This window comes from Gallinula chloropus (assembly GCF_964237585.1).
Source record: "Gallinula chloropus genome assembly, chromosome: 3".
NCBI classification, from domain to species: Eukaryota; Metazoa; Chordata; class Aves; order Gruiformes; family Rallidae; genus Gallinula; species Gallinula chloropus.
The window spans coordinates 122,622,161-122,685,935 of NC_140087.1; the positions used below are offsets into that span (position 1 = coordinate 122,622,161).

At 71.5% G+C, this 63,775-nt stretch overlaps 8 protein-coding genes across 11 annotated transcripts in view; 5 read left to right on the forward strand and 3 right to left on the reverse strand.

Annotated features, from left to right (window-relative positions):
- Positions 1 to 4,548, forward strand: part of MAPRE3 (microtubule associated protein RP/EB family member 3) — an 8,142-nt gene extending 3,594 nt beyond the window's left edge. For 2 of the 3 annotated variants that reach the window (XM_084261334.1, XM_084261333.1), the window contains 6 exons: positions 777 to 904; positions 981 to 1,126; positions 1,900 to 2,101; positions 2,646 to 2,797; positions 3,388 to 3,540; positions 3,778 to 4,548. In XM_084261334.1, the coding sequence (XP_084117460.1) occupies positions 784 to 904; positions 981 to 1,126; positions 1,900 to 2,101; positions 2,646 to 2,797; positions 3,388 to 3,540; positions 3,778 to 3,846 (843 nt within the window). In that variant the 5' untranslated portion in view covers positions 777 to 783 and the 3' untranslated portion in view covers positions 3,847 to 4,548. The remainder of the gene's footprint in view (positions 1 to 776; positions 905 to 980; positions 1,127 to 1,899; positions 2,102 to 2,645; positions 2,798 to 3,387; positions 3,541 to 3,777) is intronic. The other variant, XM_084261335.1, reaches the window with a different exon arrangement.
- Positions 4,549 to 10,000: 5,452 nt separating this feature from the next.
- Positions 10,001 to 27,613, forward strand: CAD (carbamoyl-phosphate synthetase 2, aspartate transcarbamylase, and dihydroorotase; the record flags this gene model as incomplete). The annotated part of the gene is made up of 44 exons (XM_084261200.1): positions 10,001 to 10,126; positions 10,882 to 11,011; positions 11,197 to 11,339; positions 11,490 to 11,631; positions 12,559 to 12,730; positions 12,807 to 12,992; positions 13,072 to 13,184; positions 13,719 to 13,864; positions 13,959 to 14,090; positions 14,289 to 14,522; positions 14,603 to 14,824; positions 15,164 to 15,352; positions 16,142 to 16,266; positions 16,367 to 16,500; positions 16,893 to 17,005; positions 17,127 to 17,377; positions 17,912 to 18,158; positions 18,263 to 18,361; positions 18,681 to 18,905; positions 18,986 to 19,168; positions 19,261 to 19,479; positions 19,572 to 19,739; positions 19,814 to 19,996; positions 20,098 to 20,202; positions 20,287 to 20,535; positions 20,882 to 20,963; positions 21,098 to 21,264; positions 21,380 to 21,544; positions 21,666 to 21,797; positions 22,187 to 22,388; positions 22,537 to 22,727; positions 22,793 to 22,933; positions 23,034 to 23,129; positions 23,520 to 23,661; positions 23,766 to 23,813; positions 24,242 to 24,286; positions 24,386 to 24,540; positions 24,947 to 25,021; positions 25,280 to 25,492; positions 25,611 to 25,736; positions 25,815 to 25,970; positions 26,043 to 26,144; positions 26,260 to 26,354; positions 27,465 to 27,613. The coding sequence occupies 44 exons, from the start codon at positions 10,001 to 10,003 to the stop codon at positions 27,565 to 27,567; spliced, it is 6,672 nt and encodes a 2,223-aa protein (XP_084117326.1). The 3' UTR covers positions 27,568 to 27,613.
- A 40-nt stretch (positions 27,614 to 27,653) lies between these two features.
- On the forward strand, positions 27,654 to 35,156 carry MPV17 (mitochondrial inner membrane protein MPV17). Its single transcript, XM_084261791.1, has 7 exons — positions 27,654 to 27,734; positions 30,605 to 30,720; positions 31,327 to 31,419; positions 31,867 to 31,962; positions 34,080 to 34,112; positions 34,267 to 34,319; positions 34,595 to 35,156. Exons 1-7 carry the CDS (start codon positions 27,662 to 27,664, stop codon positions 34,662 to 34,664), a joined length of 534 nt encoding a protein of 177 aa, XP_084117917.1. The 5' UTR covers positions 27,654 to 27,661; the 3' UTR covers positions 34,665 to 35,156.
- A 2,996-nt stretch (positions 35,157 to 38,152) lies between these two features.
- On the forward strand, positions 38,153 to 38,455 carry UCN (urocortin; the record flags this gene model as incomplete). The annotated part of the gene is made up of 1 exon (XM_084261396.1): positions 38,153 to 38,455. The coding sequence occupies one exon, from the start codon at positions 38,153 to 38,155 to the stop codon at positions 38,453 to 38,455; it is 303 nt and encodes a 100-aa protein (XP_084117522.1).
- A 4,244-nt stretch (positions 38,456 to 42,699) lies between these two features.
- Positions 42,700 to 46,752, reverse strand: TRIM54 (tripartite motif containing 54). Of its 2 annotated transcripts, none has more exons than XM_084261751.1 (10): positions 46,481 to 46,752; positions 45,835 to 46,007; positions 45,535 to 45,706; positions 44,827 to 44,922; positions 44,494 to 44,727; positions 43,840 to 43,862; positions 43,596 to 43,720; positions 43,265 to 43,366; positions 42,927 to 42,991; positions 42,700 to 42,811 (listed from the first exon to the last, which is right to left on the reverse strand). In XM_084261751.1, exons 1-10 carry the CDS (start codon positions 46,646 to 46,648, stop codon positions 42,713 to 42,715), a joined length of 1,257 nt encoding a protein of 418 aa, XP_084117877.1. In that variant the 5' UTR covers positions 46,649 to 46,752; the 3' UTR covers positions 42,700 to 42,712. The 2 variants fall into 2 exon arrangements, with proteins under 2 accessions (XP_084117877.1, XP_084117878.1); XM_084261752.1 differs by having other exon boundaries at positions 42,700 to 42,846; positions 42,950 to 42,991; positions 46,481 to 46,751.
- A 747-nt stretch (positions 46,753 to 47,499) lies between these two features.
- On the reverse strand, positions 47,500 to 49,842 carry DNAJC5G (DnaJ heat shock protein family (Hsp40) member C5 gamma). Its single transcript, XM_084262449.1, has 4 exons — positions 49,651 to 49,842; positions 49,315 to 49,528; positions 48,881 to 49,031; positions 47,500 to 48,355 (listed from the first exon to the last, which is right to left on the reverse strand). The coding sequence occupies exons 1-4, from the start codon at positions 49,761 to 49,763 to the stop codon at positions 48,273 to 48,275; spliced, it is 561 nt and encodes a 186-aa protein (XP_084118575.1). The 5' UTR covers positions 49,764 to 49,842; the 3' UTR covers positions 47,500 to 48,272.
- A 1,109-nt stretch (positions 49,843 to 50,951) lies between these two features.
- On the reverse strand, positions 50,952 to 62,063 carry LOC311189782 (uridine-cytidine kinase-like 1; the record flags this gene model as incomplete). The annotated part of the gene is made up of 14 exons (XM_084261508.1): positions 50,952 to 51,918; positions 52,072 to 52,228; positions 52,307 to 52,414; positions 52,497 to 52,619; positions 52,810 to 52,872; positions 53,004 to 53,097; positions 58,323 to 58,421; positions 58,891 to 58,907; positions 59,381 to 59,442; positions 59,549 to 59,738; positions 59,987 to 60,058; positions 60,432 to 60,602; positions 60,686 to 60,792; positions 61,814 to 62,063. 14 exons carry the CDS (start codon positions 62,061 to 62,063, stop codon positions 51,845 to 51,847), a joined length of 1,587 nt encoding a protein of 528 aa, XP_084117634.1. The 3' UTR covers positions 50,952 to 51,844.
- A 1,462-nt stretch (positions 62,064 to 63,525) lies between these two features.
- Positions 63,526 to 63,775, forward strand: part of SLC30A3 (solute carrier family 30 member 3) — a gene marked incomplete at both ends in the record, with an annotated part of 4,572 nt that continues 4,322 nt past the window's right edge. The window contains one exon of the mRNA XM_084261940.1: positions 63,526 to 63,608. Coding sequence (XP_084118066.1) covers positions 63,526 to 63,608 — 83 coding nt within the window. The remainder of the gene's footprint in view (positions 63,609 to 63,775) is intronic.

Below are 63,775 nucleotides of genomic sequence, written 5' to 3' on the forward strand. Positions count from 1 at the left end.
GCTTAGGGACAGCCGCAGCCCCCAGCCCCCCGTGGCTGCACGGGGTGGGGGGAGAGCAGCACCTCTGTAGGGGGGGTGCCCCCAGCACCCCCTGCCCGTGAGCCACATCCCTGTCCAGCAGCAGGTCCCATCCCAGCGGCACCCTGGGGCTGTGCCCCCCATACCCCCCCCCGACAGTTTGGGGCAGGGGTCCATGAGGGGCAGCATGGGGGTGCCCTGTGCCCCCTGTTCCAGGGGTGCAGCTGGGGTTGGGGTCTGTGAGAGCAGCATGGGGGTGCCCTGTGCCCCCCGTTCCAGGGGTGCAGCTGGGGTTGGGGTCTGGGAGGGGCAGCATGGGGGTGCCCTGTGCCCCCTGTACCAGCTGGGGTTGGGGTCCAGGAGGGGCAGCATGGGGGTGCCCTGTGCCCCCTGTACCAGCTGGGGTTGGGGTCCAGGAGGGGCAGCATGGGGGTGCCCTGTGCCCCCTGTACCAGTTGGGGTTGGGGTCCAGGAGGGGCAGCATGGGGGTGCCCTGTGCCCCCCGTTCCAGGGGTGCAGCTGGCGTTGGGGTCTGTGAGGGAGAGCATGGGGCTGCCCTGTGCCCCCTGTACCAGTTGGGGTTGGGGTCCGGGAGGGGCAGCATTGGGATGCCCTGTGCCCCCCTGTACCAGGTGTGCAGCTGGGGTCGGTGTCCGGCGCTGGGGCAGCCCGGTGTGCCCCGGTGCTGCGTCCCAGAGCCCCCCCAAGCCCCCCCAGTGCCGGGGGTCCGTGCCAGCGTGACGCCCCTCTCCCTGCAGCTGGGGCATGGCCGTCAACGTGTACTCGACGTCGGTGACCAGCGAGAACCTGAGCCGCCACGACATGCTCGCCTGGGTCAACGACTCCCTCCAGCTCAACTACACCAAGATCGAGCAGCTCTGCTCAGGTGGGGCGCGGGGCTGGGCTGGGGGGGGCCCGGCGGGGCTGCTGGCGGCCCCCCCTGACGGTTGGGCCCGGCGCAGGGGCTGCCTACTGCCAGTTCATGGACATGCTGTTCCCCGGCTGCGTGCACCTGCGCAAGGTGAAGTTCCAGGCCAAGCTGGAGCACGAGTACATCCACAACTTCAAGGTGCTGCAGGCCGCCTTCAAGAAGATGGGGGTGGACAAGGTAGGAGGTGGGAGCGGGGACGGGATGGGGGCTGGCACGGGGTGGGGGCTGTGCCAGGCAGGATGGGGGCTGGCGTGGGGTGGCGGGTACGGCGGGATGGGGGCTGTGTCAGGCAGGATGGGGGCTGGCGTGGGGTGGGGGCTGTGGTGGGATGGGGGCTGTGCCAGGCAGGATGGGGGCTGGCATGGGGTGGGGGCTGTGGCGGGATGGAGGTGCTAGCAGGATGAGGGTGAGAGCGGGATGGGGTCTGTACCAGGATGGGGTCACAGCAAATGGGGGTGACAGTGGGAGGATGGGGGCTGTGCCAGGATGGGGGTCACAGCAGGATGGGGCAGTGCTATGCTGGTATGGGGGTCACAGCGAGATGGGATCTGTGCCAGGATGGGGGTCACAGCGGGATGGGGCTGTGCCACGATGGTCACAGCGGGATGGGGGTGACGGTGGGATGGGGGTGACAGCGAAATGAGGGCTGTGCCAGGATGAGGGTCACATGGGATGGGAGCTGTGCCTGGATGGGGGCAACAGCAGGATGGGGGCTGTGCTGGGGTGGGGGTGACAGTAGTATGGGGGTGACAGTGGGGTGGGGTCTGTGCTGGGATGGGGGGCTCACAACAGGCTGGGGGCTGTGCTGGGATGGGCGTGACAGTGGGATGGGGCGGGATGGGGCCGTGCTGTGCTGGGCAGGGACAGGACGGTGCCCGTGCCATGCCAGGGGCTGTGCCAGGCGGGCTCACCAGCCCCTCCCTGTGCGTGTGTCCCCCCATCCCCCCCAGATCATCGCGGTGGAGCGGCTGGTGAAGGGCAAGTTCCAGGACAACTTCGAGTTCATCCAGTGGTTTAAGAAGTTCTTCGACGCCAACTACGACGGGAAGGAGTACAACCCGCTGCTGGCGCGGCAGGGCCAGGACGTGGCACCCCCCCCAAACCCAGGTGATCACATCTTCAACAAACCCAAGAAACCCATTGGCACTGCAGGTAATGTCCGGGGACCCCCGGCGAGCGCTGCCCCCCGCCCTCCCGCCCGGCCTCCTGCACCCCACGTTGCTCCGGCCGCAGCCCCAGTGTCGTGCCCCCCACCACCCCCTGCCCCCCTGCCTGCGCCCCGCTGCCTGTCTGCCTGCCGGGGGGGGGGCTGAGCGGGTCCGCAGGGTATGTGGGGAGCTGGGTGGGGGGCTCGTTCATCTCTGAGCCCACCCTGGGTCCGGACTGTTCCCCCCCATTGCCTTTCCCCACTGCTGCCGGCCCCCCCATCCTGCTGCACAGCCAGGCTGCTCCTTGCTGCGGGTGTCAGGGGGTCCCGGTGCCATCCCGTGGGAGCACCTCGAGAGACGGACACCCCCATCCCACCCCATCCCACCCCACGGCGCAGCCCCCCTCGCGGGGCTGGGGGTCGGCGCAGGACATCCTGGAGCCTGCGGCTCGGCCCCTGGTGCCCCCACTGCCGCCCCCGCGGGCTGCGGGGGCCCTGCCAGCAGCCCCCCAGGCCGGCATTAACCCTGAGCCCCGCTCTGCTGTCAAGTCCCCCAGAGGACCTCTCCCACCGGCCCCAAGAACACGCCGAACCCGGCGCGGCTCAGCAGCGTCCCCAGCAGCATCCTCCGGAAAAACTCCCCCGCCGCCCGGAACGGCGGCACCGAGGCGGACGCGCAGATCCTGGAGCTCAACCAGCAGGTAGGCAGGACCCCCACCCGAGCCCCTGCATCCCCTGCCCCCTTTTGCCCCCCAGCCTCTGCTCCCTGCCCGCACACTGCCCCCCTTTCCCCCCCGCCTGTCCCTGCTCATCCCTGCCTGCCCCCTGCCCCCCTCACCCCCTGCCTGCCCCCTACTCACCTTGCTCTCCCAGCACCCTGCCCCCCGTTGTCCCTCCTGCATGTCCTAGCCCCCCCTGCTCACCCACTGCCCGTCCCTGCCTGCACCCTGCGCTTTCTGCCCCCTTGCCTGTCCCTGTGCCCCCTTGACCCCCCTTTCCATCCGCTGCCTGCCATCCCCTGTTGGCCCCCCGCCCACCCCTGCCTGCACCCTGTGTCCCCTGCCCCCCTTTGCCTCCCTGCCTGCACCTTGCACCTGTGTCCCCCCCCGTCACTCCCCCTGCCTGTCCTTGCCCCCCAACTCCCTGCTTGCCCACTGCCCATCCCTGCCAGCCTCCCACCCCCCCCAGCTGCCGGCAGGGCCGGGCTATGCCACCACTCGGGAAGGAGGTGGGGGGGAGGAGCAGCCCCCTCCCCGCTGCGGGCTGCAGGCTGTGCCCCCTGCCCCCCCAGCTCATGGACCTGAAGCTGACGGTGGACGGGCTGGAGAAGGAGCGGGATTTCTACTTCAGCAAACTGCGGGACATCGAGCTCATCTGCCAGGAGCACGAGAACGAGAACAGCCCCATCATCAGCGGCATCGTCAGCGTCCTCTACGCCACGGAGGTGAGGGGGGCTCCCCTGCCACCCCCCCGGGACCCCGCTGCTTGGGGAGGAGTCCCCCTTCCCCACAGCCGCTCCTGGGGCCTCATCTGGTCCCGGGATGGTCTGGGGGGTGGTTGCTTTGCCGAGGCCCTTGCAGTGAGCTGAGGGGCCGCAGGGACGAGGTGGGAGCTGGATGGGAACAGGAGCACCCACCCCCTGCCGTGCCCGGGCTGATGGCCGCCTGTGCCCCCGTTTCAGGAGGGCTTCGCCCCGCCGGAGGATGACGAGCTGGAGGAGCAGCAGCCAGAGGACCAGGACGAGTACTAGCCCCGTCACGCTCCCGCGCCCCCCCAAGCTGCCCCCACCATAGACATTCGAGGTCTGAGCTCTGCGCCTCGCCCCGCACTGTCACGCGCCATCACGGTCTCCGGCAGCCCAACGCGGCCTCGGCGTCCAGCAGCTCCGGTGGGAAGCCACCGTCTCCATAATAAACTAGATTTCCATCCCCCGAGGAGCAGGGCCGTGCCTGCGCCGGGGCTGGGGGGTGGGCGCCGGCCCTTGCCCCCCTCGCCCCCTATTTATTTCCCTTGGCCTCGGCGGTGCGAGGGCCGCAGCCGCCCCGAGCCCCCGCGGCCTGAGAGCGAAGGGCGCGGCCGCGTCCTCAGCGCGGGGGCTGCGGGTCTGTGTCCCGCCGGCCCCGGGACGGGCTGGTGCCTGCGGCTCCGGGGGGTGCCCGGGCAGGGGGAGGAGGCGGCTGGGGGGGTTACTCCGGGTCCCGGGGGAGGGGAAGGAGGAGAGGGAGGAGCCCCAGTAAGCGGGTGGGGGGACACCGCAGGACCCGGGGATCCCGCGTGGGCCGGCGGTGTCCCCCTCCCCCCCGCACCGCGGAGCGGGCCCGGGTGTCCCGCAGCAGCACGGCCCGGCCACCGCCCGTCTCCCTGTCGCATCGCTTGTCTGGTCCATCACCCCGGTCGCGAAGCCTGCATCAGCGCTGGGTTTTATTTAATAAACTCGTCAGGTTACACCGTGTCCCGCCTCCGTGTCCGTGTCCCGCCTCCGTGTCCGGCCTCAGCGCGGGGGGGGGGTCGGTGGGGCCGGGGCTCAGCTTCACTCCCGGGGCCGAGACCCTGGAGTTGCTGCGACCATCACAGGTAACAGCGGCGCGGTGCCACCTTCGCTTCTCCCGGGATGAACCGACCGGCACCAGCGACACCGGGGTGGGGATGGTGAGTGGGGGCGTCCCGCAAACGGAGAGAGCGGAGGAACCTTTAGCGAGACAAGAGAGGGGGTTTGGTGATCCGATCTGTCTTTGCACGGCCGAGCCAGGGGAGAGCGCGAACGCAGTCCCCCACTACCACAAATTATGCAGTCGAGTTTCCCGCATTTGGGGAAATCGCAGGGGTCAGCACACCCGGAGTGCAGGGGATGAGCCTCGCCCTGGGAAAACCACCTGCCTGATCATGGTGTCTCCCCTGCCAGGTAAGTATGACCCACCCTCCGCGCACCCCCGCCGCCCCGCCCCGCACACACAAACAGAACGCGGTGACCGCGGGCTCCCGGCATGCCGCGCGGCAACGATCTGCATAGACACGCCCCCGGAGCAGCAGGCCCCGCCCTCCGGAGCCGCAGGCCCCGCCCCGCCGCTTCTCCCCAGCGCAGCCGCAGCCACAGGGAGAAGCTCAAACCCCAGGTCGGGCCCCTCGTCCGGCTCCGGCCGCGCCCCTCCCGGGATAACGGGACCGGGGATCAGCCCTCCGCACTCACGCCGCAGCTGGGCCGGGCTCCACCGCTCACCCCGCACGTGGCTCCGGTCACTCACACCAGCAGCTCGGCAGCTCGAAACCCACTTTCCATCCCCAGCCCCACAGCCCTGTCCACTGTGTAGTAGATTCACCCTGTAATATATACACTGTGTAGTATATGCACCGTATAGTGTATACACCATGTAGTATATACACCTTGTAGTATATAAATCCTATATTGTATACACTGTGTAGTAGATACACCCTATAATATATACACTGTGTAGTATATGCACTGTATAGTATATACACCATGTAGTATATACACCCTGTAGTATATAAATCCTATATTGTATACACTGTGTAGTAGATACACCCTATAGTGTAGACACCATGTAGTAGATACACCCTATAGTGTAGACACCGTGTAGTTTATACACCCTATAGTGTACACACCATGTAGTATATGCACTCTATACACCCTGTAGCACATACACAGCCTGTAGTACATACACACCCTGTAGCACATACACACCCTGTAGTACATACACAGCCTGTAGTACATACACACCCTGTAGCACATACACACCCTGTAGCACATACACAGCCTGTAGTACATACACACCCTGTAGTATATACACACCCTGTAGCACATACACACCCTGTAGTACATACACAGCCTGTAGCACATACACCCTGTAGTACACCCCCCCCCCCCGCAGCGTGCGGGTCTTTGGCCGTGCCTGGGCAGCCCCCTCGGCCTGTCAGACTCTGCCCCGTGTGTTCCCGCAGCCAAACTCAGCCCCGTTCCCTCCTCTTCCTCCCTGGCAGCCGCCGCCAGCCCGGAGCGGCCGGGCCGGAGCATCCCCGGGCGCGCCCAGCGCAGCCGGCGGAGGAGCCCCCGCGTGCCGGGGCTGCAGGTTGTTGGCGCCGCTGTCAGATCCCCGGGGTCAGGCAGGTGCTTCTCCCGCTGCTGCTGCTCGTGTCCTGGGCCGGGGCACCCAGAGCCTGGAGGAGCTGCCGACCCCCCCCCGATGCTCTGAGCGGGAGAGACACGGTGCCGCGTGAGAGCTGGGGGAGGGAAGGGGGAGAGGAGAGACTGGGGGGAGCTCTGTGCAGAGAGAGTGGGGAGGGGCTGGAAGGGGCTGCCCAGAGAGGGGGTGGGTGCCCCGTCCCTGGGGCTGCGCCCGGCGCGGCGGGATCCTGGGAGCTGTCACCGTGTCCCTGTCGCTGCTGCTCTGGGGCACCCAGCGCCGGAAGGTGAAGAGCCCCTGGGCGGGGAGGGGGGCTCCGTGTCCGGGAGGGCTCCGTGTCCCGGGGTCCGACTCCCTGCGGGGCCGGCAGCGGGCGGGACGGGGCGGGCAGGAGCCCGCGGGCACTGCGGGACCCCGCCGGCCACGCTGGAGAGCCGCCCGCTGGGCTGGGGGTGCCGCCCGACCCCTTCCCCCGGCGGCCGGGGCAGAGTCCCGCCCACTCCCCGCACCCCGCGCTGCGGCGGGGCCAATGAGAAGGGGCGGGGCCTGTGGCTCCGGGGGCGTGTCCAGCGCATCCAGGGGGCGTGTCCATGCAGATCGGCGTCGTGATGGGGCGTGTCTATGCAGATCAGCGCCCCGAGGGGGGCGTGTCCATGCAGATCGTCGCCGCGCGGCATGCCGGGAGCCCGCGGCCCTTGGTCGCCGCGTGCTGTGTGTGTGTGCGGGGCGGGGCGGCGGGGGTGCGCGGAGAGTGGGTCATACTTACCTGGCAGGGGAGACACCATGATCAGGCAGGTGGTTTTCCCAGGGCGAGGCTCATCCCCTGCACTCCGGGTGTGCTGACCCCTGCGATTTCCCCAAATGCGGGAAACTCGACTGCATAATTTGTGGTAGTGGGGGACTGCGTTCGCGCTCTCCCCTGGCTCGGCCGTGCAAAGGCAGATCCGATACTTCTCGTGCAGAGCCCGAAACCCCCCCGGGGGAGTCTCGCACCCAGCGGCCCAGATTCTGGCCCAGACTCGCTGTGCGGAGGTGTGCGGGTCCCAGCCCCGCACCCGGCAGCCGTGGCGTTACGACGCGGGGCCCGGCACCCCGGAAGCTTTGTCTGCGGGAAGAGGAAAACTCCCCCCGAGCAGGGCCCAGCCCAGCCTGCGGCTCCGGTGGGCAAGAAGAGGAAGGGGAGGGCTGGAGTTCACAGCACAGACAGTGAGGAAGATGAGGGGATGAAGGAAAGGAGCGACAATGTCCTTGGAGACCACGGAAAGGCTGAAGTACGGATGCGGGAAACGGGGGAAGCCTCTGGCAATGGGTTCTCAGAACAGTAGTGGGTCTGTCAGTCATTTTCGGGAAGGTCCTGACTGTGCCTGGACGGGCTGTGTGTGAGCGGTGCCACCAGCTCGCTCAGGGCGCACTGGGAGGAGCGATCGATCCCCTGAACGCCTGGCAGGTCCTGGCTGCAGCCAGGCCAGAGCTCAGCTCCCCGCGCAGCCAGCCCGGGGCAGCTGAGTCTGCCCAGGGAAACCGAGTCAGCCCGGGCTGGTTCCTCCCCACCTGACATCCCTCCCCATACACGGGGCTGGCTGGGGAGGGGCAGGGGCTTGGTGCCTCCAGGACAGTCCGAGTGGTGCTGGGGCCTTGGGTCGGTCGGTCGCTCAGTCCCTGCATTGTGGAGCCCTCTGGAGCCGTCGGGTGGGTCAGGCGCTCTGTGCTATCACCGGGTGTGAGCGTAACTGCCCGTTGCCATTCCCCTCTCACGGTGCTTCTGTCACTACACTGTCCTTGTCCCAGCCCACGGAGGCTCCGTCTGTTTGTCCTCTGGGAGTGACAAGCAGCGTGTGGGGCTCAGCTGCTGCTCGGGCTGCCCCCCCCCCACTGCTTCAGGGTCACCGGGGCTGATGAGTTGTGAGTTCAGCTTTTCATGGCATCAGCTCTGGAGACCCGGGGGGACCCTCTCTCTGCTTGGTGTGGGTCCCGCTGAGAACTGGACGCCCCAGGGTGTCCCCGGGATTTCCCAAGGGACTCCTCACCTCAGTCAGGCCAGCGCAGGGGCTGGCAAGGGCCATCTAAAGGAATAAGGTCACCTGTATGTTCTCTGAAGCGCTCTGGTTGTGCAGGTCTTGCTTGGGGCACACTCGCTGTGTGCTGGGTGCGTTGGGATTCGGTCTGTTCTCCAGGTTGGGACGGGTCATTCGGGGGGTTCCCACGAGCCGCAGGAGACGCCCTGCACAGGGTGTGTGTACCAGGTCACCGGTGCCCGAGGGGATCCGGTTTGGGACCGGGCACGTTGGAACAGGCCCAGGGTGAGCTGTGCTCTTCCGCAGCAGCGTCCTGCTCTGTGGGTGTAGGGGGAGAAGTGCCTGTCCCGGGAGAGGCCCGGGCGGGATTCCCGGGGGAGCCGCATCTCCGGTGCCGGGGACCGGTACCGACCTTGGACACGCTGTGGGGCTGGGGATGGAAAGTGGGATTCGAGCTGCCGAGCTGCTGGTGTGAGTGACCGGAGCCACGTGCGGGGTGAGCGGTGGAGCCCGGCCCAGCTGCGGCGTGAGTGCGGAGGGCTGATCCCCGGTCCCGTTATCCCGGGAGGGGCGCGGCCGGAGCCGGACGAGGGGCCCGACCTGGGGTTTGAGCTTCTCCCTGTGGCTGCGGCTGCGCTGGGGAGAAGCGGCGGGGCGGGGCCTGCGGCTCCGGGGGCGTGTCCATGCGGGGCGAGGGGGCGTGTCCATGCAGATCACCGCCGCGCGGCATGCCGGGAGCCCGCGGTCGCCGCGTTCTGTGTGTGAGTGCGGGGCGGGGCGGCGGGGGTGCGCGGAGAGTGGGTCATACTTACCTGGCAGGGGAGACACCATGATCAGGCAGGTGGTTTTCCCAGGGCGAGGCTCATCCCCTGCACTCCGGGTGTGCTGACCCCTGCGATTTCCCCAAATGCGGGAAACTCGACTGCATAATTTGTGGTAGTGGGGGACTGCGTTCGCGCTCTCCCCTGGCTCGACGGTGCAAAGACAGACAAGGTCAACGTGTGGGTGATGGGTCCTCAAACGTCCCGCGTGTGTTCCCTGTATCCCTGTGCCCGGGGTGCTTCCTCCGCTACCTCCATCCCGGTACCGGCCGCCGTCCCATCGCTCCCCCTTGGACGTTTCCTCCCCACGGCCGACCCGTTTCCCCTGTCCCGGGGCGCTCCGCAGCCCGTCGCCGCTTCCTCGCACGCACCCTGCGGCGCCCCCGCCCGCCGCCTGTCCGGTGACTCGGCTGCGGCCGCCCCGCCCCTGCCGCGGGGGCCGCCCCGTCCCGGCCCCGCCCCGGATCCTCCGTCCCGCCCTCCCGCCGCCGCGCTGCGCTCCCCGCTCGATCGCCGCCGCTGCCGCCGAGCTGCCGGAGCGCACGTGGAGCCGCCATGGGCCGCCTGGTGCTGCAGGACGGGTCGGAGCTGCGCGGACGCCCCTTCGGGGCCGTCGGGGCCGCCGCCGCCGGGGAAGTGGGTGAGTGCGGCGGGCGGGGCCGGGCCGGGGCTGCGGCGGCTGTGGGGGGGCGGCCGAGCCCGGGGAACGGGGCGGCCCGAGCCCCGCGAGCGGCACCGGGCGGGGGGTGTCCGTCTGTCCGTCCCGGAGCGGGGTCGGCGGCCGGTCCCGGTCTCGGGGGTCGGGGGTCGGTCCCGGTCGCGGGGGGTCGGGCCCGGCTGGGGCGCGGAGCGGCAGCCGAGGGGCGAAGGGGGCGGCCGGGCTGCCCCGTCCCATCCCTCTCCCTGCGCTCTCAGTCTTCCAGACCGGCATGGTGGGCTACCCCGAGGCGCTCACCGACCCCTCCTACAAGGCGCAGATCCTGGTGCTCACCTACCCCCTCGTCGGTAACTACGGGGTCCCGCGGGATGAGACCGACCCCTTCGGGCTCAGCAGGGTGAGCGAGGGGAGGGGACGGGCGCAGGGGGTGTGGGGTGGCCCCGCAGCCGTGCGCGGGGCCGTCTCCCCGCCGCGGTGCCGGGCGTCGTGTGGTGCTGCCAAACCTTGTGCCCGCGGGGCAGCCGGCACGCGCGGGGGTGCGGGGGCTGTGGGGTGCCCGGGGAGGCAGGCGGGGGTCTGACCCCCACGCCACGGGGTGTGGGATGCTCCAGCTCACTCTGCTCCCTGGAGGGGACGGGGGCTGGGCGGGGGGAGCCCCCTGAGTGCTGGGGTTGGGGCACCCCCACGGTTCATGGGGAGCGGGGGGTGTGTCCGTCCCCACAGGGGCTCCTTTGCAGGTGGGGGTCCCAGCCCCCCAGGACGAGGCAGGGCTGGGGGAGGGCAGAGCAGCCTGGAGGCCCTGAACCCCTCCCAGCCCCTCGGCCCCCCGGGGCAGAGTCCAGGCCCTGCTGCCACAGCGCTGCACAGGGCCTCCCCACGCTGACCCTGGGCCCCGTCCCGTCCTGCCGGGAGTCCCCAGCCCGTGGGGACAGCCCTTCCTGTGCCAGCGGCATGAGGGTCCCTCCTTGCCCGGCCCTGCTGCGGCACCACAGGCCCTATTCCTGGGCACTGGAGCCCCCATCCCATGGCACAGGGCACACTGGTGTCTTTGGGGCTCCCCAGTGAGGTGGCGGCTGGAGATCCTGCGGGATCCTGTGGTGTGGGCTGTGCCCCCCTGGGCAGGGGCTTCATGTGACTTCAACCCCCCCACAGTGGTTTGAGTCCAGCAAGATCCACGTGGCCGCACTGGTGGTGGGCGAGTGCTCGAAGACCCCCAGCCACTGGAGCGCATCCCGCTCCCTCGACCAGTGGCTCAAGGAGCAGAACATCCCTGGGCTGGAAGGTGGGACTGGGAAGACTGGGGGGAGGGAGGAGCTGGGGGACTGGGGCCGGGGGGGCAGTGACTCCCAGACCAGACCTGTCACTGCGCTGGGATTTGCCTCCCTGGGTGCTGGGGTGATGATGCTGCCGGGGTGCAGGGTCCTGGGTGGGCTGGGGCTGCGGGGTCGTACTCATGTCTGTCTGCAGGGGTGGATACTCGGGCCCTGACGAAGAAGATCCGTGAGAAGGGGACGCTGCTGGGGAGGCTGGTGCCGGATGGGACCCCCGAGACGACCCTCTCCTTTGAGGACCCCAACAAGCAGCACCTGGTGCAGGAGGTGTCGCTGAAGGTGGGGCTGGGGGGCCGGTGTTGGGAGGGGCATGGGGATGCGTCTGGGGGTCAGGGGGCTGGTGCTGGGTCTGGGGGCACGGAGGGAAGGCGGGGGGCTGCAGGCTCCTTGCGCCGGGGGTTGGGCTGATCCCTGTCCCCCCTCCCACAGGCACCCCGCGTGTTCAACCCCGGCGGGTCGCTGCGCATCACGGCGGTTGACTGTGGCCTCAAGTACAACCAGGTGCGGTGCCTGTGCCAGCGGGGAGCTGCCGTCACCCTGGTGCCCTGGGACCATCCGCTGGACACGGCAGGTGGGCTGGCAGCGGCTGGGGGCGTCCTGGGACCTTGTGAGGGGTGCGGGATGGGGTCTGGAGCAGGGCTGACACCTTGGTGCTGGGGGCAGAGGGGAGCCGTACCCTGCTCTGTGCCATGGGGCTGGGGAGCTGTGATGCCATCCTTCCTGGAGGCTTGGGGGGCTCGGGACTGCCGGGGTGCCATGGACCCCCCTCAGCTGCAGAAGGACACAGAACTCCTTGAGAGAGCCCAGCACAGGGACACTGAGGTGGTGGAGGGAGAGGAACCCCGTCCTCATGAGGAGAGGCTGAGGGAGCTGGGGCTCTTCAGCCTGGAGAAGAGGAGACTGAGGGGTGACCCCATCAGTGTCTGTCAGTATGTAAAGGGTGAGAGTCAGGAGGCTGGAGCCAGGCTCTGCTCAGGGCTGGCAGCGACAGGACAAGGGGCAGCGGGTGCAGCTGGAGCAGAGGAAGCTCCATGGGAATGTCAGGAGGAACTTTGTCTCTGTGAGGGTGGCAGAGCCCTGGCCAGGCTGCCCAGAGGGGCTGGGGAGTCTCCTTCTCTGGAGACATCCAAACCCGCCTGGACATGTTCCTGTGTGACCTAATCTAGGGGATGCTGCTCTGTCAGGGGATTGGACTAGATGGTCTTCCGAGCTCCCGTACCACTCCTGACGTGATGCTGTGACTCAGGGTGCCCTGCAGTGACTGGGGTTGGGGCTCTGGGCCATGTGATCCATAGCTGCCCTGAAGTGACTGCAGGGGCCGTGGGGCTCTGTGGACTGGGGAGGGTGCTCACTGCCACTGGGATGGGGTTTGTGGGGTCAGGGCACCTTGGCGTGACCCTGCCTGGGGTGTGTGTGTGGGAGCTGGACTTGGGGTACCCTACTGCTGTTCCCTGGGGGCCGGGGGCCCTGCTGTGACCCTGCTGCTGTCTCTGCACAGACTTTGATGGGCTGTTCATCAGCAACGGCCCCGGAGACCCGCAGCTCTGCCAGGAGACGGTGTCCAACCTGCGCCGCGTGCTGGACGCCCCCCAGCCCAAGCCCGTCTTCGGGATCTGCCTGGGGCACCAGCTGCTCGCCCTGGCCCTGGGCGCCCACACCTACAAGATGAAGTGAGTGGGGGGCTGGGGTCACCGCGGGGTCCCGGCTGCCGCCCGGGGGCTGAGCGACCCCCGTGCCGCTGCCCAGGTACGGGAACCGTGGGCACAACCAGCCCTGCCTGCACGAGGACACGCGGCGCTGCTTCATCACGGCGCAGAACCACGGCTTCGCGGTGGAGCCGGGCAGCCTGCCGCCCGGCTGGGCCCCGCTCTTCTCCAACGCCAACGACGGCTCCAACGAGGGCATCGTGCACGAGCACAAGCCCTTCTTCAGGTGGGTGTCGGGGTGGGGCTGGAGGGGCCCTTTAGGGGGGGTGCAGGGCTGTGCCTTGGCTGACTGAGCCCCTCTGCAGCGTCCAGTTCCACCCCGAGCACCGCGCTGGCCCCACAGACCTGGAGGGGCTGTTTGACATCTTCATGGAGGCTGCACGGGACCTGCAGAGCGGAGGCGGCAGCGCCCGCACAGGTGGGTGTGGGGTGGGGAGGGGGTGGCTGCCCCCCAGGCTGGGATGCGGGGTGGGGAGGGGGTGGCTGCCCCCGAGGCTGGGAGGGAAGGGTGGGGAGGGGGTGGCTGCCCCCCAGGCTGGGGTGGGGAGGGGGTGGATGCCTCAGGCTGGGAGTGCGGGGTGGGGAGGGGGCGGCTGCCCCAGGCTGGGGGGGGAAGGGTGGGGAGGGGGTGGCTGCCCCCCAGGCTGGGATGTGGGGTGGGGAGGGGGTGGCTGCCCCAGGCAGGGGTGTGGGTGGGAAGGGGGTGGCTGCCCCAGGCTGGGGGTGCAGGGTGGGGAGGGGGTGGCTGCCCCAGGCTGGGGTGGGGAGGGGGCAGCTGCTCCAGGCTGGGGTGTGGGTGGGGAGGGGGCGGCTGCCCCAGGCTGGGGTGTGGGTGGGGAGGGGGCGGCTGCCCCCCAGGCTGGGTTGGGGAGGGGGCAGCTGCCCCAGGCTGGGGTGCGGGGCTGTCCCCCCCATGCGCTGCCCCAGTCCCAGCGTCACCCGTGGTCCCCAGTGCGGGAGCGGCTGCGGGACTGGCTGACCTACACGGAGGCGCCAGCGGGGGACCAGGACGCAGCGCGGCCACGCAAGGTGCTGATCCTGGGCTCTGGCGGCCTCTCCATCGGCCAGGCAGGAGAGTTCGACTACTCGGGGTCGCAGGTGAGCCCCCAGCCCCGGGGCACGGGGGCGGCGGAGGGCACGGGGAGGGGGGTGGCCCAGGGCCTCTGGCCGTGACCCCTCTGCTCCCCGCGAGGCCATCAAAGCGCTGAAGGAGGAGAACATCCAGACGGTGCTGATCAACCCCAACATCGCCACGGTGCAGACCTCCAAGGGGCTGGCAGACAAGGTCTACTTCCTCCCCATCACCCCTGAGTACGTCACCCAGGTGAGACCCTGGGCTGGGGTGTGGGGCTGGGGGCTGCCTGGGGGGCAAGAGGGGGGCTGGGGGGGTGGATTCGCTGTAAGGGGGGGCAGTGCTTGGGGTCAGCACCGGTGTGCTGGCAGGCGGAGGGTGCAGGGTGTGCTTGGGGGGGGGGGGGAGGTCTGCAGCGGGTCCCTGCCCCACACCCCTGTGCCCCCCCAGGTGATCCGGAACGAGCGCCCCGACGGGGTGCTGCTGACTTTCGGGGGACAGACGGCCCTGAACTGCGGCGTGGAGCTGACCAAGGCGGGGGTGCTGGAGCGCTACCGCGTGCGCGTGCTGGGCACCCCCGTGGCCTCGGTGGAGATGACGGAGGATCGCAAGGTCTTCGTGGAGAAGATGGAGGAGATCGGGGAGCACGTGGCGCCCAGCGAGGCCGCTGCTTCCCTGGAGCAGGTTTGGGGGCAGCTGGGGGGGCAGCTCCTGGGCAGGGTGCTGTCCTCCCCCTCCCCACCCTGACCCGGTGCTCTCCGCAGGCGCAGGCAGCGGCCGAGCGGTTGGGGTACCCGGTCCTGGTGCGCTCTGCCTACGCCCTGGGGGGGCTGGGCTCCGGCTTCGCCAACAACCGGGAGGAACTGGTGGCACTGGTGAGCCAGGCTTTCACCCACACCTCCCAGGTGCTGGTGGACAAGTCCCTGAAGGGCTGGAAGGAGATCGAGTACGAGGTGGTGCGGGATGCCTACAACAACTGCGTCACGGTACGGGATGGGTGGGGAGACCCCCGGGGTGGGGGGACCTCCCTAAAGCATCTGCTGGGTGGAGGAGGGGGGCTGGGGGCTGCCCCTGAACCCCATCCCCAGATAGAGTCCACAACCCCTTCCATGGTGCTGGGAGCCCCCCTCTTTGAGCCAGACCTCCACACCCCCATGTGCCTGGGGGGCTGCAATAAGTGGGGTGTCCTGGGGGCTCAGTGCCCACCCCGGCTGTATCGCGAGGGGGGAGCCCTCGCTGGTCCCAGGGCAGGGGCTGGTGGGAGCTGGCAGGGCGTGGGGCAGTCGGGACCTTGGCAGCCTGTGGTGACCCCTCCCCACTGCCAGGTGTGCAACATGGAGAACCTGGACCCGCTGGGGATCCACACGGGTGAGTCCATCGTGGTGGCGCCCAGCCAGACCCTCAACGACACCGAGTACTTCCTGCTGCGGCGCACGGCCGTCAAGGTGGTGCAGCACCTGGGCATCGTGGGCGAGTGCAACATCCAGTTCGCCCTGAACCCCGAGTCGGAGCAGGTGGGTGCTGCCCTGGGGAGCCCCCGTGAGCGCGGCGGGGGGTGGGGCCTCACCCCTGGGGCTGTGCTGGGTCCCTGGGTGGTCTCTGGCTCCGTCCCTCCGTGATGGCTGCCCTGCGTTGGGTCCTTGTTACTCTCAGTGCACCGGCGGCTCCAGGGCCGGCACCGTGGGGTGCAGTGGGGTGGGGAGCTGTGGGGTGGGGAGCTGTGGGGCCAGCGCCTCGTGCCGGCACCGTGGGGTGGGGAGCTGTGGGGTGGGGAGCTGTGGGGCCAGCGCCTTGTGCCGGCACCGTGGGGTGGGGAGCTGTGGGGTGGGGAGCTGTGGGGCCAGCGCCTTGTGCTGGCACCGTGGGCACAGTGGGGTGGGGAGCTGTGGGGCCAGCACCTCGTGCCGGCACCATGGGCACAGCGGGGTGGGGAGCTGTGGGGCCAGCGCCTCGTGCCAGCACTGTGGGGTGCAGTGGGGTGGGAGGTGGGGCCAGCGCCTCGTGCCGGCACCGTTGGCACCATGGGGTGGGGAGCTGTGGGGCCAGCGCCTCGTGCCGGCACCATGGGCACAGTGGGGTGGGGAGCTGTGGGGCCAGTGCCTTGTGCCGGCACCATGGGGCACAGTGGGGTGGGGAGCTGTGGGGTGGGGAGCTGTGGGGCCAGCGCCTTGTGCCGGCACCATGGGGTGGGGAGCTGTGGGGCCAGTGCCTCGTGCTGGCACCATGGGGTGGGGAGCCGTGGGGCCAGCGCCTCGTGCCGCGGGGCCGCGTCCCGCGCTGACTGTGCCCGTTGCTGCCGGCAGTACTACATCATCGAGGTGAACGCCCGGCTCTCCCGCAGCTCGGCCCTGGCCAGCAAGGCCACCGGGTACCCCCTGGCCTACGTCGCCGCCAAGCTGGCCCTGGGCATCCCCCTGCCCCTGCTCAGGTAACGGCGCCGCCGCGGCGCGGGTGCGGCGCTGCCCCGGCCGGCCTCGTGCCCGGCCCCTTTGGGTGGCCCCGGCCGCTGACCCCCGTCCCCTCGCCAGGAACTCTGTCACCAACTCCACCACGGCCAACTTCGAGCCCAGCCTGGACTACTGCGTGGTGAAGATCCCGCGCTGGGACCTCAGCAAGTTCCTGCGCGTCAGCACCAAGATCGGCAGCTCCATGAAGAGCGTGGGTGAGCTCAGGGTGATGGGGGGCCAGGGGCAGCGCGGGTGAGTGGGGGGCGGCAGGTGGGCAGCACGGGTGAGCTGGGGGTGGTGGGCAGCACGGGCAGTGGGTGGCCCAGGGGCAGCGTGGGCGGTGGGCAGCGTGGGTGAGCTAGGGGGTGGGCAGCACAGGCAGTGGGTGGTGTGGGTGGGCCAGGGCCAGCGTGGGTGAGCTGGGGGGTGGGCAGCACGGGCAGTGGGTGGTGTGGGTGGGCCAGGGCCAGCGTGGGTGAGCTGGGGGGTGGGCAGCACGGGCAGTGGGTGGTGTGGGTGGGCCAGGGGCAGCGTGGGTGAGCTGGGGGGTGGGCAGCATGGGCGGTGGGCAGGCGCCCGGTGCGGGTGCTCACGGCGCTGTGCCCAGGGGAGGTGATGGCCATCGGGAGGAACTTCGAGGAGGCTTTCCAGAAGGCCCTGAGGATGGTGGACGAGAACTGCGTGGGTTTCGACCACACCCTGAAGCCGGCCTCGGACGTGGTGAGCGCCGGGGAGGGGATGGGGGGTCTGGGACGGGGGGGGGCTGAGCTGCCCGCGCGGTCCTGGGGAGCCGATGGCTCCCAGCCCCCCGTCCCAGCCCCGCTCACCCCCGGCCTGGCAGGAGCTGGAGACGCCGACGGACAAGCGGATCTTCGTGCTGGCGGCCGCGCTGCGCGCCGGGTACGGCATCGAGCGGCTCTACGAGCTGACCAAGATCGACCGCTGGTTCCTGCACAAGATGAAGAACATCACGGACCAGGCGGTGCTGCTGGAGTCCTTCCGGGGGCAGCAGAACGCCATCCCCCCCGCCGTGCTGCAGCGCGCCAAGCAGCTCGGCTTCTCCGACAAGCAGGTGGCTCTGGCCGTGCTCAGGTGAGGCGGGGAGGGGGTGGTCCCCCTCTGCACCCCCCTGGCTCTGCACCCCGGCACACGCCCTGGCTCTGCACCCCGGCACGTGCCCTGCCCCTCACCCCGGCTCTGCACCCTGCCCCTCACCCCTGCCCCTCATCCTGGCTCTGCACCCCTGCCCCTTGCCCTGGCCCCTCGCCCTGCCCCTCACCCTGCCCTGCACCCCTGCCCCTCGCCCTGGCACCTCGCCCTGCCCCTCACCCTGTCCTGCACCCCTGCCCCTCTCCCTGCCCCTTGCCCTGGCCCCTCGCCCTGCCCCTCACCCTGTCCTGCACCCCTGCCCCTCTCCCTGCCCCTCTCCCTGCCCCTCTCCCTGCCCCTCGCCCTGGCCCCTCGCCCTGGCCCCTCTCCCTGCTCCTTACCCTGTCCTGCACCCCTGCCCCTCTCCCTGCCCCTCGCCCTGCCCCTCGCCCTGGCCCTCGCCCCTGCCCCTCACCCCTGCTCCTCGCCCTGGCCCCTCACCCTGCCCCTCACCCCGCCCTCGCCCTGCCCCGGCAGCACCGAGCTGGCCGTGAGGAAGATGCGGCGCGACCTGCGGATCCTGCCGGTGGTGAAGCAGATCGACACGGTGGCGGCGGAGTGGCCGGCTCAGACCAACTACCTGTACCTGACCTACAACGGCTCCGAGCACGACCTGGCCTTCCGCGAGCCGCACGTCATGGTCATCGGCTCCGGCGTCTACCGCATCGGCAGCAGCGTGGAGTTCGACTGGTGCGCCGTGGGCTGCATCCAGGAGCTGCGCAAGGTCAGCGGGCCCCGGCGTGCCCGTGGGCTCGGCGGGTCGGGCACGGGGCTGGTGAGGAGCGGGGTGGCCCTTCGGCCTCACCACACCCCCCACCGTCTCCACAGATGGGCTTCAAGACCATCATGGTGAACTACAACCCCGAGACGGTGAGCACCGACTACGACATGTGCGACCGCCTCTACTTCGACGAGATCTCCTTTGAGGTGAGTGGGACCAGGGACCCTGCCTGCCATGGGGACAAGGGCTGCCCGGGTGCCCGTGCCCCCCCCTCCCAGATGTGGTGCCCGTGCCCCCCCGTCCCAGATGTGGTGCCCGTGCCCCCCCGTCCCAGATGTGGTGCCTGTGCCCCCTGTCCCAGCCTGGTGCCCGTGCCCCCCTGTCCCAGATGTGGTGCCCGTGCCCCCTGTCCCAGATGTGGTGCCCATACTCCCCGTCCCAGCCCTGGTGCCCGTGTCCCTCATCCCAGCCCTGGTGCCCATGCCCCCCGTCCCAGCCCTGCCCCTGCCCTTCGCGGTGCCGCAGGTGGTGATGGACATCTATGAGCTGGAGAACCCCGAGGGTGTGATCCTGTCCATGGGCGGGCAGCTGCCCAACAACATCGCCATGGCGCTGCACCGGCAGCAGTGCCGCATCCTGGGCACCTCCCCGGAGGCCATCGACTCGGCCGAGAACCGCTTCAAGTTCTCCCGCCTGCTCGACTCCATCGGCATCAGCCAGCCCCTCTGGAAGGAGCTCTCGGACATGGAGGTGAGGGGAGGGGGCTGCAGCAGGGCCGCCCCCGCGGGGACTGGCCCCGGGGGCAGCCCCTGAGCCCGTCTCTCCCGCAGTCGGCCAAGCACTTCTGCTGCAAGGTGGGGTACCCCTGCGTCGTGCGCCCCTCCTACGTGCTGAGCGGCGCCGCCATGAACGTCGCCTACTCGGACAGCGACCTGGAAAAGTTCCTGAGCAACGCTGTGGCCGTGTCCAAGGAGCAGCCTGTCGTCATCTCCAAGTTCATCCAGGAGGCCAAGGTGGGGCCGGGAGGCTGCCCCAGCTCCCCGCGGGCGCCCTGGCCCCCTGCCCCGGCCCCGGCAGCGGGCTCAGCCCCTGTCCCCACCTCCAGGAGATCGACGTGGACGCGGTGGCCTGTGACGGCGTGGTGGTGGCCATCGCCATCTCGGAGCACGTGGAGAACGCCGGGGTGCACTCGGGTGACGCCACGCTGGTGACACCCCCCCAGGACATCACCTCCAAGACGCTGGAGCGCATCAAGGCCATTGTCCACGCTGTGGGGCAGGAGCTGCAGGTCACCGGGCCCTTCAACCTGCAGCTCATCGCCAAGGTGCCTCAGCCCGGGGCGGGGTGGCCACGCTGTGCTGGTGGGAGGGGGTCCCGTGGCCAGGGACGAGCCTCATGCCACCCCCTCTGCCCCAGGACGACCAGCTGAAGGTGATCGAGTGCAACGTCCGCGTCTCCCGCTCCTTCCCCTTTGTCTCCAAGACCCTGGGGGTGGATCTGGTGGCTCTGGCCACCCAAGTGATCATGGGCGAGGACGTGGAGCCGGTGGGGCTGATGACGGGCACGGGCATCGTGGGTGTCAAGGTGAGCGGGGGCCGTGGGGGGCTGGGCTGGGGCGCGTGGCCGGGCAGCCCCCCGACACTCCCCGTCCCCCCCAGGTTCCCCAGTTCTCCTTCTCGCGCCTGGCGGGTGCGGACGTGGTGCTGGGCGTGGAGATGACCAGCACGGGCGAGGTGGCCTGTTTCGGGGAGAACCGCTGCGAGGCCTACCTGAAGGCCATGCTCAGCACCGGCTTCAAGATCCCCAAGAAGAACATCCTGCTCACCATCGGCAGCTACAAGGTAGCTGGGTGGGCACAGGCAGGCCCAGGGCACGGGCCAGGGGACACCCCCCCCCCGCCCTGCCCCCCGCCCTTGTCTGACTGTCGCCAGGGTCATTGCAGAACAAGAGCGAGCTGCTGCCCACGGTGCGCACCCTGGAGAGCCTGGGCTACAACCTGTACGCCAGCCTGGGCACCGCGGACTTCTACACCGAGCACGGCATCAAGGTGAGGGCTGGGGGGCTGCGGGGGGCTGGGGGTGCCTGGGGGCGGGGGGAGCTGGGCCGCGCTGACCAGCGGCGCTGCCGGCAGGTGATGGCTGTGGACTGGCACTTCGAGGAGGCGGACGGCAGCGACGCCGGCACCCGGGAGAGCCAGCGCAGCATCCTGGACTACCTGGCGGAGAACCACTTCGAGATGGTGATCAACCTCTCCATGCGCAACTCCGGGGGCCGCCGCCTCTCCTCCTTCGTCACCAAGGGCTACCGCACGCGCCGCCTGGCCGTCGACTACTCCGTGCCGCTCATCATCGACATCAAGTGCACCAAGCTCTTCGTGGAGGTGGGGGCACGGGGGCCCAGGGGATGTGGGGAGGGGGCCGGGGGGAGGAGAGTCCCGTGGTGGGTGCATGGGCGCCCAAGGGATGTGGGGAGGGGGGGCGGGGGTAGGAGAGTCCTGTGGTGGATGCACAGGGGCCCAGGGGATGTGGGGAGGGGGTTGGGGGTAGGAGAGTCCCAGGGTGGGTGCACGGGGGCCCAAGGGCTGTGGGGAGGGGGTTGGGGGGAGGAGAGTCCCGTGGTGGGGTGTGGGTGCCATGTGCAGGCGCTGCGGCGGGGCCATCCCTTTTGGGGTGCGGCGCAGACGGGCGTCCTCACCCGTTCTTGGGGGGCTGGTTCATCCTCCACAGGCGCTGGGTCAGATCGGGGCGGCCCCCCCGCTGAAGATACACGTGGACTGCATGACATCCCAGAAACTCATCCGCCTGCCAGGTGGGTTGGTCGGGGCTGCAGCAGCGGCTCTGGGGGTGCAGGACGGAGCTGGGGCTGGGCCGGGGGCTCTGGGGGGGCTGCGGGGGGTGAGGAGACGTCCCCCTGTGTGCTGAGGCCGCCGCCCCGCTCCCCAGGGCTCATCGACGTCCACGTCCACCTCCGCGAGCCGGGCGGCACGCACAAGGAGGACTTTGCCTCGGGCACCGCGGCCGCCCTGGCCGGTGGCGTTACCATGGTGTGTGCCATGCCCAACACCTGCCCCCCCGTCACCGACGCCGCCTCCTTCGCCCTGGCACAGAAGGTGAGGGGCTGCTGCCACCCGGCCTTGTGCCTCGTGTCCCCTCCCTGGGTGCCGTGGTGCCGGCTCCGGCGCGTGTGCCCCACACGGCGCCCACGGCTGTGTCTCTGCCCCACAGCTGGCCGAGGCCGGGGCCCGCTGCGACTTCGCCCTGTTCCTGGGGGCCTCCTCGGAGAACGCCGGGGCGCTGGGTCCCCTGGCCGGGGCTGCAGCCGGGCTCAAGATGTACCTGAACGACACGTTCTCCAGCCTGCGCCTGGACGACGTGTCACTGTGGATGGAGGTGAGCGGGGCGGGCAGGGGTGGGCAGGGGGCTGGCAGAGGTGGGCAGGGGGCTGGCAGGGGCTGGCAGGAGGCCGGGCACGGCTCCCAGCCTCGGCACCCGCTCTCCTTGTCCCCGGCAGCACTTCAAGCAGTGGCCGCGGCACCTGCCGGTGGTGGCGCACGCGGAGCGGCAGACGGTGGCCGCTGTGCTGATGGTGGCCCAGCTCTACCAGCGCCCGGTGCACATCTGCCACGTGGCCCGCAAGGAGGAGGTGAGGGGCTGCGGCCTGTCTTGGGGGTGCCCCTCTCACCACAGTGATGGTTGGGGTGCCCCCCTCACCATGGCGGTGTTTGGGGTGCCCCCCTCACCACGGTGGCGTTTGGGGGTGCCCCCTCACCATGGTGGCGTTTGGGGGTGCTCCCCTCACCACGGTGACAGTTGGGGGTGCCCCCCTCACCACGGTGGCGGTTGGGGGTGCCCCCTCACCATGGCAGCGGTTGGGGGTGCCCCCTCACCATGGTGGTGTTGGGGGTGCCCCCTCACCATGGTGGTGTTTGGGGGTGCCCCCTCACCATGGTGGTGTTTGGGGGTGCCCCCTCACCATGGTGGCGTTTGGGGGTGCCCCCCTCACTGTGGTGGTGTTTGGGGTCCCCTCCCCAGATCCTCCTGATCAAGGCGGCCAAGCAGAAGGAGATCCCGGTGACGTGCGAGGTGTCCCCCCACCACCTCTTCCTGTGCCAGGATGACCTGGGCCGGCTCGGCGAGGGCCGGGCGGCCGTGCGGCCGGCGCTGGGCACGCGCCAGGACATGGAGGCTCTCTGGGAGAACATGGACACCATCGACTGCTTCGCCACGGACCACGGTGAGCTGGGGGGGTGGGAGCATCGAGGTGGGGATGGGGGGGACAGTAGCGGGTCCCATGGCCACGGACCGTGGTGAGCCTGGGGGGTGGGAGCATGGGGGACGGGGGGACGGCAGCGGGTGCCACGCTGACCATCCCTGTCGTGCAGCCCCCCATACGCTGGAGGAGAAGCAGGGGCAGGACCCTCCCCCCGGCTACCCTGGGCTGGAGACGATGCTGCCGCTGCTGCTCACGGCCGTGTCCGAGGGGCGGCTGACGGTGGAGGACGTTGTCCAGCGCCTCTACGAGAACCCCCGCAAGATCTTCGGGCTGCCAGCCCAGGACGACACCTACGTGGAGGTGGGTCCCTGTCCGTCCCTCCGTCCGCCCTGGGCGCGGCCGGCCCTGACCCGCTGTGCCGACAGGTTGACTTGGAGCACGAGTGGATCGTCCCCAGCCGCATGGCCTTCTCCAAGGCCCGCTGGACGCCCTTCGAGGGCATGAGGGTGAAGGGGACGGTGCGGAGGGTGGTCCTGCGCGGGGAGGTCGCCTACATTGACGGTCAGGTGAGGCCCTGGATGTCCCCCCCGCCCTGCACCCGCTGGGTCCGGCTTCCCTGTCATCCAGCCCGTGCCCACCCTGTGCCCCCCCTCCCCCCCTCTGCAGGTGCTGGTGCCCCCCGGCTACGGGCAAGACGTGAAGAAATGGCCCTCGGCAGCTGTGCTGGTGCCACACGCAGCCCCTGCCAAGGAGAGCGCCAAGGTGCTGGGCTGTGGGGCTGGGGGGCCGTGTCCCACCCTGGAGGGTGCGGGGCTTGGGGGGCTTTGTCTCACCCTGGAGGGTGAGGGGCTGGGGGGGCCATGTCCCAACCTGGAGGGTGTGGGGCTGTGGGGGCCGTGTCCCATCCTGGAGGGTGCGGGGCTGGGGGGGCCGTGTCCCACCCCAGAGGGTGTGGGGCTGGGGGGCCGTGTCCCATCCTGGAGGGTGCGGGGCTGGGGGGCCATGTCCTGCCCTGGAGGGTGTAGGGCTGGGGGGGCCGTGTCCCACCCTGGAGGGTGTGGGGCTGGGGGTCCATGTCTCACCCCAGAGGGTGTGGGGCTGGGGCTGGGGGTCCATGTCCCACCCCATCTCCCCCTCGGCCTGTCCCCGCAGACCCCCGAGCGGCCCCGGCACGTGGCAGCGGGCGAGATGCTGCGCAGCCGAGCCTCCAGCCCCCGGCGCCCCGGCCCCCCGGGCGAGGGGCGCTTCCACCTGCCGCCCCGCATCCACCGCTCCTCCGACCCCGGGCTGCCAGGTAGGCTGCGTGCGGCGCAGCGCAGCGCGGCGGGGGGCAGCGAGCAGGCCGCCCCGGGGCCGGGGCCGGGGCCCCACTGACCATGGCCCTTGTGTCCCGTTCAGCGTTCCGGAGGCTGGGAGCTGTGCAGCGCCCGGGCGCCCGAGGCACCGGTAATGTCGGGGGGGGACTCACTCAGAGAACGCGACGCGGCCGTACTAATGGCACTAACCGCAGCCAATGAGTGCATCCCCTCCCCCAGGTGCCGTGCGGGGCCCGGGATGCCCACGCCGCCCCGGCACGGGGCCGGGCATGGCAGGACGGGGGGCACGGCTGCACCTGCCCACCCCCCTCCCAGCCCCCGCGGCACCTCGGGGACCCCCTCGCCTGCCAGTGTGATCAGGGCTCTGTGGGGTGCGCGGGGCGAGGGGCACAGCCGCGTGCCGGGGCTCGGCCCACCCCGTCTCCGGGCCCCGCGGCACCTCTGCCCACCGCTGCGAGCACGGGGAGGGTGGGGGGGTGGGCCAGCAGCACCCAGGGAGCGCGGGGCCCCGGCTGCCCCCTGCACCCCCTGACGCCGCCGCTCCCTCTCCCACCGCAGCCGAGGACGCCCGCGAGAAGAGCAGCAGGAAGGCGGCGGAGGCGGGTGAGTGCCTGGGGTGGGTGCCTGGGGGGTGCCTGCGGCAGCTCAGCGGGTCCCTCCTCGCGCCCTGTGCGGGCTGACCCGCTGCTCTGGGTGCTGCAGATCCAGCCGTGGTCCAGGACAGCTCCTCCTACCCCCTGTGCCCCTTCCCGCGGCAGCCGTCCCCCCAGGGCCCACCCCACTTCCAGCCCTGCCCGGTGCTGCACCCCCTGGTCGGGCAGCACGTCCTCTCTGCCCAGCAGTTCTCCAAGGAGCAGGTGATGGGGCTGGGGGGGATCAGGGGCTGGGGGGGATCAGGGGCTGGGGGAGCAGGGGCTGGGGAAGCAAGGGCTGCAGGGGCTGGGGCAGGGGGAGCAGGGGCTGTGGGAACAGGGGCTGTGGGGGATCAGGGGCTATGGGAGCAGGGGCTGTGGGGGATCAGGGGCTGGGGGGGATCAGGGGCTGGGGGGGATCAGGTGCAGTGGGATCAGGGGCTGGGGAAGCAGGGGCTGCAGGGGCTGTGGGAGCAGGGGCAGGGGGAGCAGGGGCTGTGGGGTATCAGGGGCAGTGGGAGCAGGGGCTGTGGGGGATCAGGGGCTGGGGAAGCAGGGGCTGCAGGGGCTGGGGCAGGGGGAGCAGGGGCTGTGGGCTGCCCCCCCCCCAGCTGAGCCCCTGTCCCTGCAGCTGTCCCACCTGTTCAACATTGCGCACACCCTGCGCATGCTGGTGCAGAAGGAGCGGAGCCTGGACATCCTCAAGGTGAGCTGGGCTGGCTCCGTGGGCCCCTGTGCTTGGGACCCCTGTGCTTGGGACCCACCCATGCTTGGGCTCCCCCGGTGCTTGGGACTCCCCCGTGCTTGGGCTCCCCCGGTGCTTGGAACCACCCCGTGCTTGGGCCCCCGGTGCTTGGGCCCCCTGTGCTTGGGACTCCCCTGTGCTTGGGACTCCCCTGTGCTTGGCCACCCGTGCTTGGTGCCGGCGCGCCGGGCCCGCCGCGGTGACAGCGTGTCCCCCCAGGGCAAGGTGATGGCGTCCATGTTCTACGAGGCCAGCACGAGGACCAGCAGCTCCTTCGCGGCCGCCATGAGCCGGCTGGGGGGCTCCGTCCTGTCCTTCTGCGAGGCCACCTCCTCGGTGCAGAAGGGCGAGTCGCTGGCCGACTCCGTGCAGACCATGTGCTGCTACGCGGACGTCCTGGTGCTGCGGCACCCCCAGCCCGGCGCCGTGGAGGTGAGCGGGGCGGCCGGGCCCGCGTGTCCCCCCCTGGCAGGGCCGTGGCTGGGGCTGGGGGCCGCGTCCTGCCCCGCGGGGCCGCGCTGCCCCCGCTCAGCCCTGCCCCTGCTCCCAGCTGGCCGCCCGGCACTGCCGCAAGCCCGTCATCAACGCCGGGGACGGGGTGGGGGAGCACCCGACGCAGGCGCTGCTGGACATCTTCACCATCCGCGAGGAGCTGGGCACCGTCAACGGCATGACGGTGAGGAGTGGGGAGGGGGCCGGACCCCCCGGGGCTGCGGGGGCTGCGGGGGGCCCTGTGCTGACCCCTGCCCCGCAGATCACCATGGTGGGGGACCTGAAGCACGGGCGCACGGTGCACTCGCTGGCCTGCCTGCTCACCCAGTACCGCGTCAACCTGCGCTACGTCAGCCCGCCCGGGCTCGGCATGCCCCCCGACATCACCAGCTTCGTGGCCTCCAAGGGCATCAAGCAGGTGAGTGGGTGGGTGGGGGGATGTGTGGGGTGGGGGCCCCATGCCCGCAGCCCCCCTGACCATGCCCCCCAGGAGGAGTTCGGGAGCATCGAGGAGGCGCTGCCGGACACCGACGTGCTCTACATGACGCGCATCCAGAAGGAGCGGTTCCGCCTGCCCGAGGAGTACGAGGCCGTGAGTGTGGGAGCCGGGAGGGGAGGGGGCCGGCTCGCAGCCCCCGGGGCGGGGAGGTGGGGGGTGTCCTGCCCCCCCAGCTCAGGGCTCTGTGTCCGTGTGTCCCCCCTCTCAGTGCTTTGGGCAGTTCATCCTCACGCCCCACATCATGACACGGGCCAAGGAGAAGATGGTGGTGATGCACCCCCTGCCCCGCGTCAACGAGATCAGGTGGGGGGCTGGGGGGGCTGTGGGACCCGGTGGCTGCCAGGGGCTTCTGGTGGCTGCACTGGGGGGGGGGGGGGGGGGCTGTGGGACCTGGGGCTGCGCTGTGGGGGGGGCTGTGGGACCCAGGGGCTGCCAGGGGCTTCTGGGGGCTGCGGTGTGGGGCAGGGCTGCGGGACCTGGGCTGTGGGGCTGTGGTGTGGGCCCGGGGGCTGTGGAGTCTGGGGGCTGCCAGGGGTGGCTGGGGGCTGCGGTGTGCGGGGCCTGGGGGGGCTGCAGGGTCTGTAGGGGACTGTGGGACCTGGGGGCTGCCGGGGGGGTGGGGAGGCTGTGGGCTGGGGAGTGCCGGGGGCTTCTGGGGGCTGCGGGACCTGGGATCTGCTGGTGGGGGGGGGGGCTGTGGGGTGGGGAGTGCCGGGGGCTTCTGGGGGCTGGAGGGCTGCACTGTGTGCAGGGCCTGGGGGCTGCCAGGGGTGGCGGGGGGCGCTGGGGGGTGGCTGTGGGCCGCGGTGTGTGCCCGGGGGGCGCTGGGGCTGCGGGGGGGGCTGTGGGGTGGGGGTGCCAGGGGCTTCTGGGGGCGCTGGGGCTGCGGAGCCAGGGGGGGCCGGGGGCTGCCAGGGGAGGCTGCGGGATCTGTAGGGGGCTGCGGGGCGTGGGGGGGCCGGGGTGGCTGGGGGCTGCGGAGCCTGGGAGGGCCGGGGGCTGCCGGGGGGGGGCGGCTGTGTGGGGGGCCCGGGGGGGCTGCGGGGGGGCTGTGGGGGGGCTGTGGGGTGGGGGGTGCCGGGGGCTTCTGGGGGCTGCGGGGCCCGGGGGGGCTGCGAGGGGGCGGGGGGGCTGTGGGGTGGGGGGTGCCGGGGGCTTCTGGGGGCTGCGGAGCCTGGGAGGGCCGGGGGCTGCCGGGGGGGGGCGGCTGTGTGGGGGGCCCGGGGGGGCTGCGGGGGGGCTGTGGGGGGGCTGTGGGGTGGGGGGTTCCGGGGGCTTCTGGGGGCTGCGGGGGCGGGGGGCTGCCGGGGGGGGGGGCGGCTGTGGGGGGGGCCTGGGGGGGCTGCGGGGGGGGCTGGAGGGGGGGTGTGCCCGCGGGCCCCGCGGCGGCGCGGGCTGACGTCATTTCCGCAGCGTGGAGGTGGACTCGGACCCGCGCGCCGCGTACTTCCGGCAGGCGGAGAACGGGATGTACACGCGGATGGCGCTGCTGGCCACGCTGCTGGGCCGCTACTGACAATAAACGCCTCGCCCGCCCGCCCCCCGCGTCATCGCCCCCCGCGTCATCGCCCCCCGCGTCATCGCGCCGCGACGGGCGGGGAGGAGGGGCCATGGCGGCGCCGCGCGGGGGCTGGCGGCGGCTGCTGGCCCGGCGGGCCCGCACCGCGCATGCGCTCACCGCCGGTAAGGGCGGGGGGGGGCGGGAGGGGGGGGGGCTGAGCGGGCTGAGCCCCCGGCCCCGCACGGCCGGCAGGAGACCCCCGCCCAGGAGCGCAGCTCCTGGGCGGGGGTCTCCTGCCGGCCGTGCGGGGCCGGGGGCTCAGCCCGGGGTCCCGTCTCCCCGGGGGCTCACACCCCCCCCCCCGTGCCCTCGCCGCTGCCCCGCGGGGACGCCGCGTTCCCCGGCCCTGCCAGCCCCCCCCCCTGCCCGCTGTAGCGTTACCGGCGCCGAGCCCGCTGCAGCCGGGCTGGGCACCCCCCCGGGGCCTGGAGAGCGGCCGCAGCAGCACTGGGAGCTGCCCCGGCCCGGCCCTGCCTGCGGCTGCCGCCGGCTCCTTCTGGGGAGCAGCACCCGGTGCCTCGGGGCTCTGGCAGCCCCAGGGGATGGGGATGGGGATGGGGATGGGTCCCTGGGGGTGCGCAGCTCCCAGCACGGCTGCTCTGGTGGACGTGGTTCCCGCAGCCCAGAAGAGGCTCTGCCCGCCGGCCCGGCTGTCCCCCTGCTCCCGGAGCGGCTCTGGGGCCGGTGCTGCCCCGGGGCAGGGCCCCTCCTGCCCGCAGCCTTGAGCCGTGCCAGGGGAGGGGACAGGCCGCCTGTGCCCGTGTGCCAGGTCCCAGCCTGCAGCCCTGGCTGCGGGAGCAGCTTCCAGAGCCGCCAGCTGGGCCGGCGCCAGGGCCGACGCTGGGTGCTGCCACCCTGCCGGGGGCTGCGGCTGGCGGGGTCAGGCACAGCTGGGCCCTCCCCGGCCCGGGCCCGGGGCCAGGCTGCCGCGGGGCCGGGCACGGCGGGCGGCCGCAGCACGTGCCCCTGGCAGGGACCTGCCAGCCCCCGGCCTGTGCAGAGCAGCGCTGGGCTCCCGGGGTGCCCCCCCGGCCCCCGGCCCGCGGGGACGCAGACAGCGTGTCCTACTTTGCCTTGTGCCCTGCCAGAGGCCCCTGGCACCCCCCAGGCTCCCCGCAGCTCCCGTGCTGGGGTCACGCTGCCCGTGGCCCCACTGTGCCTTCCTCTCCCCGGGCTGCTCTGGCCACACAGCAGCTCCCCATGGAGAGAGGCTGAGGGAGCTGGGCTGGGTCAGCCTGGAGAAGAGAAGCTGTGGGGGGACCTCACTGCAGCCTCCCCGTCCCTGAAGGGACCCCAGGAACAGGAGGGGAATGGGCTTGTTAAAGGGCAGAGCCTGGCAGGACAAGGGGCTGGAGTGAAGCTGGAGGAGGGAAGGGGGAGAGGAGAGACTGGGGGGAAGTTCTGTGCAGAGAGAGTGGTGAGGGGCTGGAAGGGGCTGCCCAGAGAGGGGGTGGGTGCCCCGTCCCTGGGGGTGTCCAAGGCCAGGTTGGCTGGGGCCCTGGGCACCCTTGTGTAGCTCCAGGCCTGGAGGTTGGTGTCCCTGCCTGTGGCAGGGGGTTGGAGCTCTGGGATCCTTGGGGTCCCTCCCAGCCCAGCCCAGGCTGGGGTTCCATGTGCTGGCAGGGGCCGCTCTCCCACGGGGGAGGGGTGCAGGAGCTCCCTGGGCCAGAGCCTCAGCCCCCACCCCGGGCTGTGTGTGCAGAGGGAGGAGGGGGCACCGGGGCTGCTGCCCCCCAGACAGGGGCTCTCCGGGAGGAGCAGCAGCGCTGGAGCCCGGCCGGGCCCGGGGGGGGCTGGGGGCAGCGCGGGGGCAGCCGAGTTGCGCGGGAGAGGTCGGGGCTGCGGGGCCGGGGGAGCTGCCAGGGGCCGGGCTGAGCCGCCCCCCGCGGGGGGACGCGGGGGACGCGGGGCCGGGGGCTGGGCACGGCCGTGGGTGACCCCGGCCCGCCTCGCCCCGGGGCCGCCGGCGTGGCGAGAGCAGGGGCTGCGGGGCAGTGCGGTGCGGGGGCTGCGGGGCAGTGCGGTGCGGGGGGCTCGGCCCCCACAGCCCCCGGGCGAGCCCCGTGCTGGGGCCGGGGCCGGTGCGGGACGGGCACCCTGGGGGCCAGGGCAGCCCCAGGCGCTGGGGGGTGGAGGGAGGGGGTGCAGGCAGGTTTGGCACGGGGCTGGGGGCGAACTGTGCCGGGACAGCCAGAGCTCAGGACCCAGCTGTGGGTGACCCTGATCCCAGGACCCGGCTGTGGGTGTCACCAGGACCCAGCTGTGGGTGTCACCAGGACCCAGCTGTGGGTGTCACTGACCCCAGGACCCAGCTGTGGGTGTCACCAGGACCCAGCTGTGGGTGTCACTGGCCCCAGGACCCAGCTGTGGGTGACCCCAGGACCTGGCTGTGGGTGTCCCTGATCCCAGGACCCAGCTGTGGGTGTCCCCAGGCCCCAGGACCCAGCTGTGGGTGTCACCAGGACCCGGCTGTGGGTGTCACTGGGCCCCAGGACCCGGCTGTGGGTGTCACCAGGCCCCAGGACCCAGCTGTGGGTGTCACCAGGACCCGGCTGTGGGTGTCACTGGGCCCCAGGACCCGGCTGTGGGTGTCACCAGGACCCGGCTGTGGGTGTCACTGGGCCCCAGGACCCGGCTGTGGGTGTCCCTGATCCCAGGACCCAGCTGTGGGTGTCACCAGGACCCAGCTGTGGGTGTCACTGGGCCCCAGGACCCAGCTGTGGGTGTCACCAGGACCCAGCTGTGGGTGTCACTGACCCCAGGACCCGGCTGTGGGTGTCACCAGGACCCGGCTGTGGGTGTCACTGGCCCCAGGACCCGGCTGTGGGTGTCACTGGGCCCCAGGACCCGGCTGTGGGTGTCCCCAGGACCCGGCTGTGGGTGTCCCTGGCCCCAGGACCCGGCTGTGGGTGTCCCCAGGACCCAGCCGGGTCCCTCTGCGGCCTCTCCCTGCCCCGTGTCCCGTCCCTTGAGCGGGCTCTGCCTGTGCCAGGGGCCCTGATGGGCGCCGGGGACGTGGTCGCGCAGCAGCTGGTGGAGCGGCGGGGCTGGCGTGGGCACCAGGGCGGCCGCACCGCCAGGATGGTGGCGATCGGCGGCTGCTTCGTGGTGAGCGCCCGCGGGCACGGGGGTGCTGGGGTGCTGGGGCACAGGGGCGCTGGGGCACTGGGGTGCTGGGGCACAGGGGTGCTGGGACACAGGGGTGCTGGGGCACTGGGGTGCTGGGACACGGGGGTGCTGGGGTACTGGGGCATTGGGGCGCTGGGGCACAGGGGTGCTGGGGCATTGGGGTGCTGGGGCACTGGGGTGCTGGGGCATTGGGGTGCTGGGGCATTGGGGTGCTGGGGTGCTGGGGCACAGGGGCGCTGGGGCATTGGGGTGCTGGGGCACAGGGACACTGAAGTGCTGGGGCGCTGGGGTGCTGGGGCACAGGGGTTCTGGGGTGCTGGGGGACTGGGGCACTGGGGTGCTGGGGTGCCAGTCCTGCAGCTGGGAGGGGTCTGGCGGGGGGAATTGGGTCAGGGGGCTGGTTCAGCAGGGTGAGACTGCGGTGTCTGGGTGCAGGCTGGGCCATCCCTGCAGCCACCCTGCACAGGGGGCTGCCCCACGGGCCGTGAGCCCGGGAGGGGAGGCAGGGCCGGCCCCGTGTCCCAGGGCAGGGGCACCCCCAGCCCTGGTGCCCGTGGGAGAGCAGGACCTGTCCCCTCTCCGCAGGGTCCCGTGGTGGGCGGCTGGTACCAGGTCCTGGATCGGCTCGTCCCGGGGGCCACGAAGGCCGTGGCGGTGAAGAAGATGGTCCTGGACCAGGTCAGTGTGGTGTGGGGAGCGTGGCCACGCAGGGCAGCAGGGTGGGGGTGCCCAGCCACGTGCCCATCCTGCACCCAGACCCCCCCAGCGCGCAGGGGGCAGGGGGGTGCCCAGGACCCCGTCTGCAGCCGCTGACGTCCCTGGAAGGGGCTGAGACACCCGTCCCTCCGCCGGGCTGGGGGCTGGGGCTGGGGGGATGAGTAACCCCAGGGTATTGGGCATGCTGGGCCTGTGCCCCCCCCACGCCCCCTACCCCCTGCTGCAGGCACCACAGGCCCCCTGGCATCGGGCCTCCTCTCCCCTCTCCCCTCTCCTCTCCCCTTTCCCTTCTCCCGCCTCCCCTCTCTCCCTCTCCCCTCCCCCCTCTCCCCTCTCCCCTCTCCCCTCTCCCCTCCTCTCTCCCCTCTCCCCTCCCCTCTCCTCTCTCCCCTCTCCTCTCTCTTGCAGGGGGCCTTTGCTCCGTGCTTCCTGGGCTGCTTCCTCGCCATCACCGGGGCTGTGAACGGGCTGTCGCTGCAGGAGAACTGGGCCAAGATCCAGCAGGTACCTGCTGCTCCCCCTGGGCAGCCTGGGGCTGGGGCAGCTGGGGGGCTGGGGGCAGCCTGGGGCTGGGGCAGCTGGGGGGCTGGGGGCAGCCTGGGGGCTGGGGCAGTCGGGGGGGCTGGGGGCAGCCGGGGGGCCTGGGGGCAGCCGGGGGGCCTGGGGGCAGCTGGGGGGCTGGGGCAGCCAGGGGCCTGGGGGCAGCCGGGGGGCCTGGGCAGCTCCCTGGTGCTCTGGCACTGCCGCCTGCTCCTGCTTGTCCGTGTGCCCCCTGCCCAGCCCCCTCCCAGCACCAGCCGCGTGCTCTGTGTCCTCAGCCCGGGGTGCAGGGACCAGCCCTGCCCAGTGTGGCACTGGGTGCTGCTGGTGGCAGGGCTGCTCCCCGGGTGCCGTGGGGCTCCCTGTGCCGTGGGGCTCCCTGTGCCATGGGGCTCCCTATCCCTTGGGGCTCCCTGTCCCTTGGTGCTCCCTGTCCCATTGGGCTCCCTGTCCCTTGGGGCTCCCTGTCCCTTGGGGCTCCGTGTGCCATGGGGCTCCCTGTGCCGTGGTGGCTCCTGGCTGTGGCTCTGCAGCCATTAGGGACGGGTCCCATTAGCAGGGATTGCTGGAAACCAGCTCCAAGCTGAGTCAGAGCCGGGCTGTGACTCACTGGGCAGCGCTGGGTGGTCACACTGGGGGGCTGTGACTCACTGGGCAGCGCTGGGTGGTCACACCGGGGACGGGGCGCTGGGGTGGTCGTGGGGCTGCCTGGGGACACACAGCGCCGGTGCTGGGGTGTGTGTGGGGCTCCAGCTGAGCCAGGCTGTGCCCTGCACCCCTGCACCCCTGCACCCTGCACCCCTGCACTGGGGGCCACTTCCCCGAGGGGTGCGCAGGGACCTGTCCCTGCCCCTCGTCCTGCCCCGGAGCAGCGATGCTGGGGCAGCACCACGCTGCCTCTCCCTCCTCCTGGCTCTGGGGGGCAGCAGCCGGGCTGTGAGGTGTTGGGGACACCCCGGGGTGACGGGGCACCGGCACGGGCAGCACCCCGGGCGCTCCCGGCCGCCCCGTCGGCCTCTCCGCCCGGCTGACCCCGCGTTGCCTGCCCTCCTCTTGAGAAACCCCTCGGGGCCGGAGCGGGGCGGTGGGCGACCCCCAGGAGCCGCCGCTGCCCCCCAGCAGCGCCCTGCGCGGGGAGGGGGCCGGGCTGGGGGCCGGGCAGCGCCTGGCAGCCGCCTGCCCCCCTGGCTCGGGCCGCGTCCGCCTCCCCGCGCAGAGAAGCGTCAGCAGCGCATCCATCACCCTGCGCCCGCTCGGCCCGTCCTGGGCCGCCGGCCAGCGCCGGGGCAGCCGGGGCGCACGGCTGAGTCACGGCCGGGGGGCTCGTCCTGCTGCCGGGGGGCTGGGCTGCCGGGGGGTGTGGGGCTGGGCTGCTGTGGGGCTGGGCTGCCGGGGGGTGTGGGGCTGGGCTGCTGTGGGGCTGGGCTGCCGGGGGGTGTGGGGCTGGGCTGCTGTGGGGCTGGGCTGCCGGGGGGTGTGGGGCTGGGCTGCTGTGGGGCTGGGCTGCCATGGGGCCGGGCTGTGGCACGGCTGCCTGTGGCACAGGGACAGGCAGCACCTGGGGCTGCCGGGGCACCCCAGCGCACTGCCAGCCCCACACCTGCCCCACACCTGCCCCATTCCAGCCCCATTCCTGCCCCACACCTGCCCCATTCCTGCCCCATTCCAGCCCCACACCTGCCCCACACCTGCCCCATTCCTGCCCCATTCCAGCCCCACGCCTGCCCCACCTCTCCTCCCAGCCCATGCTGCAGCCTGGCCTTGTCCCCGTGGCCGCAGCGGAGGGAGGAAGAGCTCTGGGTGGGCATGGGGCAGCTGTGCCCCCCCTCCCTGCTGCCCCCGCTCCCCCTGCTGCCCCCCCTCCCCCTGCTGCCCCCCCTCCCCCTGCTGCTCCCCCTCCCCCTGCTGCCCCCCCTCCCCCTGCTGCCCCCCCTCCCTGCTGCCCCCCCTCGCCCCACACGGGCACGGCTCTGGGGGGGGGCTGGGGGCTGCGTGGCAGCGCTGGGTGCTCGTGGGGGCCGGGTGGGGGTGGGATGGCAGCGGGGTCACCCTGTGCCTTCACCATCTCCCTTCTCCCCCAGGACTACCGGGACGCCCTGATCACCAACTACTGCGTGAGTGCTGGGGGAGCCGGGGGGGGCTGTGCCCCCTGCCTGGGGCTGGGCCCCACCTGCCCCCTTGGGCCCTGCCATGGATGCAGCTGGACCCCCCCAAACTACCAGGGGGGTGCTGGCAGGGCCCCCTCACCCCGTCTCCTCCTCTGACCAGATCTGGCCACCGGTGCAAGTCGCAAACTTCTACTTCGTGCCCCTGAAGCACAGGTAGTGCCAGAGCCCCCCCTGCTCCCCCTGCTCCCCCTGCTCCCCCTGCTCCGGGGGGCTGCACAGCCACGGCCCCCTCCCCTGCTCCCCCTGCTCCCCCTGCTCCTCCTGCTCCCCCTGCTCCCCCTGCTCCCCCTACTCCAGGGGGCTGCACAGGCCCCTCCCTGCTCCCCCTGCTCCGGGGGGCTGCACAAGCCCCCCCCTGCCCCCCCCTGCTCCCCCTGCTGCCCCTGCTCGGGGGGCTGCAGCACGCACCCCGTCCCCCCTGTCCCCAGGCTGGCTGTCGTCCAGTGCGTCGCCATCGTGTGGAACTGTTACCTCTCCTGGAAAGCCAATCGGCTCTGAGGGGCAACAGGTGCCCTCCCGGCCCCCCGCCCGCCCAGGGCTCTGCCCCCGCTCCGGACCTGGCAGCCAGCAGGATGGGGCCGGCAGCAGCCGCCCCGCTCGCAGGGGAATCCCACCAGCCGAGGGACAGAGGAGACAGAGACTGGCTGGTGCCATGGGGCAGCGTGCCGTGCCATGGGGCAGTGTGCTGTGCCATGGGGCAGCATTCTGTGCCATGGGGCAGCTCTGCCCCTGTCCCTCTTCCCTCTTCAGCCGTTGTCACAGAGTCACAAGGTTGGAAAAGGCCTCTGAAGATCATCACGTCCACCCATCGAGTCCCCGTGCTCGGCCTGTCCCTGCCCGGCTGTTGCTCTGTGTCCCCAGCGCGGGGCCCTGGAGGAGGAGCCGGGGCAGCCGGTGCCAGCCGGGGGCATCGGGTCCTGGGGGCATCGGGTCCTGGGGGCATCAGGTCCTGGGGGCATCGGGTCCTGGGGGGCATCGGGTCCTGGGGGCACCCAATAAAGGAGCATTTCTCCCTCCTGGTCTCTGTGGCTCTTGAGCCCCCAGTTCCATCCCAGCAGGGCCCAGCCGGGGCGGCGTTGAAGCAGGTCCAGACCCAGGGCTCCTGCACGCAGAGCTGCTGGCAGCTCCCTGTCCCCTGCGTGGGGACACAGAGCCTCTGCCAGCCCCCCTGGCAGCAAGCGGGTGCTTGGGGCAGGGGCAGAGCAACGGTCGGTGCTGCCTCTGCCCCCAGGAGCCACGAGCGTGGCCGTGGCGGTGGCAGGGTGGGGATGGGGGGCTGGGTTCTGGGGGCTGGGCACGCTGGCTGTCCCAGGGAGGGGTCTGGCAGAGGGAGGGTGGCAGCGTGGGGGTCACCAGGCGTGTGACCCGCTGTGGCTGTTCTGTGGGGTGTGATGGTGCCTCCACGGCTGCTGGGCAGAGGCACAGGGTGAGCTGCACCCCGGGGACACAGGAGCTGGGCGCAGGATCCCCCAGGTCTCAGTGCAGGGTTTGCATGGGAGCCGGGTGCAGGAGGCACCTGGGGGGCTGGGCTGGGGCTCTGGGGGGGGCCACGTCCACCTCTGCCTTGGCCAAAAGGAGCCCACCAGCCCTGAGAGCTACGGCACTGCCACCCACCAGCCCTGAGAGCCATGGCACTGCCACCCACCAGCCCTGAGAGCCACGGCACTGCCACCCACCAGCCCTGAGAGCCACGGCATGGCCACCCGCCAGCCCTGAGAGCCACGGCACTGTCACCCACCAGCCCTGAGAGCCACGGCATGGCCACCCGCCAGCCCTGAGAGCCGGGAGGCTTCTGCCACCCGCCAGCACTGTGGCCCTGTGGGGAGGTACCTGGTGCACCCCAGGCCAGGGCAGGGGAGCCCGTGGTGGTCTCCACACAGGGTGTTCCAGCCAGGTCTCCCCTCGTGGGTGGTCTCCCCACGCTGCCGGTGCCGGGCTGGCCTCTGCCCCTCGGCCTTTGCCTGAGGGGTGCCCTTTCCCTGCCCCCCGTTTCCTCGCCCTGGGGCTGGCTCGTGGCAGGGGGTGGCCCCACTCTGGCCCTGCTCTGGCCCTGGCAGTGGGCGCAGTTCCAGGCAGATGAAGCCGGTGCAGGACCCCGGTGCTGCCATGGAGCCACGGAGCACCCAGCACCCCGAAGGGTGGGAAGGGGCAGCACCCTGAGTGCCCCACAGAGCAGCACTCGGCTGCGGGGCTGGGACACAGCGGCTTGTGCACAGGGGCTGAGCCAGCCTGGCACCCGGCCCCACGGGGCTGTGGGTCACCCCAGGGGCCGCACGGCCCAGCCCAGGCTGTGTCCAGCCCCCGGCGCAGGCGCTGCCGGCCGGAGCCCATGGATGGTGGGAGTTGGTGTCCCCAGCGGGACGGGCTCCTCACGGGCCTCACAGAGGGAAGCTGGAGTGTGACACGAGCTGGGGGTGTCAGTGGGCGCAGCCAGCCCCACGGCGGGGCCCGTGGCACGGGGGGCTGAGCCCAGCCCCTGCCAAGGGCTCCACGTCGCGGGCACGTGGCACCACGCTGGCTGTGACCCCTGTGCCAGGACGCAGCGTGCGAGGGGCCCGGCTGAGCCGCCGGCCCCAGGCTCTGCCCAACGCCAGCGCCATGGCAAGAGCCAGCTGGGGCCCATCTTGGCACCGGCACCCACACGGGTGCCCGCGGGGCTCCCGCTGCCCACCGGCAGAGCTGGGGGGGGGGGGGTCTCTGGCGGGGCCGTGGTGACGCTGCGTGTTGCACCAGCAGCTACCTCAGCTCTTGGCAGCAGCCGGGGGCCCCGGCTGGCACGTCCTGCTGGCAGCGCGGCGCTGCCGGCTCCGGTGCCTTCGCTCTATGAGTCACGGAGTTGGCTGGTGGTGCTTCGCTGCCGCCCCGCGCTGTCTGCGGCGCCCGGGCACGGCTCGGGCGGGGGGCTGACCGGGGCACGGGGGGGCTCAGCCTGGGGCACGGGGCCTCCAGGCCCAGCCACGGCCAGGGCACGCGGGAGCCCCCCTGCCCGTCCTGTGCTGGGGGTGCCGGTAGCCCCGGGGGTCCCTTGGCCCCCGCCCAGAGACGGTCCCCCCACCACCTGCCCGGGGTGCTGCTGCCCAATGTGGGCGCTCGGCTGGGCCCTCCCTGGGTTTCCACGCAGAGGAGCTGTGGGTCGGCCCCACACAGCCACTGGCTGCCCCGAGGTCCTGCCCCCCGGCCCGGCCCGTGTCCCGGTGCCCCGGGGTCCTGGAGTCCCGATGTTCCCGGTGCCTCAGTGTTCCGGGGTCCCGATGTCCTGGTCCCCAATGTCCCGGGGTCCCGGGGTCCCGCCCCGCGCTGTCCCGGCGCTCCCGGACCTTCAGCACCGCGGACAGCGGCTCCGCCGCCACCGGAGCCAGGGCAGGGCCCGGTGAACGGGGCCGGGAGGTGGAGACGGGCGATCCGGGGGGGATGGGGGTGGGGGGGGGCTGCACCCCCCGGCTCCTGCCCGGGGAACCCGCCAGAACCAGCCCCGCCGGGTGGGCGCCGGGACGGAGCGGGGGTGGCGAGACCCGGTGCCCCGGGGCTGCCTCGATGCCCCCGCCGTCCCGGTGCTCAGTCCCGGTGCCCCCCCCCCCCCCCTCCCCCCGCCCCCACCCCCCGCCGGTCGGTGCGTGCCCGGCGCTGACGTCAGCCCGAGCTCCCGTTCCCATATAACCCCCGGCCGCGCCGCCGGCTCAGCCCCGCGGGACGGAGCGCGCTCGGCTGGCCGCTGAGCACCGGCAGCGACAGGGCACGGAGCACCGGGCACGGCACCGGGTACGCACCGCGACGGCACCGGGCAGCGCGGCGTGTGCGGGACGGGGCGGGCGGGGAGGGCGGCACCGGTCCCGGGACGGCTCCACCGTGGGGCCGGTCCCCGCGCCGCGGCCGCCCCGGGGGTGGTGGGGCTGGGGGGGGGGGAGGTGTCCCGGCGCCTCCCGGTGCCCCGGTCTCTCTCTCGGCGGCGCTGAGTCCCGGTCCCGCAGGTGCGGACGGAGCCGAGGATGCTGCGGGCGCTGCTCACCCTCCTGCTGCTGCTCCTCCGCCCGCCGCCCGCCGCCGCCCGCCCCGACGGCTTCGCCCCGGCGGCCGCCCCCGGGGCCGGGGCCGAGCAGCGGGACCGCCCGTTCTGGCCGCCGCTGGCGCCGCCGCCCCCGGAGCCTTGGCGGGCGCGGCGGGACGAGCCGCCGCTCTCCATCGACCTCACCTTCCACCTCCTGCGGCACCTCCTGCTGCTCGCCCGCGCCCAGAGCCAGCGCGCCCGCGCCGACAGCAACCGCCTCATCCTCGACGCCGTGGGGCGCTGACGCGTCCCGGGCTCCTCCGGGCTCCTCCGGGCTCCTCCGGCCCCACCGGGCTCCCCCGGGGCTGCGCCGGGGCCCGTGGGCTGCGAACTGACCGGCAGCAGCGCTGGGCTGCGCCCGGGGAAAGCGGCCGCGGCCCCGGTCCCGGTCCCGGCCCCGGACCCTCCGCGCCGGTTTTGTAATAAAACGCGGTGGAAACCCGCGCGTGAGCACGTGCAGCGCGGGGCGGGGTGTCGGGGTCACCGGGACCGGGATGGGGGGGTGGGGACGGGGTGTCCCTGGCAGGGGGTCTCCGTGGGGAAGCAGCCCCCAGGCCCCGGGGGGGCAGTGAAGGGCGCGAGGGAGGTGGACACAAGGCACCGTCCCACCCGCGAACGGGGCAGCTGATGGGCCAGTGAGTGGGGTCCCCACGGATGCCCCCGGGTTGGCATTGAGCCCCGCCACGGGTGGGACCTCTCTGGGGCTGGGGGTGGGCACGGGGCTCATGAGGGTGACCACGGGGTACTGGGAGTGGGGGACACAGTGCTGCTCTGATGGGGGGGTCAGGGCTGGAGGGGGATGCTGGGGGAGGTTTGGGAGGTTTGGGGGGTGGGTGTGTGTGTGTGGGGGGGGGGGGGGGGGGGGCGTGTGCAGGGGGTGTTATGATTCAGACCCCAAAGCAAAAGGACGAGGTGGATGAAGCCACCCCAAGAGCTGGGAAATGGGAAAGGCTCCTCCTCCCCACAGGCAGCACTGGGCCTGCCCGGGCACCAGCCTGCTGGACGGGCAGCACGGCGGGGGGGGGGGGGGGGCAGGGAGCTTCGGGGGGGGCGGGGTGGGAAGAGGCAGCTGGGACCCTGCTTGGGCAGGGGGTTGGACCCGACGGTCTCTTGAGGTCCCTTCCCACCCCTGTGTCTCTGTGCTGCCCCGAGCCTCAGGTGGGCTGGGCTGGGGAGGCTTCTGGCAGGAGGCTGAGGGCAGGATGGAGAAGCTGGGAGGGCTCTGAGGCTGCTCAGGCTGAGGGGGGAAGGGGCTCAGAAGTTCCCCAGCTCCAGCCCCAGCTCAGGATGGGGCAGCCCGACCTGGGGGCTCCCAGCAGTGTCCCTGTGGGGCTCTGAACGAGGAACATCCAGCCTGGGGCAAGAACCCCTCACTGGGAAGAGGTTGGGCAGGGAACCCCAGTCTGGAGCAGGTTACGGGGCACAGACAGGGACACCCCACTCCAGCTGGGGCCAGGGGGCTCCAGAGGCCCTTCCCACCCCCTCAGGGGTCTGTGGAGAGCTGCTCAGGTGGAGGGATCACACCCCCTCCTCTGGGCAGGGGAGTCTGGGCATCCCCTTTGATCAGCCTCACCATAAAGGGATAGTCGGGGGGAGGAACAAACCCACCCACCCCCCAAAAAACCCCAAACCAGCCCTCCAAAACGCTTGGGAAACTGTTTGAATTTGGGCTCATTGCTGCTGGTCTGGGCACAGGGACCTGCTGGGGAGACCCTGGCTCTGTCCTGCTCCCCAGCAATGGATTCACCCCCCACCCCAGGTTCCTCTCAGCAGCTGCTCCAGCCCCACCACTGCCCTTCCCTGGGCTCCAGAGGCCACAGCCAGGCAGCCCAGGCAGGGGTCTGCAGGCAGGACCCCCACCCCATGCTGCGTGGGGATGAGCCCAGGGTGCTGCTGGCAGAGGGTGGGTGGGTGACAAAGCCCCCAGGGTCGGGCTCCAGGAGGCAAACGACACGAAATGGAGCAGAACAGAACCGGGGCTCCCCTGAGCCACCCTGACACCCCCACCAGGGCAGCACCCAAGGGTGCCCAGGGCCTGCTGAGGTCCTTGTGAGCCCCTTGGGCCATCCCCAGACCGGGACAGGGTGACTGTTCCTCAAAGGCGAATGCCCCAGACTGATGGGCCAGTGCAGGGATGGAGCAGCCACACAGCCCCACTCAGCCCCACAGACGCCCTCCCAGGGCTCAGGAAGGCGCAGGGGGTGACCAGGGGCAGGAGCCGGGGGCACAGGGTCCATCCCCCCCCCTCCAGCCTCTGCCGGGAGGGGCAGCGCTGGGACACGGGGAGCAGGACCGGTGTTGGCCCAGCCCTGCGCAGGGCTGAGCGTGTCCCTGGGCTGGGACGTGGTGCCAGGGGGAGGGAGCTGTGCCAGGCCCTGACCCACGGAGGGAACTTGGGGGGCACCTCCAGGGAGGGACCCTGGAGTGCCACGTCCTGTGGCAGGATCAGCAGCAGCACTGGGCACACAGAATCCCAGAGCAGCAGGAGCTGGAAGGGACCTGGAAAGCTCATCCAGTCCCACCCCCTGCCAGAGCAGCATCACCCAGACTGAATCCCACAGGAACACGTCCAGGATCAGAGGGTTTGGATGTCTCCAGGGAAGGAGACTCCCCAGCCTCTCTGGGCAGCCTGGCCCAGGGCTCTGTCACCCCCACAGGGACAAAGTTCCTCCTGACATTCCCATGGAGCTTCCTCTGCTCCAGCTGCACCCGCTGCCCCTTGTCCTGTCGCTGCCACCCCTGAGCAGAGCCTGGCTCCAGCCTCCTGACTCTCACCCTGTGCACACTGACAGACATGGATGAGCTCACTCCTCAGTCTCCTCTTCTCCAGGCTGAACACCCCCAGCTCCCTCAGCCTCTCCTCACCAGGAAGGGGTTCCTCTCCCCCCATCACCTTGGTGTCCCTGTGCTGGGCTCTCCCAAGGAGTTCTGTGTCCTTCTGGAGCTGAGGGGCCAGAACTGGACACAACATTCCAGGTGGGGTCTCCCCAGGGCAGAGCAGAGCGGGAGAAGGGCCTCTCCTGACCTACTAACCACCCCCTTCTAACCCATCCCAGGATGCCAAGGGCCCTCTGGGCCACGAGGCCACGGTGCTGGTCATGGTCACCCTGCTGCCCCCCAGGACCCCCAGGTCCCCCTCCCCTGTGCTGCTCCCCAGCAGCCCAGTCCCCAGCCAGTGCTGGTACCTGGGGTTGGTCCCCCCCAGACTCCCTCATTAACTCCCATATCCCATTAAACTTCCCCCCCCCCCCCCCCATCTCTCCACTCTGCGCCCTGCTGAAGGGCTGCACAGCCCCGGGGTGTCAGACCCCCTCCAGACCCCTTCCCAGGGTTGTGTCACCAGCAGAGCCGCTGAGTGTGCACCCCAGTCCCTCAGGAACACACTGCCCAGCACAGGTCCCAGCCCCCCCCCGAGGGCCTCCACCCCACCCAGGCCTCCCACACCTCCCCACCCGAGCAGGGCCCACACCTGGGCTGGAGCTGCCCCAGCCTCCCCAGCCCCCTCACAGGGGTCTCTGTGCTCCTGGGGACGGGACCCTCCCTGGCACCCAGCGGGCACTTCCTCTGCCCCCGCTTGTGGCACCAGCTCCTCCTGCACCATCCCCACCCCCACCAGCCCCCCCTCACGCCCCAGTGCCCCTCCCCACGTGCATCATCCCCCCAGTGTCCCTGTGCCCCTCACCATGTGCATCATTCCCCCCCCCCCACAATGCCCCAGTGCCCCTCCCCACGTGCATCATCCCCTCCCCACTCCCCCAAGCCCCGGTGCCCCTTGCCATGTGCACCATGCCCCCCTCCCCCCCATACCCGGTGCCCCCCCCGCACCATCCCTGTCCCCCACCGCCCATACCCGGTGCCCCCCCCCCCGCACCATCCCTGTCCCCCACCCCCCATACCCGGTGCCCCCCCGCATCCTCCATGTCCCCCACCCCCCATAACCGGTGCCCCCCCCCCCCCCGCACCATCCCTGTCCCCCACCCCCCATACCCGGTGCCCCCCCGCACCATCCCTGTCCCCCACCCCCCATACCCGGTGCCCCCCCCCGCATTCTCCCTGTCCCCCACCCCCCATACCCGGTGCCCCCCCCGCACCATCCCCGCTCCAGCCGCGCCGCCCGGTGCTGGCGCGGGGCGAGGCGGGTGACGCAGCCCCGGGGGGGCGGCCGCGGCCCGGCGCTGCTGGCAGCGCTGCCCCTGTGTACTCAGCCAGCTCATCCCCGGGCTGTTTGCTCGGGGCACCCAGGGGACGGTGCTGCCGACACCGCGTCTGGCTCGGGGGGGACTGGGGGGGGGGCCTGGACACGGTCCCCGGTCCCCAGGCAGGGGCTGCAGGGGGCTGGGGCTGATGCTCAGGGCCACAGTCCTGCCCCGGGGCCAAGCTGCTCCCGGGCTCCCCAGGGCACAGCCAGGGTGCTGGGGCTGCGTCTGGGCTGGACCCCCGGGGCTGGGGCCGCAGCCCCCACACCCACACCCCACGCTGGAGACGACATCCTCACACTGGTTTAATGCTGGAGAGATGAGCTCTGGTGTCGGGGTGACAGCAGCAACAGGGCTGGGGGGTGCAGGGGGCTGCGATGGGGGTGCTGGTGCTGGTGCTGGTGCTGGTGCTGCCCCGTGGTGCCAGCTCAGTGCTGACCTGTGCAGGAGAACAGCCTCAGCACTGCGGGGGGGGCACCCTGGGACCCACACCGGGGTCCTGTCCCCGTCACCCCCCACCCCTGTCCCAGCGAAGGGCTCACCGTGGGGAGCGCTCGCCGCCGGCTTCTGCCTCGGCCCCACATCTGCAGGGGAGAGCAGGGGAAGGCTGGAGCCAGGGCTGCCCCGGCACGCTGCGGGACCCGGGCAGCAGCCAGCAGGACAGGCACACAGCTCAGCATGTGCCACCCTCTGTGGGCACACAGCCCTGGGCCCTGCTGCCCCTGACCATCCCCTGTGGTCCAGGGTGCCCAGCCGGGTATGGCAGGGCACGGCACGGCCTGGCACAGCCTGGCACAGGGGAACGTGGCACGGCAAAACACGGCTTGGCACGGCACAGACTGGCACAGGGGACTCACCCTCCACAGCTTCGGGTGCCTCCAGGCTGTCCAGCCGGTCCTCATCCGCCGTGGCCTCACTGCCATCCCCAGGTCCAACCTCCTCATCCTCACCCAGGGGCTCTGCGGCGCAGGGGACACAGGTCAGCAGGGACCCTTCCTCTCCCCCTCCATCCTCCCCATCACAGGCAGCACAGGGTCCAGCAGCCCAGGAGCCAGAGGGGGCTCGGGGGGCTCTGCAGGGTCCCCAGGCAGCGCTGAGGGGCCGCGCAGCCCCGTTGCTCTGGCGGCCGGGGCCCCAGCCGGTCCCCTGCAGCCCTGGGGTCCGCAGCGCTGGGCACAGCACAGGCACCTGTCTGGAACTCGATGGTCCTCAGCATCTCGGCCACGTAGTCCACGTTGATGGAGAAGTGGTCCATGTTCTCGTAGCCGGGCTCCGGGCGGCTGCTCATCGACACCTTGGACATGTCTGTGATCCTGCAGGCCGGGCAGACCCCCACAAGCTGCCAGGGGCTGGCACCCACGGGGCCCCCCAGCCCCAGCCACAGCCCCCAGTCCTGCCCAGCCCCCCATCCCACGCCCCCAGCCCCACTCACTTTTTCAGGAGCTCCTTGGAGTGCTGGGGAGGAAAGTGGGAGCTGTCAGTGTCTCCCAGGAGCAATGGGACCCTGGGGGCCAGGCGTCACCCCAGCCCCAGCCCAGCACATCCCGGGGCAGGTCCGGAGCCTTCAGAGCGACCACAGCCCCCCTGGAGGCATCTCCCCCAACCACAGCCCCCCTGGAGGCATCTCCCCAAACACAGCCCCCCTGGAGGCACCTCCCCCAACCACAGCCCCCCTGGAGACACCTCCCCCAACCACAGCCCCCCTGGAGGCGTTTCCCCCAACCACAGCCCCCCTGGAGGCATCTCCCCAACCACAGCCCCCCTGGAGACACCTCCCCAACCACACTCCCCCTGGAGGTATCTCCCCAACCACAGCCCCCCTGGAGGCATCTCCCCCAACCACAGCCCCCCTGGAGGCACCTCCCCAACCACAGCCCCCCTGGAGACATCTCCCCAACCACAGCCCCCCTGGAGGCATCTCCCCAACCACAGCCCCCCTGGAGACACCTCCCCCAACCACAGCCCCCCTGGAGGCACCTGCCATCCCCCCCTCTTCCCTCTCTGCAGCTCTCAGCAGTGGCTGTGGCAGCCACAGCCCCTTGAGAGGGTCCTGCCCGCCCCGTACCCTGCAGCCCCCCGCACAGACCTGCAGGTACACGGCCATCTGGGGCTCCTCCATGGCCTGGATGGCCGACTCCACCAGCTTGGAGGAGGCCTCCAGGTGGTCCCCGTACTGGCGGATGAGGCCGCGCACGCGCTGCACCTTGGCCTCCTGCTCCCGCCCCACGCTCTGCAGCAGCTCCTTCTTCCGCTCCTCCAGGATGCTGCACAGGGAGTCGAAGCGCAGCCCCAGGTGCTGCTTCTGCCGCCGCCCGTTCTCCTGCGGGGTCAGGGGGCTCAGGGGCCGCCCCGCTCCTGCCCCGGCCCTGCCTCAGGCACGTGGGGGTGTCACCCACCACCCCACACCCCGGCCCCCCACCTCGATGGTGCGGCAGATCTCCTCCATCTGGGAGATGATGGCCTGGATGCGGTCGTTGCCGGCCACCAGCATGGCGATGCCGTCACTGAGCTCACTCTGGGATGGGGATGGGGATGGGATGGGATGGGATGGGATGGGATGGGATGGGATGGGGATGGGGTGGGATGGGGATGGTGATGGGAATGGGATGGGGATGGGATGGGGGTGGGGATGGGATGGGATAGGGATTGGAATGGGGTGGGATGGGATAGGATGGGATGGGGATGGGATGGGGGTGGGGATGGGATGGGGATTGGGATGGGGTGGGATGGGGATGGGGATGGGGATGGGATGGGGAGGGGATGGGATGGGGTGGGATGGGGATGGGGATGGGATGGGGAGGGGATGGGGAGGGGATGGGATGGGGAGGGGATGGGGATGGGGTAGGATGGGATGAGGATTGGGATGGAGATTGGGATGGGGATGGCATGGGATGGGGATGAGACAGGATGGGATGGGATGGGGTAGGATGGGATGGGGATTGGGATGGGGATGGTATGGGGATGGGGTGGGGATGGGGGTGGGGATGGGATGGGATGGGATGGGATGGGATGGGGATTGGGATGGGGATGGGATGGGGTGGGATGGAGTAGGATGGGACAGGATGGGACAGGCGTGAGGGCTGGCTGAGCACCCCCCCCCCCATCCCCCCCATCCCCATCCCCCCACCTTCTGGCGCTGGTAGACAGCCGGCAGCGGCGCCACCTCGCAGTCCTTGTGCGCGCCGAAGACCTTGCAGAGGGAGCAGGTGGGCGCCTCGCAGCGCAGGCAGTAGATGTTGATCCGCTCGTCCTCGTGCTCCTCGCACATCAGGTGCTGCTCGGCCTTGGCGTGCAGGGGCCTGCGGCGGGACCGGCACCGGCACCGGCTGCCCACGGCGGGACCCGGCCCGGGGCACCCCCGGCCCGCCCGCGCCCCGTTACCCCCCCCGCTCCCGCATCCCCCCCGCGCCCCGCGCGGTGTCCGCACCTGGCCGACTCCTGCTTGTAGATGTCGATGATGTTCTCCACCAGCAGGTTCCGCTGCAGCCCGTACACCCCGTGCCGGTCCAGCACCACCTCGTGGCGGCACGACGGGCACCGGAACCGGCCGCCCGACGGCACCGCGCTGGAGCCCCGCGACTGCCACAGCGGGTTGGAGGCCTGGGGGGGGGGGGTGGGGGGATGTGGGGGGCGGGTCACGGCCGCGGAGACCCCCGAGACCCCCTCCCGGGCTCTGCCCACGGGGCCCGGGCATGGAAACGGACATGGCTGCCCCCCCGTCCCGTCTCCGCCAGGCTCATCCCCGGCCCCGCAGCCCCCCGCCCGGCCCCACCGGTCCCAGAGGCTCATCCCCAGCCCCGGAGCCCCCCCGCAACCCCCTGCCCGTCCCCACCGGTCCCAGAGGCTCATCCCCGGCCCCGCAGCCCCCCGCCCGTCCCGGAGGCTCATCCCCGGCCCCGCAGTCCCCCCGCAGCCCCCCACCCGTCCCCGCCGGTCCCGGAGGCTCATCCCCGGCCCCGCAGCCCCCTCGCAGCCCCCCGCCGGTCCCGGAGGCTCATCCCCGGCCCCGCAGCCCCCCCGCAGCCCCCCGCCCGTCCCGGAGGCTCATCCCCAGCTCCGCAGCCCCCCCGCACCTGGAAGACGTCGTTGGCGCACTTGCGGCAGAGGTTGTGCTGGCAGGGCAGGATGACCACGGGCTTGGTGAACATCTCCAGGCAGATGGGGCAGATGAGCTGCTTCTCCAGGCTCTCCATGCTCCGCGCCTCCGCCAGCAGCGGCTTCAGCCCCACCGCGAAGTTCATGGCCGCGGTCCCGGCCCGGCCCGGCCCGGCTCTGCCCGGCACGGCCGCGCTCCCCCGGGCTGCCCGTGCCCGCTCTGCCCCGGCCCCGCTGAGCGCGACGCTAATTTTAGCCGCCCCCGCCCCGCCGGGGCCGGCGCAGCTGTCGGGGGGTCGGGTGACACTGAGTCACGGCGCCCAGCGGGGCCCGGCTGCCCCGGGGACGCCCCGGGGGACGCCCCGGCTCCCCCCGCCCCCCCGGCCCGTCCCGCCACAACCCCCGGGGGTCCCGGGGGCTCCCCCGCCGCCTCCTGCCCGGGACAGGGGGCGCGGGTCCCGTCCCAGCAGAGCCCGGGGGGCCCGGGCAGGGGCTGGGAGCTGCGCAGCCCCCCCCGCGGGGCACAGGCCGGGGTCCCCCATCCCCCGGCCCCTGCGCAGCACCCGGAGCAGCAGCGCGGAAGGGCGGCCAGGGGGGCCGGTGCCAGGAACATCCCTGTCCCGCTCGGGCTATATTTAGGGGCTGAGGCAGAGCCCGGCAGCCGCGGGCAGAGCGGTGGGAGGGACGAGGGCACACGGCGTCCCCCCGCCCCGCTGCACCTCGGGACGGGGCGGCATCAGCTCCCCGGGGAGCAGGGCAGGAGCAGCAGCCAGGACAGGACAGGACAGCACAGAGCCCTGCACGGCCCAGCACCGAGCTGTCAGCCAGCACAGGCCCTGGGAAGAGCCACAGGGCCGGGGAGCTGCTCCAGCTGCCCCACGGCAGCTCCTGCCCGGGGCAGCCGTGGCTCTGAGGGCCCAGGGGTGGCCCAGCAGCACCGGGGGCACGGGGACAGTCCCTACAGCCACCCCAGCAGGACCGGGGTGCTCTGCCCTGCGCAGCGCAGAGGAACAGCACGGGCTGGGGCACACAGAGCTGTGCTGACAGGAGGTGGTGACATTCAGCCCTGCGAGAAAGCAGCCCCCCCGTGAGCAGCCCCCAGACTCAACCCACAGCCCCTGGCCCGGGCAGAGCCAGGCCCCGCGAGACAGAGGCCACACCGAGCGCGCTCCCCTCCCCTGCTCCTTTAATGGTGCCCACAAACCCTTTACAAACCCCAGGAAAGTGCCTGGACGGGGCCCAGCCCGCGGGGAGCCCGCCAGCAGCGGCAAGCGTGGGGCACGGCCCGCGCCCGGAGCACAGGGCAGGGCCGAGAGGAAGGGGGTGCAGCACCCCGGCCCCACGGGCGGCGTTTGGCACCCAGCACCCATCAGGAGGGTCCTCGCCAGGGCAGGTGGCGGGCTCAGCCCGGCCCCAGAGGTTACAGTGCTAACGGTCTCGGAGGTGCTCAGCTACCCTAGGGAGCCCGGCCCGGCCGTCTCCGCCCGCAGCGGCGGGGGCACGGCAGCAGGCGAGGCCCTGGGGACGGGGCGCAGCAGCACGGGCTCCAGGCCGCCTCCACCAGCAGCGCTGGCAGGCAGGGACGCGGCCCTGGGGCTCGAGCGGCGGCAGGAGAGCCCCTGCAGCAACGCTGGCCAAATTACCCTGAGATTCTAGCCACCCTGAGGCTGGAGAGCCACTGCCCCGGGCAGCGTGACCGGGGTCCCGGGAAGTGACGGTCCCAGAGGAGGGTCCCTGGCCGCGGGGCAGCTGGCGGCGCTGAGGCCAGCCTCAGGCATCGCTCGGGGTGCCGGCAGCCGGCAAGGGCTCCGCGCTGGCTGCCGGGGGCTGCGCCACGACCGGTCCCTGTGGATCTGCAAAAGAAGAACTGCGGGTCAGCAGCTCAGCCCCGTCCCGCGCTGCCAGTGAACGAGTACCCAGGACACCCCGAGGTTTCACCAAGGCTCAGGAACCCACAGCCACACAGGGCAGAGCCTCCCCCTCGCCAACACCTGCAAAAGCGGCCCAGTGGCAGTCCCAGTCCCCACAGGCACCAGTGTGGCCAGTGCCCAGCGTGGCACCAGTACGGCCAGTGCCCAGGGCATGACGCCAGCCTGCAGCAAGCTGCTATCCCTGCAGTCTGTACCCTGGAACACACGGACCCAAGTGTCTCTCTGTCGCAAACCCTTGCAGGGGCTTCCGGGAAACACAAGGGAGGAAGCGGCCTCCACAGCCTGTGCAGCGCTTGTTTCTCTCCCAGCTCCGCACAGGAAACGCCACAGGTGGCTGTTAAGCCACATGTGAACCGAGCCTCAAGGCAGAGCTCCATCCCCCGCCTGAGATGAGACAGGGGCTGCCCCGGAGCCCCCCGCACCGTGGCCCGAGGCTGCCCCACTCACCGTCCTCCGCGCACATCTGCGCCTCCAGGTCCTTGGGGTCCACGTACTTGTAGGACTCGTCCTCCTTGGGCGGGCAGCACGTCCCGCAGCAGAAGAAGCAGCAGCAGCAGCAGCAGCAGCAGGTGAGCGCGCCGCAGCACAGCGCCAGCGCCTGCGGGGAGCCGCGGGGAGCCGCGGTGAGCCCCGGAGAGCCGCGGGGAGCCCCGGAGAGCCCCGGAGAGCCGCGGGGAGCCCCGGGGAGCCGCGGGGAGCCCCGGAGAGCCCCGGAGAGCCCCGGAGAGCCGCGGGGAGCCCCGGAGAGCCGCGGGGAGCCCCGGGGAGCCGCGGGGAGCCCCGGAGAGCCCCGGAGAGCCGCGGGGAGCCCCGGGGAGCCGCGGGGAGCCCGGCGCGGCGGCGGCGGCCCCGGGGCGCGGCGGGGGCGGGGCGGGGCTCACCTGGAACCACCACTTGGACATGAGGAAGTAATGCTTGACCGCATCGTCACCGAACTGCTCGGCCACGTACAGGCCCAGCGAGCCGTACTGGTCGTAGAGGCGGCGCTTGTCCTCGTCGCTCAGCGTGGCGTGGGCGCTGTTGATCTCCTTGAAGCGCTCGGCCGCCGCCGGGTCGTCGGGGTTCTTGTCCGGGTGGTACTTGAGCGCCAGCTTCCTGCGGGGCACGGCGGCTGGGACGGGCCCGGCGCGACCCCCGCCCCTGCCCCCCGCCTCCCCGCCCCGTGACCCCCCCCGGCCTCGCCGCCCCGCCCGGCCCCGGGCCCGGCCCCGCCGTACCGGTAGGCCTTCTTGATCTCCTCGGGGGAGCTGCCCTTCTGCAGGCCCAGGACGCGGTAGAGACTCTCCCCGACGCGGGACAGCTTCCGCTGCGGCCGCGCGGGCTGCGCCATGGCGGCGGAGGGGGCCCGAGGGGGCCCGAGGGGTCCGGCGGTACCGACCGGCCCGGCCCGGCCCTGCCCCGCGCCCGCTTCCGCCCGCGCCCGCCCCCGCTCTGCGCAGGCGCCGCCGGGCCCCGCGCGCCCGGAGGCGGGGGCAGCGCGCGGGGGCAGCGCGGGGGCAGCGCGTGGGGCAGCGCGGGGCGGGCACGCGCCCCCCGCGGCGGGGACACCCCAGCACGAGACACACACCCCCCCCCCCCGCGCTGCCCCCCCCCCCCCCCGCCCCGGGACACCCCTGCAGCCCCGCCCCCAGCGTCCCCAGCGCCCCCTCGGTACCCAGAGCACAGCGACCCCCCGAGCAGTGACCCCCACACAGTGACCCCCCGAGCAGTGACACCCTGAGCAGTGACCCCCACACAGTGACCCCCCGAGCAGTGACCCCCCGAGCAGTGACACCCTGTGCAGCAACAGCCTGAGCAGTGACCCCTCACATAATGACACCCCTGCACGCAACCCCCCTGCAGCAACACCCCACGCTGTGACCCCCCATGCAGTGACACCCTGAGCAGTGACACCCTGTGCAGCAACAGCCTGAGCAGCAACAGCCTGTGCAGTGACTCCCCGAGCAGTGACCCCTGCATAGTGACCCCCCGTGCAGTGACCCCCACACAGTGAGACCCCGAGCAGTGACACCCTGAGCAGTGACCCCCACACAGTGACACCCTGAGCAGTGACACCCCGTGCAGCAACAGCCTGTGCAGTGACCCCTCACATAGTGACACCCCCGCACGCAACCCCCGTGCAGCAACACCCCACGCTGTGACCCCCCCATGCAGTGACACCCCCACAGTGACTCCCCGAGCAGTGACACCCCCACACAGTGACACCCATGCAGTGACACCCTGAGCAGTGACCCACACACACAGTGCCCCCACACAGTGACCCCCTGTGCAGTCACACCCTGTGTAGCAACATCCGTGCAGAAACACCCCACATAGCGACACCTCGTGTAGTGACACCCCCCCACACAGTGACACCCCATGTACAGACACCCTGTGCAGTGACATCCCGTGCAGTCACACCCTGTGCAGTGACAATCCCACACAGACACCCGTGTAGTGACACCCCGAGCAGTCACACCCCGTGCAATGCAGTGACACTGCCCCCCACCCCAGCAGCAGGCAGGAGCCCGGGGGTCGCGCTGCTCCTTTATTGGGGTACAAAATGAGGGGCAGCGGGGGGGCAGCGCCTTCAGCCAGCACGGGGGTGGGGGGGGACCAGGCCAGGCCCCGGCCGCCAGGCCAGGCCCAGCTCCAGCCAGGCCGTGGCTCTGAGAGCCAGGCCAGGCCGCGGCAGCCAGGCCGTGGCCCCGAGAGCCAGGCCAGGCCCCGGCCGCCAGGCCAGGCCCAGCTCCAGCCAGGCTGTGGCCCCAAGAGCCAGGCCAGGCCCCGGCTGCCAGGCCAGGGCCCGGCTCCAAACGCAGCCGCCGCTGCCCCTTGGAAGAGGAACCTGAGCAACAAGGGCAGCGCAGCCGGGCAGCCCGGGGTAGCGGGTGGGGGTCCGGGCTGGCCCCGGGGCTGGGGGGCAGCGGGAGAGCGGTGAGCACCAACCGCGGGCAGCCCCGGTGCCACCGGCCAGCCCAGGGGCTGGAGTGTCAGATGGGGGCCGGGGGGACACCCCGCGACTCCCCGATGATCCCTGATGTTCTTCAAGTAGCTGCCCCGTGCCCGGGGCCGCTGCCCAAATAAATACCAATAAATACAGATTCCAGCGGGGAGGCCGGCACCGGGGCTGCGAGGGCACACGCCCTGAGCCCCCTCCCCTGGGGCACAGGCTGTGGAGAGACCCCCTCTGAGCCCCTCTCCCTCCTGGGGCACGGAGGCAGGGCCAGAGGGGGCCAAGGAACAGCCCTCCTGCCCCGGGCTGCAGGCGATGCTGGCTCCATCCCTGCCTCCTTGGGGGACGGAGGGACCCCCAGGGCTGCGGACAGAGGCGGGCAGCGAGGGGCTTGTCCTGTGGCGGGGGGGATGGAGCCTAGCAGCCCTGAGCCCCTCCTGGGGGCAGAGGTGGGGTCCAGCCAGCGGCCAGCCAGCTCAGCAGTCCATGCCATCGCTCTCGCACCAGGCAGCGGGGCCATCGGTGCCGAAGTATCTGTCCCCAAAGTTACCTGCGGGACAAGGGGATGGAGTGAGGCCACGGCCACACTGGCGCCAGCACAACCCCCCAGCCCCCCCAGGACTCCTTCAGTGTGGCCAGGGGACACCCCATGGGGCTGGCAGAGCGGGGAGCACAGCCCCTGGGGCTCAGCCCCCGCCCTCACCGATGCCGGGGATGATGTGGAACTCCTCGTTGATCCTCTTGTCCACGGCGGTGGTGATGATGCGGACGCGGGGAAAGGCGTAGGCCACGGAGTGCACCCCCATCTCGGCCATCAGCAGCGAGAGCAGGAAGATCCTGTCCTCCTGCACGTCGTGGTCCTGCCGCACAGGGAGCCGTGAGAGCCCAGCCGCAGCCGGAGCGCCGCTCGCCCCCTCCCCACCCGCCCTGCCCCTCACCAGCAGCACGCGGACGGCCATCATGGCGGCGGCGCCGGTGGACACGGTGCTGTCCATGAGGATGACGTAGTCCTCGCTGATCTCCTTGGGAAGGCGCAGGTAGTGGAGCTGGGGAGGGAGGGAGGGGGTGATCACCCACGGGGCAGCCCCAGGGGCTCCGTGCCCGGGCAGCCGGGCAGGGGGGGCTCACCTCGGGCTCCCCCGTGTCGTGGTTGGTCTGGATCAGGATCTTGCCCAGGCGGATGTCCTTGCAGACAGCGGTGAGCGCCTGCTCCATGGTCTCCCCTGCTCGCAGGATGGACACACCGGTGATCTGGGAAGGGACCCAATACATCTGCCCGGTGCCGTGCTCCAGCAAGGCCTGGAGGGGCTCAGCCCCCCTCGGGGAGAGGGGGAAGAGGAGCCCCCAACGAGGAGCTGCCCAGCACGGGGGTCTGCCCGGCCTGGCCAGGACGGGGCAGCCGGGTGCTGGTGGGGAGAACGGGGCCGGGACAAGGACTCACCCTCTGCCTGTGGAACCTCTTCCCTTCGTACGTCGTGCCCTGCGGCGTCTCCACCGTCACCGACTGTGGGAAGGGGGAGAAGGAAGGGGGAGAAGGGGGAGAAGGGGGAGAAGGAAGGGGGAGAAGGGGTGTGGGCAGTGCCGAGCGCCCGGGGCCACGGGGAGGGGAGGCAGGGCCGTGGCTGCCCCGCTCACCTTCAGCGGCAGGAAGGACAGGGCGTGCTCGATCAGCAGCCGCATCAGGCGCTTGGAGTAGAAGATGAATTCGTCCCTGGTCGTGTCTCTGTTCCTGGGGAGGGAACAGAGCTGGGTGAGGGGAGCAGAGTCCCCGCTCCAGCTGGTGTGGCCACAGCAGGGTGTGGGAGCCCCGGAGCTCTCGGGGCACACGGCGACTCAAGGCTGGTGCTCCAGGGCTGCCGTGGCCCCGTGTGGCTGCCTGGCAGGGAGGGGACTGTCCCTCTCTGCTCTGCCCTCCCCAGCTGGAGTCCTGTGGCCAGAGCTGGGGCCCAACACAAGGGAGATGTGGGGCTGGTGGAGAGGGGTCAGAGGAGCCCCGGAGATGCTCAGAGGGCTGGAGCAGCTCCCCATGGAGAGAGGCTGAGGGAGCTGGGCTGGGTCAGCCTGGAGAAGAGAAGGCTGTGGGGGGACCTCACTGCAGCCTCCCCGTCCCTGAAGGGACCCCAGGAACAGGAGGGGAATGGGCTTGTTAAAGGGCAGAGACTGGCAGGACAAGGGGGCTGGAGTGAAGCTGGAGGAGGGAAGGGGGAGAGGAGAGACTGGGGGGAAGTTCTGAGCAGAGAGAGTGGTGAGGGGCTGGAAGGGGCTGCCCAGAGAGGGGGTGGGTGCCCCGTCCCTGGGGGTGTTCCAGGCCAGGTTGGCTGGGGCCCTGGGCACCCTTGTGTAGCTCCAGGCTGGAGGTTGGTGTCCCTGCCTGTGGCAGGGGGTTGGGGCTCTGGGACCCTTGGGGTCCCTCCCAGCCCAGCCCAGGCTGGCATCCTATGACAGCTGACCCTGCTGCAGGGCACGGACAGAGCCGACTGAGGGGGCAGCTCAGCTCCCAGTGGGTGATGCCACGGGCAGGAAGGAGAGACACACAGCACAACATCAGTAACCTGCTGTACACACACACACACACACACACACACACCGATGCCCAGGGGATGGGCAGGAGCCCAAGAAGCAAGCCTGGAGCATGACCTCCACCCCCTGCTGAGCCTCTGGTGGGGTCTGCAGGGCTGGGGGGGTGTGTGTCTTTGGATGTGGAAAGAGCAGGAGGAACCCGGGGGGCAGGAGCAGCAGCACTGCCAGCTTGGGGGGCAGCAGGAACGTGCAAGGAGGTAGCAGAGGAGAGGATTGTGAGATCTGCTTGTGCAAAACACGACTGCAACACGTCAGCCTGTGTCCCACTGCTGCCCACGGCTGTTCGGGCAAGACAAGGGGCAGCAGGTCCTCAGGCAGGGGCAGTTCACCAGAGAACATCAGGAACGAGGTACCTGTGCCAGAGCTGGGCTGGCACCGGGGGGCACAGCCAGGACCTGCCTGGCACTGGGGGGCACAGCCAGGACCTGCCTGCTCCAGGCTGGCACCGAGGGGCACAGCCAGGACCTGCTGCTCCAGGCTGGCACCGGGGGGCACAGCCAGGACCTGCTGCTCCCTGTGACCCACGCCCAGAGCAGCCCAGCCACGTGTTCTTCCAAACACACCCGTGAATTTTCTGCGGATGAAGAACAAAGGAACCCCAGGGACTCTTGCCAGTCACCAGATGGAAGAGGTGGGACTGGCAACGGCCCAGCAGCGGCAGGAGGATACTGAGTATTTTTACTCCCTGCTTCAGGACATCATCTGCCGCCTCTCACATCTCAGCAGGATGACAGCCAGCCCAGCCCAGCCCAGCCCAGCCCAGCCCAGCCCAGCCCAGCCGGTGGGTAACGGCCCCCCCTGTCCTGCAGCCAGCCCAGGCAGCTCCCCGACTCTGCGTGACCAGGCAGCTCCCTGGCACGGGCGCTGCTGAGAGCCTGGGGACACCGGGCAGTCCCTGGGAGACACACTCCTCTCCAGCAGAGACAGGCACCCTGCCCACAGCTCTTCAGCAGGGGCCGTCAACACCACCCCCCACGGGTGGGTTCGGCACACGCGCTCGCCCACGGCAGCTCCAGAAGCCCCCGGTGCCGCCCGCGCCCCGGCAGCAGCCGCCTGCAGCCAGACAGCCCGGCAGGCCCAGCACCATCCTGCACTGCCCTGCACCATCCTGCACCATCCCAGCATCATCCTGCACCATCCCGCACCATCCCGCACCATCCCTGCACCATCCCCGAACCATCCTCACACCACCCTGCACCATCCTGCACCACCCCTCGGCAAGGGGCACTGCAATCAGCGCACCCCCCTCCGTGTGCCGGGACCCCAGAGCTGGGCAGAGCAGGGCTGCCGGCTCCAGGGATCCCCACCTTCCCTGGCACACGCAGCAGGAGGGGGCAGGAGAGCCCTGCACAGCGTCAGGGCCCAGCGAGCACCCGGCTGGGAGCCTGGGCACAGCCTCAGCTCAGCTGCCACCCTGGTCAGGCACCAAGGAGGAGGAGCCTGGGCAGGTCTGGTGTCTGAAACCACCTTTCCCAGCAGTGGTGACGTCCCAGCACAGCCCCCTGGACAGGTGGGGTTGGAGGGGCCTCTGGGGATCACCCAACCCCTGCTGAAGCAGGGTCACCCCGAGCAGGTCACACAGGATGGTGCCCAGAAGGAGCCTCCTCCCCCTCTCTGTGCAGCCTGGCCCAGGGCTTGGGCACCCACAGAGGGAAGTAGTTTGTCCTCCTGCTGGGATGGAGCTTCCTGTGCTCCAGTTTGTGCCCATCACCCCTTGTCCTGTCTCTGGGCACCCTGAGAAGAGTCTGACCCCAGCCCCTGGACACCCCTTTGGCTGTTGATCCATTGAGGAGATCCCCCCACAGTCTCCTCTCCTCCAGCCCTGGCTCTCTCAGCCTTCCTTCCCCCCAGAGATGCTCCAGCCCCTCCTCATCCTCATCCCCTCCCTGGACTCTAGCAGCTCCCAGTCCATCCTGAACTGGGAGCCCAGCACTGGACACCCAACTCCAGCTGTGGGGCTGAGCAGAGGGGAGGAGAACAGACCTCCCCTGGACCCCCCAGCCACCCTCTGCCCAAAGCCCCCAGTCCCCATCAGCCCTGAGGTCACAGCGCTGGGCACGGGGAGCTCAGTGTCACCAGGGCTGCAGCTCCTCCTGCTCCCAGCAGCCCCCCTGAGCTGTCCTGGGGTGCTGGGGGTTGTCCCACCCTCACTCTGCCCCTCACCCCAGCACCCACACGCTGCCCCAGGGCAGCCCCAGCACAGTGCCAGGAGAGGCCGGTGACCCCCGGCCGTGCCTCAGGGCTGCTCGGGGGCAAAAGGGCTGTTCAGGTGCTGTGGAGCAGCACAAAATGCTCCTGATCTGGACCTGATGCCATGGAACTGGTGGGCAGGGGCCCCCAGCCCAGCCAAGCCCCATCCAACCCGGCCTTGAGCCCTGCCAGGGATCCAGTGGCTTGGTGAGCTCCAGTCCCCCCTCTCCAGCCCACCCGAATCCCTCAGGGTCCCATCCCTCATCCCTGCCCTCCCACGTGCCCACCCACCACGCAGCTCAGCACCCCAGATACGACCCGTAGCCCCACTACTCCCCCATCCTCAGCCTGCCCATCAATCAAACCATTCACTACTCCTCCCCAGCGCTATTTCCAGCTCCTGCCTCTCCACAACAACGGAAAACCACCCTGGAAAGCGCTTCTCCCTGGGATGCCAAGCCTGGCTGTGCCATGACTGTACTCATGAGATGCTCATCTGCTGCCGCGGCACCGCACCGCTCCCAGGAGGGCGCCTGGGACAGGAACAGCCTCCAGTGTTGAACAGCAGCGACGTGTCGCTGCCCGGCACAGCCTGCCAAGCCCAGAGAACAGGCTGGGGCTGAGGGAGCCGCACTGGGAGCGGTGGGACAGAGAGGGGAGGCTGGGGGAGGCCAGGCACACGGGCTCTGGAGCAGCCTCGCGTGCGCCCAGCACCACCCAGGCACCGGTGCTGCGGTGGGGCTGGCAGCGCCGCGGCAGCTGGATGCAGCCCAGAGGGCAGAGTGGGCACAGCACGGGCACTGCACACCCCGAGCTGTGGGAAGCTGGGGGAAAGGCACACACCTTCAGTCCTGGGGTCAGCCTGGGCTGCTCCCCAGAACGCCAGCACACAGGGAGTAGCACCCCAGGAGCAGAGCAGAGCGCAGCCCGGATGGTCGCGTGTGAGGACCCCCCCCAGCCCCAGCCCCAGTCACGCAGCAGCACCCAGGCGCTGCCAGCAGCACCTACGAGCAGCACAAACACCAGCTGCTCCTGCCTGAGCACAGGGACTGCACGGGAGGAGCTCCTCAGCCTGGAGACGCCGGTGAGGAGGCTGCCTCGGCTCGCCTCGCCTCCCCGGGCTGCGGCAGGATTCGAGGGGGCGGCTGACAGGCCAAGTCAACACCCCCAGAAACGTGGTGCTTCTCACTCACTCGCCATCTGGGAGAGGCAGCACCTCCCTCTCAACAGCCCCGGCACACACACAGTGCCCAGCCCCAGCAGCACGGGGACAGCTCTGTGCCTCCAGACGAGCGGCACGGACGGGCTCCAGGCGCAGCCTGCCCCACAGCACAGCCAAGCGACAGACTCACAGAGCTGTAGGGATTGGAAGGACCCCCCAGAGCCCCTGGGGTCCCACCCCCTGCCCAAGCAGGGTCCCTGGGACAGGGACTGGGATCTCTCCAGAGAAGGAGACTCCACACCCCCTGGGCAGCCTGGCCCGGGGCTCCCTCACCCTCACTGGGAAGAAGTTCTTCCCCACATTGGGGGGAACTCCCTGGGCTCCAACTTGAGCCCATCGCCCCTTGTCCTGTCCCCACACACACTGAGCAGAGGCTGCCCATGGCCCCCTGGGTCCCACCCTTCAGCTCTTGATCCCCAGTGATCAGATCCCCTCTCAGGCTCTCCTCTCCAGGCTGAACAGCCCCAGCTCCCTCAGCCTGTTACCCAGACCTTAGCTCACAACTGCCAGAAGCCTGGCTGGGCTGCGTGGCCACGGGACCCCAGCACAGGTCTGTGCAGCTCACCCCGTGCTGAGTCACCCAGCAGGCACTTTGCTTCCGCAGGGACGAGCCCGCAGGGGCCGCGCTGGAACTCGTGTGCACTCACACAGCTCCAAACCGCCCGTCCCTGGGGGCTGCGGAAGGACAAGGGGAGCAGCAAAGTCCTGGAAGCAGCAGCCTGGACCCCGGGGGTCAGCCGGCTCCACACCCGAGGGCTCCTCACCTCACCCTGCCCCGCGGCGCCAGGCGCTGCCCAGGCTCCCCTGGCCACACGGAGCCTGCCCAGGGCTCGGGCCGCAGCCCGGCTGCCAACAGGGCAGCTCAGTGCTCCAGGCCCCACCCCGGAAGGCAGGGGAGGGACGGCTGGACCCGGATCTGAAGCAGGATGCCCAGGGCAGGGGCTGGGGCGGCCGGGCGGTACCTGATGATGGTGTGCATGCCCCGGACCTGCGGCGTGCTCTCCAGGACGCTCAGCGTCTTCGGCAGGGGCTGCCCTTGGTGGGCAGAGGCCAGAGCTGCCCTGCAGCAGGGAAGTGGTGATCAGTGTGCAGCACACACAGGCGCCCCAGCCCCAGAGCAAGCCTCCCCCCAGCACGAACCCCTCTGTCCCCGCGTGCCCTGGGGAGCAGGAGAAGCAGCTCTGCGCAGGCAGGACCTGGTGGCAGATGCCAGGATGGGGCTGCCTGGGTTGTGCCAGGGCACCAGGGCTGTTTCCCTGAGCTGCCTACTCGAAGCCCCGGGGAATGGGGCTGTGTGGGACACTCCCCCTGTAGCAGGGAGCAGCCTGGGGCAATCCAGCACAGGGGGGCACTCAGCAAGGCAACCCCCGAGGAGCTGCAGGCAGGGCAGCCAAGGGGGAGCAGAGGTGCTCAGGCATCCCAGCAAAGCTCAGAAGAGGCAGGACTCGGGAGTGGGGGCTGGCAGCCCTCCCCCAGCCCAGGAACCAGCCCAGGAACCGGCCCCTCCGCTTTGGCAGGGTCCCCACGTACCTGACAGTGATCTCACGCTGAGCAGCAGAGCGGCATCATCCAGCACGGCGAAGGGGAAGAACAAACAGGGGTCAGTGGTCAGGGACAGGCTCTGATCTGCCCCCACCCCCTTCTTCCCAGGCTGAACAGGGAGCAGGGAAGCCAGGCAGGGGGGACGGGCAGGCTGCTGGGGCCGAGCCCGTGAGGAGCTGACTGGGGGACAGGTAACAAGGCCAGGCCAGACCCCAAGTGCCAGGCGTCACTGCCGGGGCAGGCACCACGCCAGACCCCTCCCCAGACCCCTCCCCGTGCCCCCAGCCCCCCGTCACAGCACAGTCTGCCCCAAGAGATGGGGGAGACCTTTGGCAAAGAGAGGGGCTACGCCGAGAGCCCCCAGGCACAGGGCTGCCAGCAGCCTCATCCCCCGCTCTGCGTGCAGAGGCCGTTGCCTCCTCCCTTCCTCCTCTTCCTCCTCGCCCACGCTAACAGCAACGGGTCAGCCCCCCCTCACCTTCTCCAGCTGGCTGTGCACGTGCTGCACGATGAGGTCCAGGGCCACAAAGTTCTCCCCACCTGAGGGGAAAGGGCGGGGAGATGCCGGCTCAGAGGTGCCCGCGGGCCACCCAGCAGCTGCCGGTGCTCGGCGCGGGGCCGGCAGGCGCGGCGCAGCCTCACCCACCCCTGGGCACCACGATGTCGGCGACCTGCACGGTGGGCTCGATGTACTGCTCGAAGGCCGGCTTCACGAACTTGTTGTACTGCTTGATGACGCCCACGATGTCCCGGCCGCGCTCCATGATGTCGCGCTGCAGCCGCCGCACCAGCCGGATGTCGGAGTCCGTGTCCACAAACACCTTCATATCCAGGAGCTGGAAAACTGGGAGGGGTGAGCACCCCGTCTCCAGCCCCCCCGTCCCCCTGCCCACAGCCCTGCCAGCTCCATCCCACGACGGCAGCCAGTGCTGTGCCCCTCCAAGGGCCCAGCTGAGAGGGGCTCCGGGGGCACCTGGGCTGGCCCCTGGCAGCCGTCGCCGTGCCGCAGCGGCGCCGAGAGCCGGCCCAGGGCAGCGCCTGTCCCACGCCACGCAGCCAGCCAGGCCAGCAGCCGCAGCAATACCTTCAGCAGCTCCTTGTTGGCGAAAGCCAGTATCCCTTCAAACACGATGACGTTGGCCCCGTACACTGTTTTCTGTGGGGAGGAAAGAGCCCTGCTCGCCCTCGGCGCCGGCACTCAGCACCCAACCCCCAGCCCACGCCAGGCTCTCAGCACCCACAGCTGGGGTTCCCCCAAACCTCCAGGGGCCTTTTCCTCTCCCCCCCATGCTCAACACCCCTGCCACACACTCACCTAGTGCCCCAAACCTCTGCCCAACAGCGCAGCAGCCCCCCAAGCTCCACACTGGTCCCTTTCTGTGCCCATATCCATGTCTCCATGCTCCCCCCCTACACCCCCAGTCCCCACTGGACGGCCCCCACAGCCCCCACACCCCCTGCTCCAGGCAGCCCCCTGCTCCCAGGGGCTGTCCCCAAGGCGCCTGGCCCACCCCCCCCGCAGCACCCACCCACTCTCGGCGCCGGCTGTGCGTGGTGAAGTCGTAGACCGGCACCTTCACGCTCTTGCCCTTCTTCAGCTTGCGCAGGACACTGACCAGCAGCTCGAAGTCGAAGGCGTCCGGGTGGTCGAAGTTGTAGTCGCTGCGGGCTGCCAGGGCCTGCTGCCCCTCATCCAGCACCTGCGGGCACCCACGCCGCTCACGCGGGCGCCCCGGGGCCCCGCCAGCACCCAGCACCCTGCCAGGCTGCCCCCAGCCCTCACCTTGTAGAAGGAGTCCATGGAGAGCAGCACGACCCAGGGCACGTCCAGCGCCTCGATGATCCGCGTGGCCACCGTGGTCTTGCCCGAGGCGCTGCCGCCGCACAGGCCTGCGGGTGGACGGCCCGGCGCCGGCTCCAGCAGCTTCCCCAGCCACAGCTCAGGGCCTGGTTCCATTGCTGCCCCAGTCCCGGCCCCATCAGCCCCCCGGCCCCCATCACCTCCCCGGTTCCAGCTCCGTCCCGGTTCCGGGTCTCATCATCTTCCCGGCTCCGTCCCTTCCCCGGCCCCATCATCCCCCTGGCCCCCATCACCTCCCCAGTCCCAGCCCCCTCCCCAGTTCCAGGCCTCATCATCTTCCCGGCTCCGGCCCTTCCCCAGTCCCGGCTCCAGCTGGGCCCCACCATCCCCCCGGACTGGTCTGGTCCCAGCCCCCATCACTGCCCTGGCTCCATCCCCTCAGCAGCCCCGGCTCCAGCCCGGCCCCAGCTCCATCATCCCCCCGGCCCCCATCACCTCCCCGGCCCCAGCTCCGTCCCCGGCTCCGGGCCCCATCATCTTCCCGGCTCCATCCCTTCCCCAGCCCCGGCTCCAGCCCGGCCCCATCATCTTCCCGGCTCAGTCCCCTCCCAGGCTCCAGCCCCGGCTCCGGGCCTCATCATCTTCCCGGCTCCATCCCTTCCCCGATCCCGGCTCCAGCCCGGCCCCGGCTCCATCATCCCCCCGGCCTGGTCTGGTCCCAGCTCCCATCACTGCCCTGGCTCCATCCCCTCACCAGCCCCGGCTCCAGCCCGGCCCCAGCTCCATCATCCCCCCAGCCCCATCCCCTCTCCAGTCCCAGCTCCATCCCCGGCTCCGGGCCCCATCATCCCCCCGGCTCAGTCTCCTCCCGGGCTCCAGCTCCATCCCCGGCTCCGGCTGCAGCCCGGCCCCGGCTCCATCATCCCCCCGGCCCGGTCTGGTCCCAGCCCCCATCACTGCCCTGGCTCCATCCCCTCCCCAGTCCCAGCTCCATCCCCGGCTCCGGCCCCACCATCCCCCCGGCTCCATCTCGGGTCCAGCCCAGTCCCACCGCTCGGGGTCCGGTCCCATCACCCCCCGCCCGGCCCCGGCCCCGGCGCCGCCGCTCACCGATGACGAAGGCCTCGTCCACGGGCGCGCCGGTCTCGCTGTACCAGGGCGGCCGCCCGGCCGTGTAGATGGTCCGTTTGCTGGTGCGCAGCAGCGGCGGCTCGGGCTGGCACTGGCTGGCGGTCCGCCGCCGCGGGGCCGGCGCCAGCGGCAGCCGGGAGAGCAGCGAGCCCAGCGGGCCGGGCCCGGGCCCGGGGCCGCGCTCGGAGCCCGCCGCGCCCCACCGCTCCTCCGCGCCCGCCGCCGCCATCGCCCCCGCGGGCCGCGCCGGGCGGGACGGGCCGGGCCGCGGGGGCTGCCGGGACGGGCCGCACGAGGCTCCCGCCGGCCCCGCCCCGCGCCGCGCGCAGCCGCCGCGCGCGCCGACGGGTCCTTCCCCCCCCCCCCCCCGCCCCGGTGACCCGGAGCCGGGACCCCGCTGCCGGGTGGGTGTCCCCCCCCCGCCCCGGGCAGCCTCCGCCCGTGTCTGCCGGGCCCTGAGCGGCGGGGCCGGCGCTGGGGGTCTCCCCGGGGCCGGTGCTGCGCCTGGACCAGCGCAGAGCCGGGTCCCGCCGCCCGGCGCCAGCTGAGCCCCCCGCCCCGTCCCCACGGGCCCCTCCCGCGGCAGCGCTGCCCCCGCGCCGGGCTGCGGCCGGGTGGGCTCACGGCGCCGAGCACAGGGCCGGGACCCCCCCCCTCTCCTCCTCTCCCCTCCCCTGCAGCTGCTCTGCCGGGAGCAGCCCGGGACACGGGGCGCCCCGGAGCACACGGCAGCTCCCTGGCCGGCTCGGTGCCCACCGGGGCCGTTCCCCCCGAGCTGGCTTCCAGCCGGGTGCCCTCGGCACCCCGGGGCTGTTAACCCCGGGGAGGCACCTCCTACGCCCCCTCGCCGCACCCCACGAGGCTCCCGGCAGCCCCGGCGTCCTCCCACATCCCCGCAGAGCTGCGCGACCACCCGGCTGCGGCTGCAGCTCCCACCCCGCCGAGGGGACAGTCAGGCCACGGCCAGGGTTAAGGGGCTGGGCCCAGCTCTGCCCCTGGTCACACTGGTCTGTACTGGTGCTGCGGCACTGGGTGCCCCCCGCAGTGTTTCCCGCGGGCTGCCCCCCCCCCGGCTCCACAGAGGAACTGGGGCGCAGCTCAGCCCCCCCGCCCGGGGCCGCAGCCCCTCGGCCCGCACAGGTCTCGGGCAGCCGCCCCTCGCTGAGCCCGCGTCGCCCTCCCCACGCTGGGGATGGTTCCCCCGCTCGGTGGTCCCACCCCGCCCCAGCGCAGAGGCGAGGGGGGGTCTTGCCGGACCCGAGGTGCCCCCGTACCCCGGCAGCCCCCCAACCCCCTGCCACGCTCCCCCCATCAGCACAGCACCCGGCGCGGCCCCTCAGAGCTGGTGCCGCCGCCCGGCGCCTCCCCCGGGCATCCCCCGGCCCCACGCGGCCTCAGGCCGCCCCCCACCCACCCCCCCGCGCCCTCGGCCGGTGCCTCGGGCTGAGCCCGCCCCGGCCGCCCCACGGCGGGACCGCTCCGCGCCGGGGCAGGGGACGCGCTGCCGGGGCCGAGAGGGGAGCACGAGGGGTCCCGGTGCCGGTGCCGGTGCCACGCGTAGGCGGGGAGGGGGCGGGGCTTGTGGCGGGGCCCCGCCCCCCGCGCCAGCCTCGGGCCGGGGGCGGGGCCGCGGCGGGGGCGGCGCTCGGTGGTCCCGGGCGCCCGGTGGTCCCGGTGCTGCTCGTCCCGCCATGGAGCCCCCGACCGGCACCGAGAGCGCCCGCCTGGTCAGCCCGCGGGCCGGCCGCGCCGATGGCAGCCTGCGCCTCAAGAGGTACCGCCGGCACCGGCACCCATCGCCCCGGCACCCATCGCCCCGGCACCGGCGGCACCCCCGCACCTCCCCCCGGCACTGGCACCGCCATCACTGGCCGCTTGGCACCCTCCTCGCCCCGGCACCCTCAGCACCCCCATCACTACCAACCCCGGCACCCCATCGTC

Coding starts and splice junctions, on each gene's coding strand:
- MPV17 (XM_084261791.1), top strand. CDS start 27,662: ATGGCGGCGCCGCGCGGGGGCTGGCGGCGGCTGCTGGCCCGGCGGGCC. Junction 27,735..30,604: donor CGCGCATGCGCTCACCGCCG/GTAAGGGCGGGG, acceptor TGCCTGTGCCAG/GGGCCCTGATGGGCGCCGGG. Junction 31,963..34,079: donor ACTGGGCCAAGATCCAGCAG/GTACCTGCTGCT, acceptor CTTCTCCCCCAG/GACTACCGGGACGCCCTGAT.
- TRIM54 (XM_084261751.1), bottom strand. CDS start 46,648: ATGAACTTCGCGGTGGGGCTGAAGCCGCTGCTGGCGGAGGCGCGGAGC. Junction 44,923..45,534: donor CTGTCTACCAGCGCCAGAAG/GTGGGGGGATGG, acceptor TCCCCATCCCAG/AGTGAGCTCAGTGACGGCAT. Junction 43,367..43,595: donor GACCATCGAGTTCCAGACAG/GTGCCTGTGCTG, acceptor CCTGCGCCGCAG/AGCCCCTGGGTGAGGATGAG.
- DNAJC5G (XM_084262449.1), bottom strand. CDS start 49,763: ATGGCGCAGCCCGCGCGGCCGCAGCGGAAGCTGTCCCGCGTCGGGGAG. Junction 49,529..49,650: donor GAGATCAAGAAGGCCTACCG/GTACGGCGGGGC, acceptor CGTGCCCCGCAG/GAAGCTGGCGCTCAAGTACC. Junction 49,032..49,314: donor TGTCCAAGTGGTGGTTCCAG/GTGAGCCCCGCC, acceptor GGCTCCCCGCAG/GCGCTGGCGCTGTGCTGCGG.